We start from the raw sequence: 63,213 nt of genomic DNA, 5'->3' as shown, positions 1-63,213 counted from the left end.
CCAGGAGAGGCTCGCAAAGAATACACTCTAAAGAAATAAGAGAATTGGCGTGGCATTATCAGAGCAATGCAAAGCATTTTCAGGCCCTCTTTGCCTTCACCCCTATTTCCCCTGTGGTTAAACTTCGCAGAATTTAAAAGAAAACAAAATCAATATAAACCAATGGTAAAATTAGAAGAGTTTTATGAGACAAGCTAAAAACATACTGCAGCAGCGAGCTCCAGGCCAGCTTAATAGCAGAGCAGAATTTTCCATTTTAGATTAACCATATTTCAGTGGGGAAAACAAAACAACACAAAACAACCTCTTTTGAGGTTCATCTCTCAGTTCTGCCTCCCTCTGAACCAAAGCCCGCAATCCTACGACTTTGCAACATGTCTGCAGAGCTCTGCCCGTAGGAAAGGACACGCTGTGCACTTGGCCCCCACGGAAACATTTGCAGCCTGCACAACTTTATTGCCAGCTCCCATCCACTATTCGTTACTGATTTAGGTATTGAGGAGGAAAAAAAAAAAGACGAATACACTCTTCTGAAAAGCCCCATCCTCCCTTCCCCTTCCTCATCTCAGCTTATTTACGAGATGTTACGTGCAGTCCCACCCATTTCCTTCGGTGAGTTGATGAGCCCACGAGGCCAGGGACATTGAGCGACTGCTTCTTTGTGCTGTTTCTTTCTTGCTCCGGAGTCCTTCCTCGCAGTGGTCTTTGCCTCCTACTGCACCTTTGCTCCAACATGGGCTTCTCCACAGGCTGTGGGATCTTCAGGACTGTATCTGCTCCACCATGGTCTCTCCATGGGCTGCAATCCCGCAGGGTGTCCCTGCTCCAGTCAGGTCACAGTCCTCAGAAGATGTCCCCAGCCCGGCGTGCGTGGCCTCATCCCACACAGGGCATACCCCGCTACTGAAACCCTGTCATTTATGCCCCAAACAACACACCTTGTAAAGTTCAGATACAGAGCAGTCCCTGGCTTGCTTATTTTTGTATCTGCGCAGGAGAAGTATGCTGATAAAACACCTGAGACTATCAGCTGTTGGGCAGCCCTTCACTACCTGGGCCAACCGGAAAAGCCATATTTCAAAACGAGTTAGGTGGCCGAGCTGACTGATCCCTTGAGATACTCTTTACCCACGTACTGTGTGTTTCTCCTCATGATAACATCTGCTTCCAGATGCTCGCTGTGCAATGGAAATTCTTTAAACAAATAGAGAAAATAAGCGATTCTTTGTCATTTGCATACTTGCAATGCAAAGGGCTCTCTGACGGTTTATTGATGGCTTCACTTTGCAGAAAACTCATTTAATAATTTGCTCCAGCCTGTCATCACAACGCTCTGAATATACCCTTAGCACATGCCAGATCCATATCTGACCCTCTGGCAGGCAAGCAGGGGAGTGAGGACACCTTCCAGCACTGCCACCCCATGTGTACACCCTTCTCGGGAGAGCAAGGCTCCGTAGAATTTTCCACCAAAACAGGAACTAGTTCAGGAATCTAACACCGCAAATTCACGCTACAAAGTAAAAGCAGACTTTTGTCCTAGTTGAGCCTCTAGGGAACAGCACAACAGCAACATAAATCTTCGGACATCTGGACCATTTAGGTACTGAGGAAAGAACACTGTTTCTCCCCAAACTCCTCTCCCTTATGAGCAGACTTCGTGTGCTGCTGCCACTACCTCCTTTTCCAGCCTCTTCATCAAGGACGGGTGAAGCAGCGAGCTGCTTGCCGAACGAGGCACGGAGAAAGCTCTTCCTTGGAAAACCATGACACTCCTCTACCTTTACCTCAAAAAGCAGCTGGAAGCAGAAGTCCCAAGAACAGAGCCTTGCAACCTCGAAGCCGTATCAAAGGAGAACTGCCTAGGCAGGCCCTTAAGACATGTTCCAGGCCCCTAAATGTACCAAGCTTGAATCTGGAGCTGGGGAAATTTAGAATAACCGTTGGGTTTGATTAGCTGCTTGGTTCTTCTGCACTGCACTGTCCTTCCAGCTTTTATTTCTCTGCTGTTTAAAATTTAGCACATTTGCCAAGAACAGACAATTTTGTAAACTTTATGCTGCTGAGAGTTGTAGTCAAGATCTGGCCTCGAGAAATACATGGAGATAGGGCAGCCCACAGCGCAAAGGCCTCCTGCGTGCAGCTGTGCGGGATAGCTCCGGACTCTGGGAAGCAGACGCATGAGAAGCCATTCACACAATCACAGCCTAACAGGAAAACGTGCTCACTTTGAAGAGGAGACGCCACACTATGTGGCTAACATATTTTAAATGCCCGTGCTTCCTGGACAAACTAAATCTAAGCTTAAGTTTCTCGTCTATTAAGGCTTCCCTAACTGCACATGCAGGCAGCAGGAGGTGATCAGTGCATTCAATTTCGTTTACTTCTGCATGCCTCGAGTACGCTAGCTGTACTTAGCTCACATCCCCCCAGCCAATGCATCTCTGGACCATACTGACCTCCGTGAACACATCGCCTTCAGTGCAGTCGCAATCTTGCCTAGAAAATGGGAGTGAGTCACAGGGGGATCTTCCCTACTATTGAATCCGCTTCGTGAATATACTTAAAGCTATTCATTCTGCACACAGCGGTCACATAGAGAATTTAGCTGCTAGATGACTGGCCTGGTGGACAAACACGAATGCAGCGTTGAAGTGGAGCCAGCTGTTGCTGACTTTTTCCTTCCCTAAAGTCCTTCAGGGTTCTTCCCTCTCCTCGTGTGAGCAGTTGCCAAAGTGCAGGACATGGGAGGTGGGACATGGAAAGTGGGAAGGAAGGTCCCTCGGATGGATATGTTCTTTGTATGTATGTCCCCAAAAGCCTTCAATGCTCAGGGAGATGCCTGGCCTACCCAAAAGGCTCTAGGGAGATTTTTTTTTCTTACCTTTAGGACAAGTTGATGTTTGTCTTGCTTACTGAACTGGGAGAGCCTGTGTGTCCTAACAAGGATCTCCAGTGGTCTTGGGTAAGTCTTAGGAAGCTTCCTATATATGAGCAAAGCTCTAAAGCCTGGTATCTTTCTGAGATTCCCACCCCTATAGATAAACCCAGTGTTTGGATTTACTAGCATGTGGTAACAACGCATGCAACAGCAGAACACAGTAAATACAGCACATCCCCGTTTCCAAGTTTTGCAAAACCGCGCAGCTCTCTGAGCTGCAGGGCATAAGAGGCCGAACACCAGTGAGGACGCGTCGGTCTCCCGCACCTCCGCTGGGGTATCGCCCTGTGACACCTTCCCTGTGCCACACGAAGGTCCCTGGGGCGCCGGGGGAGGGTTTCAAACTCACAGGAGCCCCGAGCCACGTGGCACACGGAAACGTGGAGCGTCACCGCGTGGCACCGAGCGGCTGCGTGGGGAGGGATGACCACGGCGAGGCCCCAGCGACCGTGTGTCATCAGAACCACAGCTCTCCCTCCCCAAAAAGAGTGTCTGAGTGAGTGTCTCATTCAGCCCTTTGTCAGGAAAAGTTTCCTAGTGCCCTTTTTTTTTTTTTTTTTTCAGTGCTTCATATTTGTGTCATCTTTAACTGGAAGGAGTTGTTTTGATATCTGGTAGCTTTGGGCTTTCAGGAAACAGCCCTCACAAACCTTTGCCAGCCATTGAATAAAAGGTGATAGAGAATTTGGCTGCAGAAAGCCGCTGGAAAATACACACAGACAAAAGGGACAGATGCTAGCAGCAGACCTGCCAGCAAACTGATACAGCTTGTTGCCACCAACAGCTTTCAATTCAGTTTCATATTACTGCATGTTTGTACAAAGCCATGCACACTCATTGTATAAGTAATAGGGCTGGAGACAGTGCATAAAACTCACCTCTAAACAGTATTTTAACTCTCACAGCTCATGGAAACGTGAGAGAAGCAGCAGTATTTTGGAAGGACACATTATGCACATGGTCTACTAATATTGCACATTCTAGCAGGCTCAGCAGTAAGTCGAGAACAGCGTTGGGTCAGAAAGCAAACTGGCAAACCCTGATAAATCCACGGCATCACTGCTCCCTAAGATCTCATGCACGCAAGGGCGGCAGAGCTGATCTTCCTGCATCACAGCAAGAGGCCACTGCAGCTGCCGCCCTCCTCTGCAGCGAGGTCTGGCTCCTGCAAGGGGACATCCAAGCAGCATTAGTGGCTGAAGAGATACGGTGCACTTCAAAGTATGTTAATGATTAAACACTTCACGTCTATTGGATATAGTGGTTTTTCCTTGCACCAGTTTGCATGACAGTGTCCCGCTCTTTTTGTTTGCATGTATAATCCAAAGATCTGCTGCAGAGGAAAGATCATCCAGCAGCAGAACACTACACATAGTTTCAGGGATTTCTGTTTATTTTGGTACTTTATAATAGGATTTTTATGGGTCAAGAAGCAGGCCACTTTGAAGCGTTAAAGCTCACCTCCAATTTGAAATCATAGTAAATGTCTCTGTCTCCAACACAGCCTTCCTCCTGTGCATATGGAAGAAGCACTTTCCAATCTGGCAGAGGCACTGCAAGGATGAATACATTCAAGACTGGGACGTGCTCCCAACTGTGCAAGATACAGGTGTGAGGTTTTGTGCAACAATATTGGAAAGATTTGGGAGGCAAAAGAACATAGAATGTGTGTATTTCCTGCTTTAGCCAAAAAAAAAAAAAAAGGCGACATGATCATATTAACCCTTTGCTCCCAGAAAAAGCAACTCTTAATGCCTTAATCTGAAGTGCCACCAGCCCTCATGGAAATTGCTGGGCAGAGTTCGTATCCCAGGCTTAAGATAACTAAATGCCAGTGGAGCCATACAAAGAAGTACCTTGCTAACATAAGACTTGTTTCCAAGTGAAAGCAACATCCAAAATAAAAGCTGTGAATCTCTTCTGGAATTCAAATGACCCAACAAAATAGTTTTAAGTCTTTGTCCTTAAAAGCCCTTAAAATAAGTAAATAAATAAAAGCAGCCTCAGATAAGTGAAAGAAAGAGACATCAGTGCCAGCAGGCAGACTACAAAGTTTTAGCAAACCTGGAAAGGGCGACGCTCATCGGATGGCCAGGAGAGGCGAGGGGAGTGTTCCCAACGTCTCCTGCCATCACGCACTGGAACTTGAGCCGCACCACAGCAATGCCGATGGCAAGAGTTACTTAACTCCATCCACCGCTTATCTGGTGTCACCTCTACACTCACACCCGTGCAGGTTTATATGGCAGCTGTGACACGCAGACAGTGATTTCTCCCTGTACCCAATGCAACAGAAACAACTGGGAAATAAAAATGAAGCAGAATGAAAATACAATCTTCCTTGCCAGGCTCAGCTCCTCCAGGACCTCCAGGATGCTACTGCTGCTGAAGGGAGGTGTTTGCTTACTGGTTTAGCTTGTTTTGCTCCACTGCAGAGCGAGACAAGCCCTGGTGTTGGCCAAAGGAGAGCGGCAAAATTGCGCGGCCGGGAGGCTGCTCTTAGCGGCACCTGACTTGGTTCGGTGGTAGCACCAGATTGCACACCGAGGCTTTCCCCGTCTGCGGCTACCGACCTTAGCCCCAAGATAAAGCCTGAGGGGGCACACAGTCACTAGAGCCACTGCCTAATGGACACAGGCAATGCCACAGAGCCAGCGGAAATCCTGGGAGGGGGAAAACACGGGTCAGCAGCAGCTGCTGCAGCAGAGCCCTTCATTCCTCACCAGGGCTTGGGCTCCCGACCTTCCGCATGTTCAGCCAAAAGGCTGGAACATCAACCAGACACGCAGGTTTCTCAGGACAGCAGACCTCCTCCCAAGCCTTTGATTGCAAAGGCTGCCCCTGTTCTTCACTGGCACTAACCAAGAAACCGAGAGCAAAACCAGAGCTGCGAGTGTTAAACCCCACCTGAGGTCTCAACACATCAGCCCTTCTGCTAGTGAAGGACAGGGTTGCTCCGAAGGTGGGGGATGCCCCACTGCATTCACTGCAACACCCAGTCCAGAACATGCCGTCTGTCTGTCACTGTTAAAAACAACATCAAAAAAGACATCTGATGAACAGCCTCTGTCTGTAAATACTGAATATTCCCCTCGAGTCCTCTCCATGGCAAACAGGCGCTGTTCAAGGTGTTATGGACTTCGTGCTTGCTCTCATTAGGTTACCACCTATCTCTTTAGTCTTGCAGTTCCCAGCTAGAAGTCTAATTTTAGTTTTCATATTATTTTAACGTTACCATTAACAATCCACAGAACAACAGATCGAGGCCAACATCAATAAAATCACAACAATGCATTTCAAAAACAAATGACTCTAAACCACCTTTCACAATGTATTCTTATACCAGAGAAAAAGTACTTACTCCTATAAAGCAACTTCTGTCCAAACACAGGCACCTTGCTCCAGCAACTTCTCCCCCTACGATTTATCCTTTCGTTCTCATTCACAAGCAATAGGTTGCAAACCTGCTTCGCTCATAAACGTGCTACGGAAACTTTAATTTTATGTGTTTCAGTTAAAAAAACACACACACACACACACCCAAGTGCTTCCTTTGCACTCTCCAGCATGTTGCTTCTACTTCACGTAGAGGTTTCACACGAGGTCTCGCCGCCATGCAAAGCGTCTCCGAGGGATGAGATGCACCCCTGCCATTTCCCCTGCTATTACTAAGAAAAACCAACCCCATAAGCACTACGGTTACAATGTATTAAACACGACAAAATATTTATTATGCTTTTACATCCCCCGCTGGGACGCCCACCTCTCAGCCAGGGCTGCTGCTCCGTTCTCGGTCTCCATCCCGCCGCCCCAGAGCTCCGGCCTGATCCCTGCTCCAGCTCTGACGCCTTTTGGGGACATGTCTGCCCGGGAGCACCACAGCCCGTGTCACCCTCTGCTGCCACCAGAGCTGCCGCGTCCCGGCACCCTCGGCCACGGCGGCCTCGGGGGCCACCTGCACGCCGGCTGCTTCCCTCCCGACGCTGCCATGGGCACGGGGGGGAAGCGGGAAGGACGGGAGCCCACAGGGCTCCGGGAGGGCTTCCCGCGCGCCCCGGGGCGGGCGACGCCGGACTCGGCCCCGCCGGACCCCGCGCCCGGGACCCCGCGCCCCGCTCACCTCGGCCCGGCCCGGCCGCGGCTCCCTCCGCGCGCTCCGGCCCCGCGGCGCCGCGGCCCCTCCCGCCGGGGCCGCCCCCAGGCGCAGCCGAGCGGCGCCGCCCGTGGCGGCGGGGAGGGAAGGGGCGCCCCGCGGTCCGCGGTTTTCCTCTCCTTATTTTATTTTATTTTATTTTATTTTATTTTATTTTATTTTATTTTATTTTATTTTATTATTTTATTTTAAAATTTTCATTTCTTTTTCTTTTTCTTTTTTTTTTACATTTCATTATTTTATTTTTGTACTTCATTTCATTTTTTAATTTTCTGTCTTATTTCATAGCTTGCTTTAATTTCTCACCCACTCCCCACCTCCCCGCTGCCCCGGCAGTTTTGCTCTTACTCGCCCCCACATAGGCAAGCTTTGCTGGGGAAACCCAATTCGGGCTTTCCGCCTCCTCGGCACTCCCACCTGCTGCCACCACTGTCCCGCTGTGGGTCCGGGCAGTGGGGCAGGGGCGGCAGGAGCCAGGGATGTGTCTGTAAAGCACGGGTGGTTACAGAGCCACAGCTGGAAGGGGATGATGAGCCATGGCGGGAGCTGGAGAAAGAGAATAGTTTTGGTTTATTTATTTATTTATGGACTGCCGTGGAAAAGCAGAAGTTCTAGCTCTGAATCCTGGCAGGGGATTGTCTCGCTGGCCCTCGGGAGCGTACATGAGGTCGCGCAGTAGTTGGGAACCAGGAGGGGCATCCCATGTGGCATAAGGCTGCCCGGGAGCATGCCCCTAGGTCACGTAACCTGAAACCTTTTTTTATTTTTTTTCCTCCAGAAATAACTTGTTTTTCTCTAAGCGCAGAATGAGCATCCCACAGAGCAGGACTCCACGGACACTCGTCCTCCCTCAGTCGGGGCCCTGGGGCAGCTGATCCTCCAGGCCGCTTCCCTGCTCAGCTCCCAGGCGCCACTTGGGCTGAGCTGCACGGGGCAGCGCCGGCCGCGGCATCACTCCTGGACGCGGCCTGAGGTCGAGGTTGGCCCTGGATTCAGCACGCAGGAGGGCAGATGGCTGGAAGGGAGAGCTGGAGAGTTTTGCTCCAAGTGCTCCACGGCCTGGCCTTGCTGCTAGCGACGCGCTCGCTGCCCACAGCAGAGACAGGAGGCACGGGGGCTGTGGGCGCTCAGTGAGGCCCCTGCGTGGACAGGGCGATGCCGAAGGCGCGAGGAGGAGTCACGGCCGCCCGTCGGGTGCTGCTGCCGCCACGGGCCGGTGCTTTGGGGCAGGGAGGCGACAGGGCGCGGCGGGCGCCTGATAAGATGGCGGCACCCGCTGAGGCAGGCCGGGGTGGAGGGAGGGAGAGCCTGGAGCTGGAAGGGCCCAGCTGGGAATAACAACGCTTTTCTGGGAATAACCAATTCTTGGCCTCGGCACCAGGGTTTTGGCCCCCTGTGGATTTCTTCAGGGGGATGTTTGGTGTAAGGCCTGCCCCTCGCTGGGACGACGGCCGTGGGCAGCTTGTCCTGGGGATGGAGGCATCTGCTCTCCTTCCTGCAGCTTTTCAGATTCTGCCTTCAGCTTCCCTCCCAACGTCTCATTTTGCCTCGCTTTTAAGCAAATCAGGAGAATTCCTCCTTTCTTTGGAAAATCAAAACAAACCTCTTTAATTATCCGGCCCCGAAGCTCACCTAGTCTTTGCTTACGATGGGAGCCCTCCTGCAGGAACGGGACCCCAAAAGCGTCGGCCCTTTTCTGGACTCTGGTGTCAATGGGGTTGCGCCCCTCCATCAGCTGAAATGCAGCTGAAACCGGAGCATATCCCCCCCCGCCCCAGGCAGATTTTCTTGATGTAGTTCCTGCGAAAGAAGAAAAACAAATAAATAAATAAATAAATAAAATGAACGGTTTTGCTAGCCTTGAAATGAAGTCACCAAACCCTTTTGGAAATGAAGTTGGCAGACATGGATAAATCCTTTTAAGCAGCATTAGCTCAGGGTCGTTAGGATGATACTGTATTTATTGATCGAAGAGGGAGACACTCCGATAAATTTTGCGGATTGAGACAGCCATGGCTGTGAGGAACGTGTTCAGAAAGCAGATGAAAAATGAAAACGTGGTAAGAAGGGAGCATGATAGTTTCAATGCGTAAGCAGAAGGTCCCCTAGGACGGCCTGAAACAAAAACAAGGCAAATGTATTAAATACATATCTACATATAAAAAACAGGGCAAACATGTCTCTGCTTCAGCTTCGTACCTGGTGAAGCTCACTGAAGGCTGGACTAAAGAGGAGCCACCTCAACACGTTTATATGTTGCTGCAGGGGAGCTGCAATTGCTCAGCTACTTGGAAATCACCAGCCTTTTCCCTCCTGGCAGGAGTCAGGAATTACAAAAGGTTCCCCTGCGCCAAGATTTAACACAGTGAGGATAGTCCTAAACACAACTGGCAACTGTCTTCCTAGACTCATCGTAGACAAAGGGATTTTCTTACAAGTCCTTGCTTACTCCTCTGCTAAACGGGGTCTTTGATTTGGGTTATTACACTTAAAATGTAAATTACTCTTCACTCCGAAACTATTTGGAAGGAGAGTGCACTTAGACATATACATATAGGTGGCTACTTTTCACTGCAAGCAGAAGGTCCATGTCCAAAAACCTGCCTGATTCCGAACCGTTTTTCGGCTGCTCTCCTAAAGTCCTGATGCACCTTCCAGAAAGAGGACAGGCTAATTCGCGTGCCGAGAGGAGCGCAGGGAGCAGTGGCGTGTGTGTGGCAGAGGGCTGCGGCTGCCCTGGGCCTGCTCCAAGCGCTCTCCTGCTCCGCGCTTCCCGGCAGAGCTCCCTCCCTGCTGATCCCCAGCGCAGAGCTCCAGCCGCCCCTCTGTGAGCCCGGCGCCTCTGTGCTCCTCCGCACACGGGTAATATTTGCCTTTGCCTCTCTCCCCATTTGCTTAAGCCATTCCGGGCTGATAAGGCAGGTGTGCTGGTGTGAAAACCAGAGGGGGTGCTTTCCTCGGGCGAGCGCAGCCAACACGGCACTCCTTCGCCATGGCCCCATTGCTTGAACGGAGGCAGCGGCGAGGGGAGCCTCGGCCACCACTGTCCATCCTGACCCTTATTTTGAGTGGCCGTCTCACTTCCTGGCTGTTGTGCTGGCAGGTGCTTATATATATGTATATGTGTATAAAACAAGCTCCTCCCTGCTTCCTGGCACCACCAGTGCAATGAGCTGCACGGGGCTTTGCAGCTCACCTTACTTCAGCATGGTCTGCTGGTGCCAGGCTGCTTGGCTCTTCCAAGGCTTCGAAAGGCTGCGCAGCAGTTTGAGCTGTGACATTAGCTGTCACAGGCCTCTCTTGAACTGCTCTTAATCTTTCTTCAAGTTTATTTTTTTAAAAAATCCATGTTTAAGAGCAATAGCGCTTTGCTTTTCCTCTTAATATCTCTCCATAGCCTTCAGGAAAAAAAAAGCAGGCTGGCAGTAAGGGCCTGTCCTAGTGCCAGAGGTCTTCAGCAAGCCCAAAAGCAAGCCCAAAGCTGCGGGCTACGAAGCCAGGGCCAGCAGTGGGCAGACAGCAGCGCCAGGGCTGCACGGCGCCGCTGGCTCCCAGTGCTGAGCTGCTGCCGGGTGCTTTCCCAACGCCTCCGCTTGCTTTTTCATCTCTCTGTTTACACAGTGTGGCAGCTGTTCTGCAATATGGGCATTTCAAGGAGCTTGACTTGGGCTGGGGCCGTGGGACGTTTGCAGAAAGAGGACCCCAAACCCTCTTGCTGTTGTGCTGCAAAAGCAAAAGGAGCAGCATGAAAAGGCTTTAAAGTTGCTTTGCAACGCGACGTGTGGGCTTAGAGATTGCATTTTCTTCCCTTTTCTAACAGTGCTGGGGGATCGCCTTACCAGCGAATGTAAGACCATCTGGAAAATGTCATCTGACGCATTATTTCCTCTGCCAGAGAGCTATTTATAGATAAAATAAATCACGTCGTCATGATTGAAACCAATAAGGAAAGGTCCCATGGGAAGCGAGCGCCTCTCCTCCCCCAGCTTTTCCGTGTACGTGCCCTGTACCCGGCTCCCGTCTCGGGGCAGGAGGGAGCCCAGCGGGCAGTGCCAGGCGGCTGCTGCTCCGGGGAGGCGACCGCGCTCGGCCCAGCCTGGAAGCGGCTGTGGAAGGTGTTTACGTGCCCCGTCCCCGTCGGGTAAGGCCGCCGCTGGTGCCGCCTGACACCCCAGGGCCCAGCAAGATGCCTCGAGGCCGCCGCCAGCGCCGAGCAGCAACCAGCAAAGCGAGGGTAAGGCTTGGGAGACGGCGTCTTCCAGCCACCTGGTGCGTGGCAGAAGGCACTAAACCAGCAAGCCCATCTCGGAGCCCCACCGTGATCCTTCACGGTGTGAAACCTTCACCCTGGAGCAGTCAGGGTGGCTGCACAAGCGGATCTGAAAGCAGCAGCAGCAGCCTGGTCCGAAGGCGAAGGGGATGTCCCCTCGCCAGCCAGCACCACCGCACATGTCGCCGTCAGTGGTGGCTGCGCTTCTAATCCCGACCTAGTGCCGGCCTTCTTTTTTTGGATGAAATCTATGGTAACCCCACGGAAATACGTATTTTAGTGTCACCCTAAAATAGGATTGCTAAAAAGAGCTAGTAAGGGCTCATAATCACAGCTAGTAAGGGCTGCGACTGCATTTCAGCTGACGGCGAATCATGTGTGTATGTGATGGGAACCAGGAGGCTTGGTGCTCACTGTCCTTCCAACAAGCCACTTGGATACAAAAAAACAGGGGTTTTCCACTCGAAGTTGCTCCACTCGAGCAGAGAGAACATCTTGAAACGCCGCCCAGAGCAAAGCTGCCCTCCCGGTGCCGGGACTTTGCTGCAAGCGCAGCCTTCGCTCCAGCTCTGCACATTTCAGACACTACATAAGCTGTCTTCAAGGGAATTTCTCACTAATGGTCAAAGCCTTCCCCTCTGCAGAGCATTTTGAAGCTCTGAGCGTTTAAACACAACAGACCCAACACAACCCGGCGCCTGGGAAGGACCCTGCTTCGCCTGCAGACCAGCTCTCATGACAGCATCTCCAGAAATTTATTCAGGGAAAAATAAATACTCACTTCAGATAAGCAGAAATGTTTACACATCCCAATCCCCCAAAGTGTTTTGAGCCCTTGATTATTAAAACCCATCATAACAGTTCTCCGTTTGCATTACTACCTGATGCGGCTCCAAGGTGTGATGGTCATGGCAGCAAAATCAAAAGCGTTTGACATTTGATTTTTGGGGTGGTTTTAGGTTTCAGCAGCCTCTGTGTGACATGAGGATTACCAAGCATGTGTTTTATCATATATTTTCTTTCCGTTAAAGGTTTATCTCACCACTTGGGTAAGCACAGGAAAGCACGTGACAACACAGTTGCCAATCTCGGTACAAAGCCTCAGGGGACGCAAACAGGAGTAGGAGGGAAACGCCACCTTTTTTGAGAAAAAGGCTGATTTTACTCACTCACCTCCATGCCCGTGTACTCGTAAGCTCCCACCAGGGCAAAATAACCAAAACGGAGTTGCTTTTTTAAGGGCATCTTTTGCAGCTCATCCCCACAGACAGCACATCTGCATTCTTTCAAACAGCAAAACCCAAATAAAGTCTTATCTAGTCAGGGGACAACAATATTTCTTGCCAGGTGCAGGCAGTGTCCTCCCAAATTTCTTTCGGCAGATGCCAGCCTTTGCAGCAAGTTGGCCACTGTGTCAAGCAAAGCCTCAGTGATGGCACATCCAAACCTTCCCAGGGCAAAAAGTTCTGGCTTTTTATTCTTCTCCGCTCTCCAGTTGAACTGACAAACTTTCTGGCACTTAGAATATGGGAAAAAAAGGGTTACAAAAAGATTAGCTATAGGGCTGCTGAGGCATTTTGGGCACCTTTCTGCTGCTCCTGGGAAGCGAGCTGCAACCGGCACCTCTCATGGAGCAGGGATTAAATCCCTCCTCATCTCCAGCATGGCGGGGTAGCAGGACTGAGTAATTTGGGGAAATAGGCAGTTACTTTCCCTGTGCAGGTAGCAAAGGATAGGAAAAAGGGAATAAAAAGGGGGAAAAACAAGCTGGAAGCAGCTTTTGCCAAAGCAGAATATAGATCTGATGGCAATAAAGCTTTCCATGCATTTCAGAGTGGTCATGGGGAAATGAAAGGAGAGAAACAGAAAAAAACTAGATTTCTTCCGGGCATTTTTAATCCACCATTTCATTTTTCCATTAAGTGCACTTAGACTGCCCTTCCACCACAGCGACTCATGCTGAACCAAGTGCTCAGTTTGACCCAAACCATTTTGCCCTGCCTTATGGTTTTCCTCTGCTATTTTTTAATTGCTTTTTTGTCCCCTCTGATATTTTTTAATTGCTTCGAGTCAGAACAAAACTTTTCCCCTCTAATTTTTCCAAGGTTAATTAAAAAGGAAATTATCTGCATGGCTCCATCTAGACTGCCCGGTGCCCTGCGAAATGGAGCCGCCGCTCTCCACAAGGGCCTACGCTCACTGATATTTATCAGTCTTTCCAGCAGAGCCTGGACGCTGCCCCAAGGCCGCGCGCGCCGGGATGCCCCTTGCCGGATGCGCTACGCTGCACGGCAGCCGTGTGGGGAGGGCCGGGCGCCGGGGGAGCTGAGGGGTTCGGCGCTGCGGGAGAAGCTCCCCGCGGGGAGCCTTTCCCGAGGCTTTTGCGGCGAGGCCGCTCTGGAGACGCGGCTGATTGAGCGTAATGAAGAGCTGCGCCGGCACCGCTGCGGGCAGCCGCTCGGCTCGGCCGGGAAAAGCGCATCGAAAACGTGAATCTTCCCGGTGGATCTCGTGCGAGGAGGTCCTGACGGCGTCGCTCAGGGCACTGCCAAGGGCGCCGGGTCAGCGAAGCATCGCGCAAGAGACCTTCATACACCCCAAAGTGGCTTCTACGGTCCAAGCAAACTATCGCGCCTTTCCATCGAGTATTTCCCCATGCTCCATCCCGGCCAAGCAAGTGGCTTGGCGTTCATTTGAGACGTGAGTAGATTAAAACACACAGCTAAGGAGCACCTCATGGGAAACGGGTGTGCACGTCCACATATTTTAAGCCACTTTCCCCCCGTTGCATTGATAAGTAGCCTTATAAACCATGGCACAAAAGAAATATCCTAGTTATTTACATGCTCTTGGACAGGTGATGTGTTCATCAGAGCAGACTGGGTTCACGCAGTGATTTTCATGAATTAACACCACTAATATATTTAACGCCTTCTACGCATCAAACCCTAAAGCAATAAAACGAGAGGAGTTATAGCCCATTTTGCAGGCTTGGTGTAAACAGATTTGTAAGGCTTTAGCATCTGTGCCACAGAGAATTTTGGAAAATTTCACTATTAAATAATTTCATTGTTGTTTTCAGTTACTGAAAACAAGCAGCAGCAAATATGGGTGAGGAAATATCCTCAGTCTAGCCAGTCACCAGAAAGACAGGGCCGATCGCCTCTGCTTGTCCAAACTTCTGAGGTCTCTGAAGCATCCTCGCAGCGTGCAGGAGCTCCCAGCACTGCTTATCCTGCTAACTGCATTAATCATGAATTATTATGACACCGAGTAATTTTGATATAAACAGGAAAGAACCATCAGACAACCAGGAGACATTACGCGTACATTATGTATGACCAGAAAGCCACGTGGAAATCGGTAACAATCTGTGTGAGGAGAAAGGAGAAAAAGAGAACGGGTGTCGCTCCTTTGCTGAGGAAACCTTGTTTCTGAGCAAGCTGTTGGGCTAGCAGTCCTCAGTGCCACGAAGCACAGCACCACCGGCCTCGCCGTACACATTTTGTTCCTGTAATCAGCAACCACATCCATGTCATAAATACAGGTATAAACCCTGTTTCCTATCAGCCTGTAGCATCCTCTTTCCTCATGCACTCCAGGAGATCCACCTCTCTTGGTGTGGTAGCCAGAAACCAGCCAAGACAGACCAAGACTTCTTAAATGGCAACCAAATGGCAAAGATGCAGATATCACTATCTTCAAAGCCAAGAACGCACTCTTAGAGACAGCCAAAGGGAACAGAAAGGTCAGAATAACCACACAAAATGCAAAGCAACAGACGAGGAAACTGTGTTGCAGGGCTTCAGCACAGAGCAGTGAGTCATGCCGAAGGTGGGAGAAGCTTCCCGGGGTGCTGCCGTGGTTTCCTTCCCTCCTGTCTCTCTCACAGCCAGCAGGTTGTGGAGGAAGGTGCCCTCTCAGAAGCCCGCAGGCTGGAGGCAGAACTGTGCCTGTGGAGCTTGCAAAGGCATGTAGAAAGTCCCCACCTCCTCGCTGAGCACCATGAGGCTGCCCAGGCACCTTCACCAGGGCTGAGCTTCTCTGTTTTTGCATCTTCTTGGGAAGAAAGCAAGCATCATGCAAAGGGAAGCAAAAGTCTCACAAAAATTAGAGCTCCCCAAGCACCCTGAGATCCTATTGCTTTCTTTAAGAGACCATGTGGGCTAGATTGCCTTCTGAGGCTTTAAAACCCCAAAGTTTTCATTAAAATTGAGAGCCTCTAAACTGGACGTGACATTCTCCAAAAGCTGCAGCTGGTCCTGCAGAAAGAAAGGCAGTGCTGTTACTCGTCTTCAAAGCTGTGAGCACCATGGGAGGATAGCTGAAACCATTCTGCTTCATCCCTTCACTCTTAATGGGAGCAGAAACCCAGGCAAATGTTGCATAAAAAATTAAGCAGAAGGATTGAACTGCAGCTAAGAGCAGGACGAGAGCCATGTTAAGACTCCCTGCAGCTAAAGCAATGTTGAAAGACTATGGAGTGGCTCAGCCCCCTCTTGTAGTCTAAAAGTCCTTCTAAGCCTTAAGTCTTATTTGGCATCAAAAGTGTTTCAGTCCAAGCAGAGCAGAAGGACAGTGTTGAGCATCTTCCCTTTTGTGAAGGGAAGCAAGAAAAAACACATAGTAATGATACTGCTTCCTTCACCGTTTACTCAGACAAGAACAGCCCAAGTCTGTCAAATTAATGATGGTTCTGGTATTGTAACAATTCCCATTAAATGTTCTTCTAAATCTGCCAATTTAAGCAACAAAAATAAAGTACTAGAAAAGTATTAAATAATCCTCCTTCTCCTCCTATAAATGTAATGTCTTTATAGGACAGCAGCATCAAAAGAGGAAAGCTTAACTTAGATGCTTCACAGCAGCTGCTGCCACCACTCAGTGTCAGCTTCGAAAATGGTAATAAAGGGGGATTAGGAAAACTGAAACAAAATGCAACTGGTAATTTATACTAACTTTCACTCACAAACTTTTTAGAAAAAGAGACGCAATACATGGCTTTATCACAGAATGGTTGAGGCTGGAAGGGCCCTCTAGGGATCATCTAGTCCAACCCCCCTGCTCCAGCAGGGACACCTGGAGCACGTGGCAGAGGGTGGCATCCAGGTGGGTTTTGAAGATCTCCAGAGAAGGAGACTCCACAACCTCTCTGGGCAGCCTGTTCCAGGGCTCTGTCACCCTCACACGAAAGAAGTTCTTCCCCACATGGAGGTGGAACTTGCTGTGTTTCAACTGGTAGCCATCATCCCTTGTCCTGTCACTGGCCACCACTGAGAAGAATTTGGCTCCATCCTCCCTACATTTGCCCCAGAGGTACTTACACATATTGATCAGATCTCCTCTCAGTCTTCTCCAGACTAAACAGGCCCAGCTTGCTTAGTCTTTCCTCATACGATAGATGCTCCAGTCCCTTAATCATCTTCGTGGCTCTCCACTGGACCCTCTCCAGAAGCTCCATGTCCCTCTTGTACTGTGGAGCCCAGAACTGCATCCAATACTCCAGATGCGGCCTCACCAGAGCTGAGCAGAGGGGCAGGATCCCCTCCCTCCACCTGCTGGCAACGCTCCTCCTCATGCAGGCCGGGACCCCACTGGCCTTCTTGGCCATGAGGGCACATTGCTGCCTCATGGTTAACTTGTTGTCAACCAGGGCTCCCAAATCCCTCTCTGCAGAGCTGCTTTCCAGGAGGTCAACCCCTAATCTGTCCTGGTGCTTAGGGTTATTCCTCCCCAGCTGCAGGACCCTGCACTTGTCCTTGTTGACCTCATGAGGTTCCTCTCTGCCCAACTCTCCAGCCTGTCCAGGTCTCTCTGCACAGACCTCTGGAGCATTGGCCACTCCTCCCAGTTTGGTATTGTCCACAAACTTGCTGAGGGTGCCCTCTATGCCCTCATCCAAGTCACTGATGAACAAATTGAAGAGCACCGGGCCTAGTATTGGCCCCTGGCCACAGGCACCACTGGCCATAGGCCTCCAACTAGACTCGGCCACATTTGTCACCACCCTCTGGGCTCTGCCAACCAGCCCGTTCTCAATCCAGAGATCACCTCCTCTAAACCTGAAAGATTGGTAGCAACACCAGAACTGCCTGCCCCTCTGATCAGAGGCTGGTAAATGTGTTTAAACTACAGTTAGAAGAGGGGAAAAAAAAAAAAAAAAAGAGAGAGAAAGGAAGCGGATCCCCAAGAAAGTAAGCGTGCAAACCTAAGTTTAAGCAAAGGTCATATTTTTAACTGCCCTTGATCCTGTCCCATTAAATCCTGTAGGATCAGGACGATGAAGGCCTGGTGGTGCCATCTGAAATTCCAGGAGACTAGAGGAGCCGCCGCCGGTGCGTAAGGGGTCAGGAGCTATTCGCCCAACCATTTCATCAAGGGAAGGTATCGGTGGTGCACAGGCTGCCATGCAGAACCTGCAGCAACAAGTGAGGGCACAAAACCAGTATTTTCTTTTATGGTGAACTGGATAATATTTTTATAAATACTGAATTGCTCTTCACCCTTAAGGGAACCTTGTGGGATAATCCCCAGATTGCAGCAAAGGGAAAAAAAGTTTATACATTTATTAGAGAACTGCACATGCTTTATGGCATTTAAAGTAACTCTGTAGTTCTTACTTTGTACCAAAAATACCCAGTTTTCACACTTTTCCATCTGTGAGCGTTTCATTATTACACTGCTGCAGAAAAAAATATTATTTCTATGGAGGCGATCTCAAACACTGCTATATATAAGAAACCACTAAGCCCTACCTTTTCCTTTCTAGGAATAACAGCAGAGCATCAGTTTATTTTTTTTCTACAAAGAGATATCAGCACTATATTTTCCTGCCTTAAATTAAGCAATCACATTCATATTCAAGTGTCTTAATATGCAGCCAGGTTAGCAAAGCAGCTGTTCTTTTGCAAGTCGCTGGATATGGCCAGTACAGAGCAACGCTGAAAATCAGATTATTAGACACAATGTATTTAATAAGACTGTAGACTTAACAGAAAGAGTAGTCTAAAAGTTGAGAAACTCTAGCTGTTACTAGAGAAAACCAAATGCTGGCCCTTACCAATAAAATTTTCTTGTTTAGCTAAATTAGGATACCTTCTCTATCGCTAGCAAGGGAAAAAAAGCAAGTCTTTTATACCAAAGTCCCCATATTAAGCAGAACAAATGCCTATATTGTACTGCTCTCAAAAAGGGAAGTGAGTCCCCATATTAAGCAGAACAAATGCCTATATTGTACTGCTCTCAAAAAGGGAACTGTCATTTTTGGCTTAATAAACACAAAAGCCAGAGCACAAAGTTTCAAGAAGTGAGAGGGAAAAAAAAAAAAAAAAGATAAAAAAGGCTACCCTAAATTAACTGTGTTTCAACCACAGTATTTCAGTACAGTAGCTTATTTGCCTACCCACCATGTTTTGCCTTTTTTAAACCACTATAGCAGTTTAATAAGAAAGCTAGTTTCACTAATTATAATTAAAGGCTGATTCAAGATCATCGTATAGACAGAACACAAATGGCTGCATTTAGAGAGCTAGAGACTGGCATCCTGCACATAAAAAATTTAATTAAAAAATCAGTTTATACCAATTGTTTTTATTAGGTACCAGCAGTATACAAATTTGAATTAAGAAATAAAGTTACAGAACAGAATTAGATGAAGTTCATTTTTGCTTGTGGGGTTTAAGGGTTGCAATCATTTTTTATACAAGATTTTTTATACAGTCCCAGTATATTTCCTCATTCAATAATTCATCAAAAAAAAACTGTGATTGTTCTAAAAATTCTTAACAAATAATTAACTAGCTACTCTGTTAGGCCCTTTGTATATATATTTTTTCATTTTGTACACAATACAGATCATTTAAATGCACTTAAGGATTCTATATTGCCATTTTTTATAACGTTCAAAATTAGGAATAAATAGATTGTTCCCATGATAAAATTAAATCCATTATTTAATATACCAGGTGTCTTGTCTCCTCTGTACTTACATCTAAGCATAACATTTTGTAGTAGAAATATCATTTTAAAGCAGTATTTCTCCATCATTTTAATGCACATCAATTAATAAACCACAAGAACTTCTACTTTCCAATAAGCACAGGTTTAACTCAATTCTATGTTTTGCTACAGTCCACTAAATACCATCTCAGCATATGCTTAATTTAAATTTTCTTCTCCACAGCTCATAGGACAATCAGAAGACAAGCTACAGGTGCAACTGCAGAGAGGTTTCTGTCAGGAAGTCTTATTTCAGCGTGCATGTCCACCTTTCTGCTCCCTCTCTCACAACAAACAGCAATAAAATAAGACTTCTGACAGATAACATTAAGGCCACTAACGGAAGTACAACACTGTAAAGAAAAAGGCATATATGATGTATCAAGTTACTACACAATTTCTGCTCTGTAGAGACGAAATAGCAATAAGGAGCTGAGTCAGAAAGTCGCATGAAAAAAAAAATCCTGGAGCAATTAAAAGCATCTACAGTGTTAAGGCAACCTTCATTTGAATCAGCACTGTGATCTGGTATATCTCAAGAGAAATTCGTCTTTAGTGTACTTAGGTTGATGTCCAAAAGCTTATGAACCATATCGATCCTAGAGAAGAAGAAAAAAGTTATGCAGTTATGGCTATGTTTATCATTGAAAGAAATCAGCTTAGCTACTTTTGCTAAAGAAATAAGTTAATTCTTAAAGCCTCTGAAAAAAATGTGTTCTATGAACTGGAGTTTACAGTTAAACACCAAGATAACTAGCCCTGTTTTCAAAATCATTCAACAGCTCCCACTTAACTCATGCAGGAAACAAAGTACATGGGTAACAGAGCAAGTCTTACGCGGTTGAGACTGGATGCATTATTTTCAGGGGTTAAATGCACAAAAATGCACAAAAACATTCTCAGAGGAGGGGGGTTACTGTCAAGTGAATTCAACAGACAACACAAGAGTTCAACTATTACTACTTTAATAATAAGGTAACAGCAAATAACTTCCATGATGGAATTTGTGTTCCTATTTTAAGAAAAGCAAAAAACTGTGCAAGGGAGAAGACAAAAAAGTTGAGGAAGGTTAGCCAGCTATCAGAAAATTATTTTTAAAAAGATAAAGATCTGCTGCCTATCACAAGAAACTTAGGAAGCTTCCTTCTTTTCTCCTTAGGTATAATCCAACAGCAGGATTTAGGATACTAAATCACTACAAGGAGATTTAATTGAGGTTTCTTATAACATAATACTTTCACTAACCTGTATAGATGTCATGACTCCATTAGCAAGTACAGAAAGTTTTCCAGCCACTGATTTCACTCCTTGTTTAAACTGAGCCATATCAGGAGCTGAAGGCAAGACATTTGTAATATTGTAGCTTCCTGAAGGGGAAACACAAGTGCATACAGTAAAAATATGCAATTTTCTGTTAAAAGCAGCCTTTTCCCTCCCCCCTAAGTATTATATACTAGGATGAACACTACAGTACATCAGTACAAAACCCGCCAGGCATAAAACTTCAAATTTCATAAACGCACCTTGCTTTTAAATTTTTCATTTGTTCATATTTGCACCCAGCCTATCATCTTCTATGCTTTGAATTCCCAGCTGAGTGATTTATTCTGCAACTATGACCAGCTGCCACGTTATTTGTTCTGTACTCTCAACAGTTGCATAGTCACCATAACTGTTTTTAAAGAATTATCATGCTTGATTTTAAAGATGAATATCTCAGTCATGACTAAAATGTATCCTCCATGTGTACACACACAGGTATCCTTGCTATACATACACATATATTTTGCCTTACTATACCTGAGATTTGGAAAAGTCTATGGGAAATATAGTTAAGGTCATGTACGCACTATGCTTTCAAATTCCAAAACACAGCTGGCGTTTCACCCTTCCTCAAAGCGTACATAAAGAGGTTGTATCAGTACTTGTTACTCCTACTCAATATGAGAAGTACAGACCTAAAGATAAAAGGAATCAAAGATGCTTCAAAATTAACTGTTGGATAAATATTAGCCGGCTAACACGAGATTACAATCATGCACTCATTAGCAAAAAACGAGGAAGAATAAAAAAAAAGAATTCCTGGCATGCCTTAATACTGTAAAGTATTTGCAAATAATTGAAACTAGGTACCCGATACCGCAAACACATGGAAATACTGTAGACACAAATGGCAGGAAAAGAGCACGGCAAGATCCTGGATACAACCAGGCTTCCTGCTTCTTCAGCATGCCAAGAACTGCAGCCCTGCTCCGGTCACGTACCCAACTGATGGTCAGGACCGGTTCTCCCACCCTTCCCCGGGATGGGATACGCACCCTGCAGCTCCGCTTTTTACAGAAAATTAAAGGCGACCTTGCTAATGGGCTGGGAGGGACATCACTGCAACTAAGCCCATTTATTTAGGCAAATGTCTGGCTTAACGGGGCAAGATGCACAGTCATTTTTGATAAGTTTCCAACTCTATTCCTTAAAGCCTGCTAATGGCTCTTCCTATAATCCATGGGCACCCTTGTTACCTGTTATTTAGCAAAATGAACATTATTGTATTAATTTTTAAAAATCAGCATCACTGAGAGGCTTTCTGCAATTTTTTACATTAAAGCCAGAATAACAGAAATAAAAACCCTAGCTATAAATAATCTGAGCAAAGCTCTAATCAGAGCTAATTAATTTTCTCATGTTTTTCTAATTACAGATTCTTGTCTGGAAAAAATCTCATAAATGAGATGGCACAACAATTCTTTCCTTTGCAATTTCCTTCAAAACTAGCTTCTACGAGGCCATCATCTGATATCTTCACATGCAACAAGTCTGAAATCATGATGAGTCAAGGGGTTTCCTTGCAGCCCCTCATGGTTCACCTTTTAGGCAAAAGGACATGCTGGCAAAGACCCCATAATTACAGAAGTATTCCTGTTGCCAGCTTCAAGTCTCCTGCTTTTTTACTTTTTTTACTTTTTTAAAAAAATTCTTAATCTATGGTATTTATGGTGGCCTTAGCATTTATTTTACATGACAAGTCACGAAGTGCAAACAAATTTGTCAAAGCAGGGTCACTGTCAAAAAACAGACTTCGGGGAAGGGAGGGAGGAGGGCAGAGAGCGGGAGGAACGGAACAGAAAAGGAATATTCTATCCATTTAATATAATATGAACTTAAAAATATATATTTTCTAGTTTATTTTTCCTCACAACTATTTTAGTGCAATAAGACTGAGAAAATATAGTATACTCAGGTTAATCTTCATAGCCTAACTTAAATTTACTGTGGACTAACTAACCCAGAAATTTAGGAAGACTTTTTCATTCCATTATTATGAACTTTTTTATTCCACATACCTAAGAACTCTTCCAAGTGGTCAGAAATGAATGCCTGCATGTGCAAAATTCACATACACATATGTAAAAACTACACAATTACCTGAAACTACTTATTCATGATACAGGGAGAATTCCAACACACACACATGTAAATGTGTACATAGAAAAAGCATACTCCTTTTTTTAGTATGTTTGTGGACACACATGTAAATAATCCTCACTCATCATATTCTGAGTAAATAATCATAATCTCATACATTACTTAAAATCTTAGAGGTTACAAAGAAGAGTGAGGCTAAAGAGTGACACTAAAGAGTGATAAAATTATCATTATCTCATATCTTACTGAAAAGCTTAGAGGGTACAAAAAAATGATGCTAATTTGCTTCGGAATCCCCCAAGCTTCTTAAATATTACATTGCATTGCAAATATTCTTAAAAATGACTAGAGCAAGCAATTCATTTTTTAGGCTTCATCCCCTCCTTTCCCTTGTTCATTTCTTTGCAGTTTGATTGATGAAATCCCCCCAGAAAAAAAATAAAAAAGTTGAGGTAAAAGATAATGAAAGTTATTTCTCTACTAGTGAGTATACTGGCATGAAAATTTGAATGCAGGGGAGAGTAATGAGTGAGGGGAAAGAGCGAGGGGAAAGAGTGAGGGGAAAGAACGATAAAATTATCATAGATTAGATTAATGAAAAACTCATAAATTAATGAAAAACTTAAGAGGTTACAAAGAAATGCTGTTAATTTGCTTACGTCTCCCATTTTTAAACACTACATCACTTTACAAATATTCTTTTAACTAACTACAGCCAGCAAGTCCTTTTTGATGCATCATTCCCCCCTTCCATCTTGATTTTTTTTTCACAGTTTGATTGACTAAAAAAAAAAAAAGACGTTTAGGTAACTAGCAACAAAAGTTATTTCTTTACTAGGGAGTTTACCTGCCTTAAAATATGCAAGCGGGAGTATAAAGACAAGGAAAAAGAGTGAGCGGAAAGAGCAAGGAGAAAGAGTGATAGAATTATCATCATCTCATAGATTAAGGAAAATCTTAGAGGTTAAAAGAAATGCTGCTCAATGGCTTGCACCTCCCCAAAACTTTTTATATATTACATCACGTCGCAAATATTTTTTAAACTGACTAAAGTCAGCAGTTCATTTTTTATGTCTCATCCTCTCCTTTTCCTTGGCAATTTCTTTGCACTTTGACTGACTAAAAGAAAAAATTAAATACATATAGGTAAGTGATACCAAAAGTTATTTCTCTACAAGTGAGTATACGTACATCAAAATTTGCATGCAGGGGAGAGTAATGAGTATGGGCAAAGAGTTCCGGGAAAGAGTGATAAAATTATCACTACCTCATAGATTACAGAAAGATTTTAGGTTACAAAGAAATGCCACTATTTTGCTTACACCTCCTGCAAAATTTTTAAATATTACACCACGTTGAAAACATTCTTTCAACTAAATGAAGAGAGCAAATCTTTTATTATGCATCATTGCCTCCTTTCCCTTCATTTCTTTACAATTTGACACACTAAAAAAAAAAAATTAAAACGTTTAGGCAACTGGTAAAAAAAAAAAGTTATTTCACTATTAGGGAAGAAACCTGCATCAAAATTTGCATGCAGAGGAGGCTAAAGAGTGCGAGTAAGGAGTCGGAGTAAAGAGTGACGGTACAGAGCAAGAGTATAGTGAGGGTACAGAGTTCTCACTCTTCAAGCAAGGGCAAAGAACAAAAGTAAAGTGACGGCAAAGTGGTAAAGTGAGGGTAACGATCAGGAGTGAAGTGAGAATAAACAGCATTTGTATATTGAGGGCAAAGGGTGAGAGTAAAGCGAGGGTAAAACGGTGAGAATAAAGCAAGGATAAAAGGGTGAGAGTAAAGCAATGGTAAAAGGGCGAAAGGAAAGCGAGGGTAAAGGGTGAGCGTAAAGCGAGAGTAAAGGGTGAGTAAAGCGAGGGCAAAGGGTGAGTAAAGCGAGGGCAAAGGGTGAGTAAAGCGAGGGCAAAGGGTGAGTAAAGCGAGGGCAAAGGGTGAGCGTGAAGCGAGGGCAAAAGGGTGAGCGTGAAGCGAGGGCAAAAGGGTGAGCGTGAAGCGAGGGCAAAAGGGTGAGCGTGAAGCGAGGGCAAAAGGGTGAGCGTGAAGCGAGGGCAAAAGGGTGAGCGTGAAGCGAGGGCAAAAGGGTGAGCGTGAAGCGAGGGCAAAAGGGTGAGCGTGAAGCGAGGGTAAAGGGTGAGAGGAAAGCCAGGGTAAAAGGGTGAATAAGGCGAGGGTAAACGGTGAGAGTAAACCAAGGGTTAAAGGGCAAGAGTAAAGCGAGGGTAAAGGGCGAGAGTAAAGCGAGGGTAAGGAGCAAAGGCAAAGCAAGCCTAAAGCGCAGGAGTTAAGTGAGGGGAAAGCACAGGGAAAGAGCAGGAGGAAAGCATGGGGAAAGAGTGAGAGTAAACTAAGAGTAAATAATCAGAGTAAAATGAGGGTAAAGAACAGGAGTTAAGTGAGGGTAAACTATGAGGGTAAAGGGTAAACAACGAGAATAAACTGAGGTAAAGATCGAGGGTAAAGTGAGGATAGGGAGTAGAAACAAAAGGAGGGTAAAGTGCAGGAGTAGAGTGAGAGTAAAGGACGGGTGTAAAGTGAAAGTTAAAAGTGAGTGTAAAGCAAGGTTAAATAGCAGGAGTAAAGTGAGGGTAGAGAGTGAGAGAAAACTGAGGTTAAAAAGCAGGAGTAAAGAGAGAGTAAAGAGTGAGAGTAAATAGTGAGGAGAGAGTGATAAAATTCTCAAAACGTCATAGATTCCTGAAAATCTTAGAGGTTATAAAGAAATGCCCGTTATTTTTCTTACGCCTCTGCAAAACTTTTTATATATTACATCATGTTGCAATATTCTTTCAACTGACTCAAAACAGCACTTCATTTTTTATGCCTCATTCTCTCCTTTCCCTTATTCATTTCTTTACAGTTTCATTGATGATTTGAGAAAGTAAAAAATATTTAGGTAAGTGGTAACAAAAATTATTTCTCTACTAGTGAGTATACTTGCATCAAAATTTGCATGTAGAGGAGGGGGTAAGAGGTGGGGAAAGGGTCATAAAATTATCATAATCTCTACTGAAAACGTTAGTGTTTACAAAGAAATGCCTTTAATTTGCTTATGTCTCCTGAAAGCTTTTTATTTATTACATGTCATTGCAAATATTCTTTCAACTGAGTGAAGTCAGCAATGCAATTTTTAGGCCTCATCCCCCCTTTCCATGCCTTTTTTGTTGTTGTTTTTTTAACAATTTGACTGACATAACGAAAAAATAAAAAACACTCAGGTAACTGATAATTTTTCTGATTCCTTTCTTTCCTTCAGGTAGATATGCAATCTTACAGTGAATCTATCATTTGCAGCTAATCCATCATATAAAGATCAGTTCAAAATATGCTACCTAACTGAACCTAAAAAATAAATTAAAAAAAGAAAATGACACCTGTCATGCTCATTTGAACTATTAACAATATTAATGCTTTTTGCACTTAGCATGTGTTTTGCAAAACAGGGTGATACTATTTTACTGATATTGGATCTAGAAGCAGAGACACATGGAGGCAATGTATATGCCACAGCCTGCTATAGTTCCCTCCCTCTCCAATACCTGCTGGCTGTTTCTTCTGATCTTCAAACAAGTCAGCTGAACTTATGGAGGAGCTTCCAGAAAGTCTCTCTAGTCGAGCCCTAGCTTCATACTAGGAAAGAATTGAGAAGAAGAAACATCTTAAGAGTATACTCCTATCTTTTGGGTTCATGTCAGATAATTCAATAATACGGTTACAGATTCAGTTTTAGAACGTACAAATCCAGCTCAAGGCCACAATTCCCCAAGCTATTACCATCTGACAGATTTCACGTGACTTGTACAGTGCAAGGCTATCATTTCAACTATTTCCAGACTGTTCAGAGTGACAACAGTGGCCTATTTACTGTTATCTTCTCTAAAAAAATGGAAAATATTGACTAGGCAGAAGGGAACGAACTATGCAACCATCAAAAAAAGAAATCTGAAATGCATTTGTTGGGTGAGATAAGGAAAATATGCTGCAGTTAGCATCATATTAACCTTCCTGATCACATGATGCTTTTAACTTCTTCATTTCTTAACTTTAATTTCTTTTGAGTTAGTTCGGAACAGTAACACATTGCTCATATTCTTTACATTACCCTTTAGATTACTCCAAGTATTCCTCACCTCAAAAATTCACCACAACATTAACCTAAATTTTTGATTTTTAGGCTGGTTCAGTTATATGTGATTTGTTGAACAATTTATGTGCTTAGTATTACAATACAGAGGAGACAGCTACTCGCTTAATTGCTTATTAGGATCCATTTAGATATTTACTATATAGTACTTTAAAACAAAATAAGTGAGCATCCACTTGACCTCGGATTCATTTTTTTTCATAGTCATTTCTGTATTAGTTTACCACATCCATCAGAGAGGAATTATGATGCAGTTAAAGTCCTACTTACAGGTACAGCTCCTTAAAAGGAAATAATAAACTATTAAGAGTCACCAGAGACTTCTAAATTTCCATCAAAAAAATATTTCAATGGCTTCAGTTCTGCAAACCTCTCCTTAGCAAACTTACCCTGAATTCCACCCATTTTAATTACTTATTGCCTACTCTTTATCTCAAATACTGTTTTCTACAGCCAAAGGATATTTTAGCACCCAAAAATATCTACCACAGTTTTGTACTTACATCAGCATGATCTTGCCTTCCAAAATACATGTCTGAGGAAATTGCTTTTACATTGCCAAATTTTTTTTGTGCCTCATCTGTGCTTAAAGGTGGCTCATATTCAGGTTTACGACGAGATGCAGGCCTGAAATTAAAATCAACTACATTAGCAAGAATAACTTATTTAGGTCATGGCACATGCAATAAACCAAACGAGAAATTACCACCTCTGCTTTGCAAAATCAAAAAATTTTAACTGTAACTAAAAAAAAACCAAAAAGAATTAAAAATAAAATTAGCGTGAGCCCAGGACAAGGAAACTCTGGTAACTTCCTCTAAATTGCTACAGCAGAGCAGCAAATAAAGTATCAGTGAACGTTTAATAGGATGCAAGCCTAAATTATGTCAACAAGGACAGATTATTTCTGTACAGAAAGCAAGGCAAAAAAGAACTCCTCCATCAGTGAAATCCATTTTTAACCCTAGCAGTTAAAAAGGTTTACCATCCCTTGAATTATCATTATCTTCCATTTCAGCAAACATACACATTCAACTCTTCTTAATCTTAAATAAATAAGCTCAAATAAGGAAGTAATACACATCAATTACTAGACATTAATGCATATTGAGTGGATATGCATCACTGGCCCAGTTTTCAGGAAACAAAATAAAGTCTAGTGCACAAACTCCATAGTACAGGGAAAGAAAATATTAAAGTTTTGTCTTTAGAATCAGAAAGCAACATCCCAACAAGCAAAAATTACAAGTTCTTAAATCGTTCCCTTGATTACAAAGACAAAAACAAAGCTGTCAGAGAGGAAGCACCCATCTTTTATCATGAAAAAAAAGACTTATTGCATAGAAGCTTCCTTTATATCTTAATGCTGTGAGTTGAGTACCCTGCAGTTGCATTCATTTGGTGACTTGGATCTTTTTGGTTCATTAAGCAATAAACAGGGCAAGTAAAGGAGGTATCTTCTCAAAACGTTCAAACAACTGAAGTTTTCTTAATAACTCATTTTGTCTTTTTTTTTTTTCTTTTTCATGATATACTTAGGAAATTAGTCTGTCGCATATACTTTAGAGCACTGAACAGGAATTCACAGTGCTTAAAACGTAAATAATTAAACAGAAGAAATGCAGCCTTGCGGTCCCTTGACTGCTAATCAGAGTCATATACAATTTCTCTTTCTCTTATATCCCCCACAAATCCCATCACACTGATCAGAACAGAAATCATATTAACAAGCTTGAGCTCTGAGTATAAAAGTTAACTAGGTATTCTTGGTATACCTGTCTGAATATCCTGAACTTTTTGAAGTTAATATTATATCAATATCTCTGTTATTACTTTCTTTCTTCCAAAAAGAATCTGGATTGTCATCCCATTTAGAGAAACTGCTGCTCCTCAAAACTGAAGAATCATAGTACCTAAAATAAAAGAAGAATAAGAAGTATTGTAGTAGTAGTAATATTTCATACTGTTAAGTAAACTTTAATAATGTTCACTTGCAAGTAAGTTTTCAGTTGATTAAAGTAGCACACAAAAAAATCCACTTCAATTGCACAAAATTGCTAAGCAGTATTATGAAATCTGAATTATTCATTTGCAACTATTGCTGCACTAAAAAGTCTAGCCTTTCTTTAGGCTGGATATGGTCATGAATACATAGACTGCCTGAAAGGTTTGTTACATTGAAAATAACAGAGCAGAGTTCTCATTACTTGGAAACAAACATTTTTTTTAGTGTCCAGGGAGACACTGGGAAGAACATGGTCAAAACATCTCTGTACTCTGAGAACACTTCAGGTCGGGCCCTGTGAGTAAGGATTTGGCATCATTTTGACCCTGCAAATGCACATACAAGGCAGTTTGCTTATAAGGCCTGGTGCTATTGAATTTCCATTCAATGATGATAAAGCCACAACTTTCAAGGCACCTTGAATACTCCCAAAAGCCAAGAACAAGCCTCTGCTGGTACTGGGCTTCACACGGGGCCAAGGTTTCTGGTCAAGTAGCTACTATTCCATAGCAGTCAATGTGCAAGTTAGGAAGCAAGGAGTCTGCTCCCCTTTCCCACAGCATAAACAAGCCTCATTCACAACTGTAAGCAAAGCCTTTGCCTCTGGCTGTGTTTATTATGTCTTAATACTGTTTATTAAGCTTCATACTGTTAACAAGTACTAAATATCTCTGGGCTTTGTAACGTGTTTTATTAAAACAATGTTAAAGACCACATTTCTTAAAAATTAATTTATGTTTTAATAGATATGGCAGTTGCTTCTCTTGCATATCCAAAGTGCAAGGAACACATGGCTACGTATAAGAAATAAAATGAAGCATGTTGGTCAGTTCAACTACTATCTTATCTTGACTGTTTCCCCTTTATCTAAATATATAGAGACAACACTACAAATAATGCCATGAATTGATTTAAGCTAAAAGCCAAAGATGAAGAATTTCCCTTAGTGATTAAATAAACTGTCATAAAGATTTGATACGATTAGGATAGCCAGTACAGTGATCAAAACAACAGGAGGCCAGCAGGATGTGATCATTCAATAGAAACAAGCACAGGATATTAAAATTGGCATCTGTGTTCTGTGAAAAGCACCTTAAAAAAATTCTCTGTATTTGCATTACAAATAGTCAGGACACTGTTTCTGCAGTTTATAGGAGATGTGACATCTTCAGCAGAGAGGTCTCCCATGACTGCACATATATAAAACATCAAAGACAAATTTAGGAAGAATTTCCGCAACAATCCTCTCCTTTTTTTCCCTCCTGGAGGGCAAAGGGAAGGGTATTCAGTGCTTTGTGCGAGGGAGACTTGCTACACAGGGACCTTGGTCTTCACAGTCTCACCCCACAGAGTGGATGTCAGCAGAAGCTGTTTTCAGTGCAATATCACGTGCAAAAGAAATAAAAAGAAGACAGAAACTCCCAGGAAATTGCAGCACAGCAAAAGGAAGTAGCTGGTCTTCCAAATCTCTTTATTCAGCTGTCTCCCTCCCTTACATCAGCTTAGAAACATGACAAGGCTCTATATGTTTCCCAACCACCAGGCTACTTTTTCTTCAGTCTGATGTCTCCTGTGTTCCTCTCGGGGTGGAGAGCACAATAACAGGATACGGGCTGCAAGGAAAGTATGATGCAGTGACATTGTTATTCTTGCCCAGCTAGTGAAGCCACTGCAGTCTTTAAAAATTCAAGATCGGTGCATAATAATAAAACACGCTACACACGAAACAACCTGATCTCACAGCAGCCATCTCAACCACGGGCAAGAAGGGAAAACTACAGGAATCATATTGAGCAAGATGTCCTACTTCCCCTGGTCTGTGTTTTCTCCTCAGAGTTTCAGAGCTTTGCAAAATTCTTCCTCAGCATTCAGAAAAAAAAAAAAAGGCACTTAATAAAAATCAAGTGTTGCACTATCAAAATATTAAGATGATACTAAAATTACTTTGCCTCTATTTCGAAGTCATAGCTTGGAATAAAAGAATATATATAAACTTGACCAACAATCTAACATTATGCTTCCCTTAAAGAGGATGAATTTGAATACCAAATCCAATTAGATTATACTGTTGCTGCAAGAACAAGAGACAAAAACAGTTAGGTCACAATTTATCTTCTAATTACTGAACTAAAACACATTTTAAAAGTGTCTTCCATAATTCATAATTTGCCTGCTACTGGATTTAGGAATAATTTGGGAGCAATAGGACTTCTTTTCAGGGAACAAATAGGGAAGCACTGAAATGATACATATTTTATTTTACAAGATTGTTGCCCATTTACTTAGCATCACGCTTGCATTTCTGCCACTGCCTATTACATTACAAAGCAAAGACATTGATGCCTTTGTCTTTTTATTTGCCTGTCTACAGGTAACTAGGTACAATTTTTCATGCTTTTTGGCAGCTAACCAATAAAAGCAGTTACTAAAAGCACCACCTGTTTCTTCCCATCAGTCCAGAAACAGCTGTTCCATCACAATTAGAGCCCTTAGGACTAATCCTTTTTGTTTCCCTACCAACAACAGTATTTTATACACACTGTGCTTGTACCCTGATGAAAAAATAATTCAATTATTTTAAGACTAGTTAGTTAAACTTTATGTTCAAATATTTAATATACGTAAAGTGAAAATATTGGAGATGTGCAATACATCTGACATGCAATATGGCAAAAAGACTTTTTGCATTTGACAGGTGTCAATGCATTCTGGTGCACACTGCATTAAACATAGCAGAAGATGGTACCACAAGAAACAGAGAGAAAAACAAGTCATGCTGATGAAAAAAATCCCTCGATTCAGTATATGGCAAATTAAAGTTCAATGCCAAAGGCATAAAATTTAATGCCTTTGCAAAGAACCAAAGACTAGACATTTGTCAGACCTGAACAAGACAAAACCCATAAACAACGCATAATGCAGACCACTTTCCCCTTACAAGAAAATATCCCATCTTCTTTCTAAAAGCATTTACCGCATACAGTCAACTATTTACAACTTTTCCGATTTAGATAATGTTCCCTGAAAACAAAATAGGTAGACAGACCTGTGTAGCTGTCTTTTTTGATTATATGTTTCAAAAGTATTTTGTGTATTTGAGTACCTTGAGCATACTTCCATCCAACTCAAACAAAAAGCCGTGACATTACCTTGAACCAGAAGAAAAATATGAGTCTTCTACATCATCCATGTACTTTTTCTTTGGTTTTGCAATTGTAGGCGACTCCTGTTCTATTGTCTGCATATCCGAAATGACTGAGTGGGAAATGCCACTAGGAAACAGAAAGAAAATAATTATGTAAAGAGATGAAAAATTCTTAAGCTAAAAGAACAAAATCCCAAATCTAGTTTCTCCTGGAAAAATTATCTGTTGTTTCTGAAGTAGTCACAAGACTTTCAAATGAATTTCTGGGACCACTTCAACAGTATAAAACATGGTAAAGTAATTTTTCAAAGTCTGAGCTTTTACTAGATACACTATGCATTGGTTTGTAGTATTCACTGAAAATGTTGCTGCCGTTCTCCTCCTCCTCAGCTAACTGGGACAGAAACCCCAAAAAACAATCCACAGTTTAAGTTACTGCCTGACTGGGAGGGTAAGACTTTTAAATCCATCAGAAGCTACCTTACTCCTTTCCCAACAACTACTAGATGCTTTTAAAGCTTAAGTTTCCACACCACACAGTAGTGTTTCATTTCCTATGTAAATTCAAGGGTAATTGTACCAAAACTGTATAGAATATATTTAACACAACTTACAGAACTTCACATACCTTCTGTTGCTACCAAATCCGATGCCAAGTCTCTCTAACTCACTTTTCTTCTTATCAGATAGATTTAGCTTGTCATCTTTTGTTTTAATATCAAGATCTCTGTAGGCCAATCTTAAAGATGATACACTAAAACAAAACATACAGCTAATGTATAACTGTAAAATGCTAAATGTAATGCCCAACCCCATAATATTGGTAGAAAGTAACCAACAGAAAACTCGAGGTTTAAAAAGAATATTTTCTGTGTTTACTGAAAGCATTATTAACAGGACTGAATTCGAACTGTAACAATAGGAGAAAAACAAGAGAAAAGACAGTGTAAAGAGTATCAGGGCCTGTTTATGCCCATAGTCTTTTTCAAGTTGAATGTGAAATATTGTGTTGCTAACATCTGTACTGTATTTGTGCCACAGAACTGTACTGCAATTCATGAAAGTTTTGCATCATCAAGTCAACCTGAAAGGATTTTGTTTTTGCAATCTTAAGTGTCTGTAATATCAAATAATTATGTGAATTATCCAACCACTATATACTACAATATTTCTACGTTCAGAATACAATGTTAGTAATGTGTTCCCCAAACATGCGGCTTGGCCCCTCTTACGCCTGTCTCTACCTTTTGCCATCTCCTTCCCTCTGCTCCCTCCTTTTTATATATACTTTTTATACACCTCTTCTCTATACTCAAGAAGCAAGTGCTAAAGCTAGGCTGGACTCTGCTCCTCACTGATGGGGCTCCTCCCCGTCCCCCAACAAAGTATCTGAGGAGGGAAGGGAACCTTTGTATCCCCAAAAGGGAATATATTCTGGGTCAAGGAATCCTTGAAGCATCCACAATTAGGGTTTTCTGCACAGTTGGCAACACATTTTGTCATCTCAAATTGCTCCAGAATTCAGGTAATGTCTTTCTGAGATGCTGTGGACTTCCCTAGATCTCAAAACAATCTTTTCATAATTATTTAGTAATAATTATATTTCAGCAGGATTTTTTACAGGGACAAAACAGGTTTTTTTATCTTGATTACAGAATTATAAAAGCACTACTTAATCATGTCTATTAGGTTGAAAGGGATACAAATAGTCATTTCAATGTGGAATGTACTGCTTAAGTTGTGACTGTCATAAAACAGAAATGACCGTTACCAGAAAAGAATGTAAATGAGATTTAGTATGCTGCTGGGAGACCTTCTGCCTTAAGTAGACAACTGCTGTTGTCTTTGTCAGCACACACACATTTCCATTGTAACTTTCCAGTCATTTCATGCAGATGCAGAGATGAAGATAAGTTCTTGAGCAAGGAATATTATCTTCCGGCATGCATCCAACCCAATTGTTTATTGGAACTGGCTTGAATGCATATGTAATTTTAAATACGAGGACAAAGATACGCCTCTACCACAAGGATAAGATTGTTCCCACCTTATGCACTCTGCTGGGAGGCAAAAGTTGCGTGACTGACCCCTTCAAAATGAGAAGGGCACAGAAATTAAGTTTTCTTACTTCCCAAGCAAGAGATGCAGTCACTAACCTATTATATCAACTGGGCCATCTCCCCTCCAAGTGAATTGCAAAAAGAGAGTGATCTTAATCACCTGTGGATGCTCAAGTATCCTTTCATTAAGGATTGGAAAAGCTAATCCTCAAAGCACAGAATGCTTTCAGAAAAGGATTTTTTTTTTTTTAAAGAGTTGATCTTACATGCCAAACTGAAAGTGGTGACTGAGGAGCCAACCTGAAACTGCTACGGAAAACAAAGATGCCCTAGACTTTAAGAAGGACAGCGAGCTTAGTTTATGAAAGCTATTTTATCAGTATCAAGATATTCTTACTAGCTGACACTGAAATAAAGATATTGATGGCTTTATTTTTTTAGAGTAGCTCTAGTTGTCTAATCTCTTGTCAGTGCACAGCAGAAAATGAAGAAACTTCACATTTTAAATTTAAGTCTCAGCATTGTTTTCCTTCTAAGTACAAAGCACTGTTTCAATTCCAGCCATATTACAAAAATCACACTGAACTAATTCATTAAAACTCATTATTTCAGCTTTTCGAACTAAAATCAACATCAAAATTACTTGGAGGCTATTATTTTAAAAGTGTTCACCCTCCTCTAGTTTTGATATATACTGCCATCTACAGGCAAAAAAAACAAGAAGGTTATCTGTAGGAAAATGCATTTATCTTGCCTGTAGTGGAATCAGATCCGTAATTTGAAGTTTAGGAGCATCCCTCACCTCTGCAGACATGTCTGGAGGGTTCTGGCCACCGCAGTCACCCATGTCCCACACTGACTGAAAGCACAGTACGATCACACAAGGGACCGCACTGCTGAGATATCAGGTCATGTTCTACTAGAGGTTCTACTAAAGGATTCTAGTAAAGCAGAATCACTATATGGACTTTATTCTTTAATTACATTATTCATTTCAAAAGAATGGCAACTAACAACAAGGAACTTATTCTTTTTATTTCATATTACGTCCTTCCTATTCAGTTCACTGGTATGTCTTCAGCAATCTCTAAGAAACACGGCTTTGTGGCACAAATGCTCAAGGAAAATGATTCACCTGTGATTAATATTTTTGAGGCATACGAAACACCTATTTCTGCTTAAGCAGTGTGAGCAAAAGGAACAGAGAAGAGACTATTGGTACCACAAGCACTGAGTGATTCTGTTATTATTCCATAATTTAGAAAGTTTCTCAGTAGCTTATAAAGATGGTGTATCTTAGCATGTAAAGAGGGACTTCAACTTTACAACAGTGGAAGTTTACACTAGCCAATTCTTCACTAGACTCATTTTGATGACAACTGCTACAACATTAGAAACCAAAATCTTCTACTGGAAGAGACTTAAGGAAAGAATTACAAAACTGAGCTCTATGAGCTGTAAGGCTGATGGACCAACGTGAAGATGAACTAGCAGATGGAAGGCCTTAGATAAAAATATTCAAAAGCTTTTGGTGAAAACAAAGCCATTTCCAGTATAAACCATCAGAAACTTACAGAGGCAATATCCAGCAATACTTAAATTACTCTCTGCCTTCAGCAAAGAAGCTCTTACAAATATTTTGTTTTGTTTGTACATATTGGACTATACTCCCCTTAGTATTAAGGAGGCTGTTTAAATAGTATTTAGTTCACTACAATAGAAAAACGAAAACTCAAGAAGCAAAATCTTCATGACAATGCTTAATATTTGCTTTTTTATTTCATTTTATTTATCAGTAAAAGACTTCATTATTTTCAGTTTTAAATAAAAAACAAACACTAGTAACACTGAGCTTTTTTGTTTGGTTGTATTTTCTTCTGATTTTTAAGACTGCACTGGGCTACTTCAAGAGAAAGTCTTAAGTCTATTCTTAACTTAAAAAAGCAAATGGACAGTTTTTGGCCCAACTCAGCCATATCAAATCAAGTAGCATGTTTTACATGGTACATAATTCACAAAATTCATACTTACAGTGGTTCTTCCTTCTCATTTCTCTTACCAATGTGAAGATCCTCATGCTCCTTCATTTTATCTACAGCTTGCGCTTGCTTTTCAATCTCATTGAAGCTTTGGTTGCTCACTTTCTGCGCCCCCAAGCCACCTTTTTTGGCACCAAGCTTGATTAATTAAAAACAGAAACAAAAAAAAAACCCTGAACATTATAACCGAGACAATCACTTCAGCTGGCTTAATGGTCAGCTTTGAAAGCAACTGCACATACTGCACGCTGTTCTCGAAGACAGATGAACAGCAACGAAGATTTATTGCAATTGAACCGCTTGGTGCTTAATTTGCAACTTAAATATGGAAATAGTCCTCATTAGTCAGTGTTATTGGTTCTTATGATCCATATTTTTAATAAATGTTGACAGGTTACAGTTTTGCAGAGATTCTTTTAAAGCAATTATATTTCTAGCTCCTATTATTTCAACAGAATAAAGTACATTCTTTCACTCTGGTTTTAACTGTGTAAAACAAACAAAAAAAACCCCACAGATTATAAATATGAAGAGATACAGTGAGTTCTATCGCAAGTGGCACAGTACTTGGTCTCAGTTTCCCATGTTTATTGCCGACCTGTGACACTGCAGCAATATTTATGTCCACGTTACACTCGCCTTAACCCCCTTGAAAGTCTTCCTGCAAGCTCTGGTATAGAAAACAGTGCAGCCAGGCTTGATACTATAGCACAAACTGTGCACGCAACGTTGAACCCACTCAAGTGCTCCTGAGTTTAAGGGAACATATCTCTTTAGGGGGGTACTTCCTGAATCTTTCAGGATAGATCAGAGTGCTTTTTGCATATTAGGGCCCTCGAGTGGGAGCAAGGATTAACAGACTTGAGCCCAAATGAATCTTGTGCTCCAGTAAAAGATGAAAATCATTGCCATTAGGGATACTTGGGACTCAGAGGGTGTATATTCAAAATTAGACCATGGAATGCACTCAAATTCCCATATTCTGTGCAAGTCAGTGGATGTCATTCTGTAGAACACAGGCTACCAGCGCATCTGTGGATTATTTCTGGGGGTATACAAGAAGAAAGAGAAGCTCACCATGAGATATGCACTACATATTCAATTACCCATGCAGAGGTCTGAATTTCCGATTAGTTGCTATATTTGCAGATCAAAAAAAAAGTTGGAAATTACTGCACTGAACTGCTTTTAAAAGTAGATGCACTTATCTTTCCTGCAATTTTGCTATGAGCATTCCTTAAAAGAATGGATGGAAATATCTTCTCTCAGAGGTTATGCCACATATGCATATTTACATTATATTACATATATATATGCATATTGTATTACATTTATATTATGAATATTAAAAGAACTATTGTATTTCCTGTTTTCAGAGCTTGCTACAGAAATATCTCAATGCCAACCACCTTAGACTAGTATGAAAGACTGAAGAAGCTCTACTACCAAATGGCAGCCCATGTCTGTTAAGCAGGAAGAGTTACAGTGCATCAGGTTGAGGTGCAGAGACACCGGTTGTAAGCAGAGCTGTACAAAACTGTGATACAAACCTTGACTTCAAAACACATTTTGGCATTTTTTATTTTTCTCATTTTTGAAAGATATTGCCAGCTATTCAGATCCAGACAACCCATAAATAAAATGAGGCTCAGATACACATGTGAAAGTAAAGACATTTTGGTGAGATGCATATATATATACAGTGTTATAATTTAACTGAGGTCAGAAACCAGCCCACAGATGTTAAAGCACTCTACTACCTAGTAGCAGTAGACTGTTAGACAAATTAATTCTAGCAGTATAAATCACTTTGTAGAGGATCTATTCCACTGACACAAGTCCATACACTGTTAGCAATAAAAGTGCTGTTTAGCTTTTTCAATTTACATGATATATTTCTATACTGCAATCTACATATTTCCAGAGAACTACAATACAGGCAAAAAAAAATGTATTAATTATATACACTTACGCCCTTTTTAGCTTGATTTGGCTTCTTTTTTATGAAGGAGGTGTTCTCTGCAAAGATGAAACATATGTTACTTGAGATACAATTTTATTAATATCAGAACTTCTGAACCTTATATCTGCAAAATCAGCCTCAAAATAGAGAGCTTCATTTATTTTAATTCCTAAAAGTATTACTATTTCTACATGAAGACATTTAAAACTAAATAGTTCCAGGAAAGAGGACTGTGAACAGTACCAAGAAAAAGTGGGAAAGAGTCCCTCATATAGTATATGGCATCTCTTGCAAATAAGAAATTGATTAGGGTTCAATTTTCAGTTCTGGATACCTACTAGTAAACAGAATGGGACTTGTCAATATAAATCAGATTAGAGGTCTATTAAATATAATATCTTTTTCAAGATAAATTGTATTCTGGATAGAAAGTTACTGGCCATGCATAAAAGCATGGTTGATACAGGTAGAAGTAGTTGCACCAAAAAAAATATGACAATTATCAGAGGTAGTAACATTCTGTATCACTAAATAACTAGCTAGTTTTGTTCAACTGCCTAGTATTAGGAGTCTAAATTACCACAAAAATTGGAAATTTCAGCTGTATTCATGCTTTGCATTCAATCTTCTAACATGAAAAAGGAAGCCCTGTGCATATTTTTTTACATATGTTTTCAATAAGACCCCAATAGGACTCCCTACAGGAATACTGCGATGTCCCTTATTGACAGCTACAGTCAGCTAACCTGTAAATCTCCCACATGCAAGTTTTCAACCCTCAACAACTACTAAATGCTTGCACATACAAGAAGTGATAAAATTTAAGATGAAATTTAGTCTGAAACAGAGGAAACAGTCACACAGAACAGAAATTCAGAAATTCTTGGCATAAAATATTAAAATTAAAAATTAAAAATTTTAATGTCAATGACAAATAAAGCCCTTGTTTTATGGGAATGTGTTACAGATATAAATGAGCAAATCATGGAATGTATGTGAATAATGATATTTTTCCTATACCTTAGTGTCCAACTCATAGAAACAGTGACTATAAAAACACTAATACAAACAAGACCTTCTTGAAATACTGGGCCAGACCCAGTGACAACTTCTTTACTAACACTATGATGATTCATGTAAAGATGAATCGTCTATGTATTTTATTACATCCTACTTTTATTTTCTTCAACTGTTTTGTATCTAGAGTATGATTCATTCTTCGGTATTACTTACATTAAGATTTTAGACACTAAGAACTTGTATAAGCATTTTTTTTACTAGCTTAAATTATATGTTTAATTTTCTAACAGGGAAACAAAAGCAACTTATAGATAGAAAAACAGACCTATTAATACAAGTTGCATTTGTTTAAAGTACATAACAGGCTGTTAAACCCAGCACAATGTTCTACTCCACCTGTGTTCTTCAAATGTAGAATCTGAACCAGTCTAACAAGGAAGCGTAAAATATTAATGGTCACCTTTATTAGGCGTGATGCTTGCAGCATATAAATTCATTTCAGGCAAAATAAAAGGCAGAAAAACAACACAAACAGGTAAAATTAATTTGTTAGATGGAATATATTGATTAACAGAAGAAATTAAAATACAAACTCATCCGTTTCATGGACATCAGTATCAAAGTGAAACTTTCACGCCTCATCCCAGTCAAACATTCTCTGTAACAATGAATACTTATGCATGCTATACTGGCTGCTACCTCCTTCTGCTTACCCTCGTTACCTAAGGTAGCCTTTGGGGATGCACTAAGGCAATCAACACTTGGTCCATGCTCTGGGCCACCTAAAAACATAATAAATAACAATGGCAAAAGTAACAGAAGGCTCATTAGAACACTTAAAATACAGAAACACAATTCTTTATCCCCTAAACCTCTTTTGATATAGACATTACAATATGTTACTTCTGTCATAACCTTATAGCTACTAACAAAGCAGCAGACACCCAAAGATTCACTCGAAACCTTCCAACTCACATTTTATTTTAGATTTCTTATTAAATATCATTTACAGAACAGTTACTACTCTACTTGCTAGCATAATAATAGGAATTCCTTCCTCCTCAAAATTCTTGAATAAAGTTAGTATGGTTACATTCTTTAACAGCTTAAGTAGGGTAAACATAAGCAGACCATCAGAAAATGCAGCTTACTGTTGAAGAATCAACATACCTTCATGGCATTCTGAAATATTTTCCGAAGTTTTCTGCTTCAGAGAAATCGGCTCTGATGATCCCCATTCTGTGTTCTTTGCCTTGAAAAAAAAAAAACAAAAATCAAAGGGCAAGCAAAATATAAATATGAATAGTGTTAGAATAGTGAAATGTTTTAGATGTTTTTACTGCAATTTGGTTATTACTTTTTTTTTTTTTTAACCTATAACAGCAATTATAGAGGAACGGTTAGAGAGCTGGGACGTGGCTGCCCAGCAGGCCTGCTCAATCCGGGCTTTCAGGTTTCAGTGAAAGACCAAAGGGACTGCTAACTAGGAGATAAGGAAGTAGACCAAGGTCAGAGGGAATAAAAGAGCTGTTGAACTAAAAAGATGAGCTAAACAAGTAAGGGGGGCTGTAAGGGTCTTAGATCATTGTCTACCAATTAGGAGCCTGTGTAGTTACATCACTAACTGTTAGAATCATATAAATGTACTGCATGTAAGCTAATAAACGAAGTCAGTTCCAGCTTCTATGAAGTTGCTGTCTGGCATTCCTGACCCGCTCCAAACTGCAACAAGTAATATAATAGAGAAAGTCGGGATCATTTATTTACATATAACACTAACCCTTTTCCCCACACTAGCCACTATTTTATAACACTTATTTTTCGATGCTGTGTTGTCTACCTGATGAGTCCTCCCACCTCCCTCAGACGCATCCTACTGAGCAGTCAGGCTTGCAACCTGGTCTCAAAAACACCTGGCTGGTATCATCTTTCCCACCAACACTGTGCCCCTGCCAGTTTCTGCTTGTTCCCCCTTAGAATCTATGTCTCAAAACATTGTTCACACCCAGACAATCTCTTGCTCCAAGGTATGCAGACCACTTTGTCTTTAACCTCTTTCCTTCAAGGCTAGCCAAAAAGTTTCCTGGGGAAATTTAAAAATTAAATAAGATAATTTATGGGTAAAAATAAATAATTTTTTTATGGAGTTTTGTATCAAGTTTCTGTATCGAGTTTCTACTTGATACATCAAGTACATTCATCGGCTCCACAAAGACATTTACAGCATTCTCTGCTTCAAGTACTTTCTTTCTATCTTGCGTCTCCCAGTCTTCTTTCATGCTTTTCCCTCCCTCACTTTCAAGCATTCTTATGTGTTGGCTTTTGCAATCAGAAATACTGCATTTGTCTTTCTGCCATTAGGGCAGGTGATTCCCTGATGAAGGCACAGCATTAGAACTCACAGCACTTGTGTTACTAGGCTGTTGCAAAAGCATTTCTGTGCAGTAAACTTTTCCAATATGGAAAATGGAAATACTCTTCCCCTGTTTCAAGATGGTGAAAGGTATTTTTCTAAGTCAAATTCTGGCAGTGAGAGAAATAAAAAATAGCAAAAAGGGTGAATTTCCCCTTCTGAAACCTTACAAATATAAGAAAAAGATGACTTTTTAAAATGCCACAATTAAAAAAAAAAGAAAAAAAATCTCATTTTTCTTTTAAATTGTAGTTGATATTTCTCTCAAACTTCTCAACTACATCTGATCATTAAAAAAGTCGTGCCATTTTTCCTGTATTCACACAGATTAAAATACAAGCAACTTCTTATTATTTGCTGCTGATGTACACAAACAATAGTACTATTATGACAGGAAAATGGATACATATATGAACTGCTAAAGAGGTCTCACAGTAAAAGCTAAAATCTGAATTACACCCAAGCTCTGAATTCTTTCTTATCCCAAAATATGCCTCATGATGACATTTGCATTTAGATGTCCACAGACTACAACTATATTAGAAAGCCACCATACTAGCACCCCGCAGTATTGTTTCAGCTTTTTAGGAAAGCTAGATGTTGTAATAGCTTAATTGCACTAACTCTGAGATCACAATTGCTTAAGCTGTTTTCACTACAGTCATACGGTATTTTCAAATACAACATTCTCCTGAGTCTCTAGAAATCTAATTCGTGAATTAGACATAGCATCCACCACTACAAGGCACTGGGGCAGAAGTGGGATCAAATAAATCAGAACCAAGAGTTGCAACAGCCTTAAGATCGCTACTTCGGCTTTTAAAAGATGCAAATATTTTGGAGGAAGAAAAAGCTTAACAAATAATTTAAGAACTCCTAAATTTATTGATTGAAACCCAAGCTCACTTATTAGTGAGTGTGATCTCACTAATCTATCTTTTCTCTATGAAGTTTTCTTTCAGTGTTTAATCTCCACCGCAGAACACGTAGTGCAAAAACACTGAGTGTTTTAGAAAACTAGTAAGAATTTAATACATGAAATCTGTACCTTTGGAGAAACCTGGGATGCAAAGAAATCTTCCTCTTTGTGTTGAGGTGACGCAGGTGGCATTCCACATCCATCTGTCCACAGCTAGAATTAAAAAAATAATAACAATAAAATTGCAGGACAATGGCATAATTTAAAATGCATTAATCTCAAAACTTCTTTTTTTTCCCAACAGTTATTGATTTTTCTGGTATTTTTCCCCCTAGAAATATATTTGAGCTTTAATAACTGACCTTTTTTTTTTTTTTTATCTGTGAAGTTTTCCTTTACATTACCCATTCCCTGCCTAGTAAAACACTCAGTAAAATGATGCTGCAGTAAAACTGCCACTGCTAGAATTTCGTAAAAAGTAATGTCTTCATATTTGTACGTAAGGGTTTTTCTCTAAAACTCTGATTTTGAACAAAACAATTACAACTAGCAGTATTTTGGGAACAGTTTTCTGAATTGTCTCAAGTGTGCCTTGGTACTCTGCTTTGTCTTCCCACCTTACCTCAGAATCCCAAAACTACCACACTTTAAGCACAGTTTTGTAAGATGCTAACAATTTTAAGCTATGCATGACTTCAAAGAAAGCTAAAAGATTCAAAATGCTGAAAGTTACTGTTAGAATCCTGAAGGTCAGGACTTCATCTGTAATCTTCAGTCCAAGATCAATCATTTGAATGGTTATTTGTAGTAAGTGCAAAGGATGCACAACCAAAACCAGTAACCTCTTTCAGACAATGCACAACCAAAGAGAGTCATCTCTTTCAAAAAGGTTACCGATCATGTAATAACCTAACTTCATTATTAGGCAGCCAACTGAATCAGTTAACTTAGAAAAATATATATATGTATCTTTTTTAACATGACTGGGGTGAGACTGGTACTAGAATTAATGCTTTAAAAAGCATATCTGAGTAATTTACTGCAGCAATTCAGACAGCACATAATCACTTATACAACTTAAAACCACAGATGTGTTATTTCAAAGATTTTAATAAACATGATTAATGTCAAGCGATATTTGAGTGGAATCTATAGCTGAATTAAGACAGTCATGTTTCTTCAAACTATTATGGGGGGCACCTGCAACCAATTTAAATACTCATGGAATATTAAAGGTTTATGAATATGTTTTACATCTAAAGGTTGTTCAATTAGTCACAAGAAATATTCTCTGAAGTTAGCAGTGTGAACCATTTTATCTATAACATTTACAACATTGTAATCTATTAAATTTCATACCACTATGTGACACACACATTAGGAAAAATAAAAGCAAAAAAAAAAGGTTGTTTTTTAAATTCCTACTCAGTTTATGAGCTTGAAATAAATTAGTCATGGACTTGAGCAAGCTGAATTAACCAGCCAGAACATTCTTTTTCCAGGCACAGAAGAGTTGTCCAACTCTTATTTAACACCTCACCAAACTCTAATTCCACATACTTTGGCTAATAACTGTCAGTGACCTAACTTTCTTCAAAGCTTTGTCAGCGTGCATGAACTGCTTCAGCATTGTAAATGAAAAACACGAAATTTGTGGCATAACAGAACTGGCTAATTTTTCAAATATATTTTTGTAAAAAAGAAAAAAAAAAGAACTGTTCAGATCAAAATCCCATTCAAATTTCACATTTTATTATTAGTAGTATTTTTTCTTTTTTATGAGCTATATTTTTCAAGCATTTCCAAAAAGCCCAAAACACACTACATAGTTTACAGGGAAGTACTACCACAGGGAAGTACAGCATTTCAGTTAGGTGGATAACACTAACTTTGTGGAGTCTCCTTCTCTGGAGATCTTCAAAACCCGCTTGGACGCAGTCCTGTGCCACGTGCTCTAGTTGACCCTGCGTGTGCAGCGGGGTTGGACTAGATGATCTCTAGAGGTCCCTTCCAACCTGGAGCATTCTATGATTCTATTACACTAACAGAACTTTGGTGCACATGTCTGGAACAAAATAGTTCATATTTTAAAGACGTTTTGAAGTTTCTCTCTAGAACTCACAGCAGTTACTGCAAGTGTTATAATCACTGAGCAACTCAGAAGAGAACTGCAATGTCAGGTTGGGCTTTAATATCACTATTCTGCCAAACAAAAAAGATAAGCTGCCAACAGTTTACCTCCCAGCTTTACCTATTCATTGCAATGTGTTCCAAGGCAAAAGACTGACAATCTTTTGCACCACTAATTACAAACTCAGAATAACTCTGGAGAGCGGGAACTTTTTCAGCAATCAGAATGACCTAGGACCCACTTTACTCACATCAGTACCATGCTTTCTTGTTGCTTGTGTTGCAAGAGATTTAATCTTCTCCTTGTAAAGCTGAGCACCACGGCTGTTATACTTTGCATTGGTGTCATTTGTCGTGCATCCGTGTTGATGGAAAAAAGCAGACTATGGGGCAGAACATAGAAAACGTTACGAGAAGCAGCTTTAAAAATTAACATATTTAAGGCAAATTAATTTGAAAGAATGACTTCACTGCAGCAAAATATCTCTGATCCTCACATAAATCTTACTGGCATATAAATAAAACAATAAAAAACCTAACCGCATTAGTATTTTTTTTAAAAAAACATATAACAGCTTCTAATGACATACAAACAAATCAAGTTCTAAAACTAGCTGTAGAAAGAAAGAGGTAATTGATTCCCAGTACTTGTGCTATGGAGGACTTTATTAATACTCTAAAAGTCACTGTTTCACTTCATTTCTGACATGCTAAGGAGAGCAATATATGTTCAATAATACTTGAAGAACTAGGTTACACATAGGTTTTCCATAAAGTGTGTATACACACACCCATGCATATACATGATGTAATAAATTTTATTAAGATTTAAATAAAAGCACATCAATATGCTTAAAATAGACTTTCACAATGCAGGGGAAAAAAAATTGTTTGAAAGATTAGAAAAAAAGCTGGGCATTTATTTATACTTAGAATTGACTAGCAAGTTATGTCATATATGCTTGCACACAAGTACCTGTCAAACTATTAGAGCAAAACATAATAAAATATTGCTTAACAGGGTCAACGTATCAAGAGAAGGTGATTCATTCTTTCACTGCAATTACCAAGGGCAGATGTAGTATGCAAGTACAGTAGATTTCATAATCAGTTTAGGCAACAATTGTGCAGAAGGATATAATGCCAATCAACTAACTGCCATTACTAATGCAGTCAAAAATATAATCGATGTCACAAAAAAGTGTATTTTTTCATGTAAATATATACTTAACATTCAGAGCTCAGTCTTATACATCCTAATAATTATCACAGTAGGGATTTATTCTGAAAGCAAAAGTGTCTCTGAACACTTGAGATTTTCCAGTATCCTGACAGATAGCTAAAGATGCTCATGAGTCCTGTTTTTCAAGATTCAAGATCAAGATTATTACAGAACACAGATGGTTAATGCTATTCTGATAATAATGAAATATTATAGTCATTAGTAAAAACAGAATGTAGCACTTAAAAGAAATCATTGCTGCTTAACATGATTAGAGGAAACGTGTTAATTTTCCTTTTTAATGTTTAGGTAGTTTACTAAACTATTTAGTAAGTAACTTAGTAAATATTCTGCCAATAATCTTGCTAGGTAATCCAAAAGCAGCCATTAGGACTTCCGGATACATATATTGATTCTTAAGACCTCTTGGGACAACACAGGATAGGAAACAGCAACAACCAAAAGAAGCAAAATTGAATAATTCAGATTTGTTGTTGATCAAAACATAATCAAATCTGTTGTTTCAGGAACATACTTCCTGAAATAACTAAAGAAGTTTTCAAACTTGGTCATCTGTTCCTTCTGACTGCCTTAAAACCCTTGGCCATAAAGAAAAGAAAGTATTTCTTCTGTGCACAATCTTCTATTGCACAATCACTTTTCTTGATTGTGCTATTCTATGCACAATCACTTCTATTCTGTGCACAATCTCTCTCTGATGATTACCACCAAAAAAAAAGTTTTGACTACGTAGCATAACAGACACTAAATAACTCATATAAGAGCAGTATTGAAATGAAAGTACAAAACAGATTACAAGAAAGAAATGGAGGAAAGACATCACCATTTCTCAAGGAGGCATGTAACTGCTCAGGATCATTAAATCAGGCAGACTGATCTACTGAATGCTACTTAAAGAAAAAATGTTTGACTAAAAAGGCAGAAGATAACTTGAATAATAATGGTATTGGAGTAGCAATTCTTTGTATGAAAGGAGACAAAACCAAACCAAACCAAACAAGCAATATGAGGACAGCTGAAAAGGCAAGTTCAAAATTGTTAAGTAAAACCTAGAGGGAGCCAGTTTGGCTGGGGGGAACACAAAAATAAGCTCCGAAGCTTGAAGTTTTTCAAGGAAACAACAATAAGAACAAAGCACAAAAAAAAAAATAAAAAGTAGTTTAGGGGATTATTAGCAAAGCAAGAATTGCTTAGAGAAGTTGCTTCCAAACTGGCTGGGTCTACTTAAGGAAGCAATCTTTTATCAGCAATTACCTTCAACAAAATGGTGAGAAAAGAGGCAAGATTCCAGCAAAATTGACAAAGGAAAACATTATCTTTTCAAAAAGAAGTTGAGAACAATACAGAAGTCAACATAACTTCTAATAACAGAAAAAAAAAGGCGTAACAAATTTAAAAAAAAAAGTAATAAGTAACAACCAACATACGCTTGCCAAAACCAAAACTGTTTTTTCCTGCTATTTTATCTGCTATTTCCTGTCTTTGACAGGGCAGCCCTTCCTATGTGGACTTCAATTATACCAGCAGGTATTGGTCATATCTGGACTTCAGTGACACTTTTGACCGTGATATGACATTCTTGGCACATTTTCATACGGTAGCTGAAGAAATATTTCATGAGAAAAGCTTTTTTTCTCTAGGCGAGAAAAGCTAGAAAACCAGCCGTCAGTAGTTAATAACGTGTCACTGTTAAATCAGATACATACTGAATAGCAGGAACCTGGTCTGGTCTTTTCAATGATTTTATTAACAACTTTTTTTGTTGTGCTTTGTTTTTTCATACAGCAACAACAACAAAAAAGCATCTGCACATTATACCTCCATGAAAAAGTTATAAGAATCTTGGAGAAAAAGAGAGGGGAAAAGGGTTTGGGGGTGGTGAGACAGTAAGAATCGGTCTGGGAAAATAAAACTAGCCCAGGATGTAAGTCAATAAGAATAAACAATAGCCTTTAAGTCTAACAAGCTTCTATGTGCAAAGTAATCGCCTAGGAGAATATAATTCCCAGGAGGTACTTACAGCATTTGCATTTCCTCCAACTTGCATGCATCTCAGTTGAAACCAAGACCAATTGGAATCCAGTTCTGTAGAACTAAGCAGAGGGAAATAATGTTACCTCAAAAGCCGTTTGAAGTTTCTCTCCCCCTTTTTTTTTCCTCCCGCATCACTTTTTTTTTTGCAGAGTGAAAAATACATGTCTAAAAACAACTACAAAAAAAACTTAACAATGCACAATATGTAGAACAAATCTAATAAAGTCATGCACTTTGAGAAAATTTACCCTTTGAGGAATACGTTTTCACCTTTAAAACACCATTAAAATATATTTTCAAAAACCATAACTGAACTCCTTGTAAACAGCAAAAGAATCACACGTAATCACATGAATGGTCACCAATGTGACTATCCATGCACCATATCACACCAAAAATTTGGGATCCAGTGAACGTCAGGCACATTAATACTGTGATCATTAAGGATGGATTCTTAAGAATCCTCTTGTAACCCTCCTGCACACAGTGAAAAGTCAACAGAGGAAGATTATCGATTTAGTTGATGAACATTGGCTGCTCATATTTGCAAGTCATTCTTAGACGCAGTGCTCCCAATTACTTTGAACAACCTTCAATTTCAAATATGTAATTAGGCCAAAAAAAGACATACTCTACAGACCATGCATTAGGACACTCACTTGAAATGTGAGAAGCTCAGGATGCAGTTTTAAACCATAACTGACAAAACCTGAATATTGCCCTCAAAGTGGGTAGCCTTTCACACCTGATCCCTCTTTCTTGCCCAGTACTAGCACTCTGGTGACACCACAGTGAGCTACTGCAGGGAGAAAAACCGTCAAAAGGCAATTTGGCTCTCTAAACTGGTTTGCTCTAGGGTTGACCAACAAATTTAACAGTGCATTTGCTGTAGATTTGATTGGAGGAAAAAAAAAAAAAAAAGACTTTGACACCTCACTTACTCAGTTCTTCATTCTCATCATCCAGTGTGCATAGCAGAAATGCTACTGAACCTCACCTATCTACCCAACTCTGAAGCAGCTATGAGATAAAACATAGCTAATGCAAAGTTTAAAGAGACTGAATTGGTAGTAGAAGAATGCATTTTCAACAACAACAAAAACACAATGTTAAGGTCTGCAATAAAAATCCTACCATTTTACTGAATTACTTACCGAATGAAACTCAGATGAACACCAAGTGATCGATGTGTCCCTGAACAATCAATACAGAGGAAAACTCCATATGTTATGCTTGCCCAGCTAGGGTTTTTCGCTCCACAGTCGAAACATACCTTAAAGAAAAAATAGAGATCAGTAAATGAATTTAAGCACAGAAACTTATTGGGATTGTACTAGGCTACCCTTACAGAGATCAGAAATCACCTAACTCATCTTGCAGGATGAGTTGACATGACATCTGCATATTATACTAATTTCATAGGTCGGAAAGAAGCTAAATAGTTTGTCCAAGCTTCTAAATCTCCCACAAGGAACAGGACTAGGTTTCATGCATTTCTAGTTTCTGTCCATGATCGCAGCACACATCGATCCTTTTCTTATAAGGCCAAAAGGAAGGTGGGGACAGCAAAATAGAAGACTCTGTTTTAGGACAATTGTAATGAAATAGCCCGGTTCTTGTTTCTAATACAAAAGAGCAAAACAGACTTAAAATTACAGAATGACAGAATGGTTGAGGTGAGCAGGGACCTCTGGAGATCATCTAGTCCAACACTCCCTGCACAAGCAGGGACACCTAGAGCACAAGGATTGCACTCAGGCAGGTTTTGAATAGGTCCAAAACAGGAGACTCCACCATGTCTCTGAGCTACCTGTTCCAGTGCTCTGTCACCCTCACCATCAAGAAGTTTTTCCACAAATTCACGCAGAAATTCCTGTGTTTCAGTCTGTACCTGTTGCCTCTTGCCCTGTTGCTGACCACCACTGCGAAGAGCCTGCCCCCATCCTCTTGACACCCTGCATTAAGGTATCTGTGCACCCAGATGAGATCCCCTCTCAGCTTTCTCTTCCCCAGGCTAAACAAGCCCAGCTCCCTCAGCCTCTCCTCATGGGAGAGATGCTCCAGTCCCCTCATCCAGCCCCAAGCTGGACTCTGTCCAGGATCTCCGTGTCCCTCTTGTACTGGGGAGTCCAGCACTGGACTTGGCACTCCAGAAGAGGCCTCAGGAGGGCTGAGCAGAGGGCAGGATCATCTCCCTCATCCTGCTGGCACCTCTCTTCCTAACATAGCCAAGAATACCACTGGCCACAAGGGCCCATTGCTGCCTCACAGTCAACTTGTCTACAGAACTCCCAGCTCCTTCTCCACAGAGCTGCTCTCCAGCAGGTCAAGTCCTAGTCTTTACCTGTGCCTGGGGTTATTCCTTCCCAGGTACAGAACTCTGCACTTGCCTTTGTTGAACTACATGGAGTTCCTCTCTGCCCGTCTCTCCAGCCTGCCCAGGTCCCTCTGGATGGCAGTGCAGCCCTCTGGGGTATCAGGCACTCCTGCCAGTTCTGCATCTTCAGCAAACTTGCTGAGGGGGCACTCGGTCCCTTCATCCAGGTCACTCATGATTAAGTTGAACAGGACAGGACCCAGGACTCACCCCTGGGGGATCAGCTACAGGCCTCCAACTAGACCCTGCACCACTGATCACAACCCTTTGAGTTCTGCCATTCAGTCACTTCTCCAGTCACCTCACCACCCATCCATCTAGGCCTCACTTCCCGAGCTTGCCTATGAGGATGACATGGGAGACAGTGCCAAAAGCCTCGCTGAAGTCCCTGCAGACACCATCCACTGCCCTCCCCTCATCCACCCAGTCATTCCACTGTAGAAGGCCACTGGTTAAGTATGATTCTCCTCGGTGAATCCATGCTGACTATTCCTGATCATCTTCTTGTCCTCCACACGATTAGAGATGACATCCAGAATGAGCTATTCCATCACCTCTCCAGGAATGGAGGTGAGATGACTGGCCTGTAGATGCCTGGGTGCCTCCTCCTTGCCCTTTTGAAGACTGGAGTGGCACTGGATTTCTTCCAGTCTTCAGGCACCTCTCCTGTTCTCCATTACCTTTCAAAGATGATGGAAACTGGCCTAGCAGTAACTCTCCCCAGCTCCCACAAAACTTGTGGGTGCACCCCTTTGGGACCCATGGATTTGAGGGTGTCAAGGTTGCCTAAAAGATCTCTAATCTCATGCTCCTTTGTCAAGAGTAAATCTTCCCTTCTCCAGACTTTCACTTGTCTCCAGGGTCTGGGATGCCAGAGGGCTGGCTTTAACAGTAAAGACTGATGCAAAAAAGGTCTTTATTAACTGCCTTCTCTGTATCCTTTGTCACCAGGGCACTCACCCCATTCAACATTTTTCCTAGCCTTTCTTTTGGTATTGATGAAGGTATGTATTTATGTAATGGCACAAATTTTTATTTTTGTATTCTTTCATATCCCTTGCCAGATTTAATTCTAAATGCACTTTAGCCTTCCTCATTGCATCCTTGCATATTTTGTCAATATTCCTATATTCCAAGTGGCCTGTCACTTTTTCCACTTTCTGTGCACTTCCTTCTTCCATTTGAGTTTTGCCAGGACCTCCTTGCTTATCCATGCAGGTCTCCTGCCCCCTCTGCCATACTCATAGGAATACATCAACTTTGAGCCTGAAGGAAATGATGCTTGAACACTAACAAGCTCTTTGGATCCTCCTTCTGTCTCAAGGCCCTAACTCTTGAGATTGCTCCAAGTAGGTCTCTGAAGAGGCCAAAGTTTGCTCTCCTGAAGCCCAGAGTTGCGATCCTATGTACCACCTTGCTTCCTCCTCACAGGATCCTGAACTCCACCATCTCATGGTCACTGAAGCTAAGGTTGTCCCCAGCCTTCACATCTCCATCGAGTTGTTCTTTATAAAATATCACTCTGAATAATAACATTTCCTCTTAAACGGGGAAAAAAAGAGTATCACTAGGCATTTTAAAATAAAAAAGAAGCTTAAAAATAATCATCCCTAAAACCTATTTTTTCCCTTCCTGTACCATTATAAGCACCACCTGACTTCACCAGCTCAAAAGTTGATTACATCCTTTTGAAAACTAAGTGCCTCGAAGCGTCATATAGCTCAGTGAGCATCACTTTGAAGTTAACTTCATAAACTGTTCAACCAAGTACCTGGGAAAGTTATTCACATACATAAAATTTAGCTTCTGAAAATGTGATATAAGTAGACAGGTATCTTACTCTCCTGTGAGAATAATTTAAGAACTGACATTTCCATCATGTTACGTAACATTAATAGAAAGATATTTCAATAACTTAATGCTTCAACTCATTTTGCTTATCCTTCCTTGGGATTTTTTTAAAGTGGTTTGTATCACACAAATTTTAACAGGAAGTGAAACTGGAATTAAATCACTTATGAAAATGTTACCCTTTTTAAAATAGAGTAAGTGTATTTTCTGCAGTGATTTAGATAAAACAGAAATTATTGAACTGATTGTAGAAATCAACTTGAAAGACAAATAATAGATTGTTTTAAAAATACACTTGTATTATTTTTGTTTATTTTGAGTTAAGTCATTCCAGGACAACCTAGCTTCAGTGACAGTCACTTTGAAAAACAGGGCAAAAGGCATAATCGACATATCTGTGCTGCAGCAAACACAAGACACGACATAATCTGCAGCAAGCAGTCATTAAATGAGCAACAGGCACCTCGGTCAAGACACCTATGTCAATAAATACATTATAGATATGAAAATGCCCTAGCACATAGGGTACAGAAATGTTGGTGTTGGTACTTCAAAAGAATTAAAGGGGTTCAGCATGTTACCTGAATGCAAAGCTCACCCTCAGGTCACAGTCCATAGACACTTTTAACCCGGGACCATCACAGTGTTGTGTGAATACTAAGCTAATCAACACAGAGGAAGTTTCATGACTGGTCAAAGGTGATCTAAACCCGAGCTTAATTACCAGTCACATAGGTCTCCTGCCCCTCTCCTTGCATCAGCAGTAGCAATCACACTTGCTGATGCTACCAGAAACTAGCAGTGCCAAATGGCTCTGCATCAGAGCAAAGGTAGGTCCAACTCTCTCTCCAGCCACATGATCCATAACACCAATATAACGGCAGGAACTGGGATGTTTACCAGAGGAGAAAGGCAGGACTGCCTGTTTTAGAAGTGTCACAGTCTTAAATTAATCTGTCAGGGTACATTACCTTCTGCACCTGCTCAAACCAAACAAAAACTCCAATAGAGCATCACAATATGCACAAACAGTTGTGTTTCAGTCAGTGTGGGCCCTTTACTTGGCTCTCCACCTGCGCACACCACAGTGATAACCAACATGAGAAAAGGAAAAGAACTCGAGAGAAAGGAATAAAAAGTGACTTCTTTTTTTTCAGAATTAGAAATGCATGCTAGGTTAATGATTAATAGAGCCACACCATCAAGGTACAATCCTTCAAACCTGGTAAGCTTTCTAAACTTTTCAATTAACAATACTGGGTTGCTTGATGTCTGTGATCATTTTTAGAGGTATAAAATGCATTTTGTTTAACAACTGTAACCCTTTTGCTAAATATTATCAGGTAACACTATGCTACATAATACACAAGGAACAACAAAAACTCCAAAAAGCTACTTCTTGTTCTAAAAAATAAAGCAAACAAAAGCCAAGTTAGGCTAATCTCAAGACAACTCTTCACACAGCAATGTAACACATTATAGTCCACGAATTAAACCTCGCATTTACTTAAATCAGATTTTTTATTAAGCACATTTGTACTAAGAATTACTGCAGAGCACCTAGCACAGTGTAAATACATATGTCTGCTTTGTAGGTAAATAGTAAGGACAGCTGCTGCACTGAAGAGATTCTAGTTCTTCCTAAAGTGTATAAATAAACAAGACAACACAATTAAAAAAAAAAAAAAAAGAAAGGTTTTAATAGAGAACTTTTCCAATATTTTCATTTCTTTCCCATGGCAACGGCAAAGCCCTACAAATAAAGAATGCAAGCAAAATCAGAATAAACCCAGCGAAAGAATAAAGTAAGATATAATCAAACATGAGAAGATAAAATGATGGCTGCAACAACTTTCAATTAAGAAGATTGTTTGGATACGTGGACACAGGAAATCTGTGGGACCTAAACTGTTGATTTTACTTTCCCTCTTTCCTTCCTGTCTGTCTTTAGGGATGACTGCAAAGTTAACATGAGTTATCTGCATCTGAAATACTTCTTTCAAACTGACCTAATCTGAATGGGAGAAAACTGTGCCAGTATCACTTTGTTGACATTGGCACTAAATAATACAGTGCTTGACATGACTGCAAGGTCAGAAAGATGTGCCTGAGCAGCCACAGGTCAAGGCTAACGTGGTACAATGAGCTCCAGAGAGGAGAACCTCTCAAGCAACTCGACTGCCATATTTCCCACCGTGGATAGTGTTTTCTTTTGATTCTCATTATACCAACGGCAAAAAAAAAAAGCATTGCAATAGTGTTACACAGCTATTCAACCTCTTAGAAGTGTCAGTAATTTTAAGGAGCTCATAGATTATTTTCTTTCTAAGTCTCTTCATCGGGCTCTATGTTTCCTCGATGGACCCTGCTGTCAAGGTAGGCCACAAGCATGCCGATATTAGAAATGGACTGGTGAGTTCTCGCCTCTGATTTTGCGACTCTGTGCCACGTGCTCCATGTGTCTCTGCTTCAACAGAGGGGTTGGACTAGATGATCTCTAGAGGTCCCTTCCAACCTCAACCAGTCTGTGATTCTGTGTGATCTCCTGTCTCCTAGATACACGTACATAGCCAATATATCATTGATCTGTATGCAAAGCACAGCAGTCCATTTTCCACCAAAGACCTCCAGACTTGCACTTCGGGGAAAAAAAAAAAAAATAAAGTGTTTCTCCACACTGGCTGACCAAAGTTTAACAGTGTAAGCCAGGTCACTTCCCCAGTATGCTCAGAACACACGATAACAGCAGCACAGCCAAGGAATGGTGGCGGCAGCAGCAGCACAGGAGTGCTGAAGGTAGCTCTGCTCCCCGGGAGTCTGTCACATCTGAAGCACCTGCCAGCTCATAACTAGCCCCTGAACATCTTAATAGAAATAAATAGGTAAATAAGAACAATGTTTTATAACGCTGAAAAGTTACAAACCTTAATAAATGAGTTCAGAGTGTAAGCAAACACCAAGCTTCATTGATACAGAAAAGGACTGTGCTACAGACTAGCCTATTCGTTGGAAAAGATATATCCAAAACTATTGCCTCAGCACCACTTCAGAACTGGCCTTTCTCCATTTTTGTTTTTTCACTCGGAAACAGTGCTCTCTCTAGCAATCCCTCTAGCACCTGCGGGGAGCTCCCTCCCCTCCTTAACTCCACGTTTGGCCGCGGGGCAGCGGCGCCAACGCGGCACTCACTCGGCCCGCGGGGGAGGCCGGCGGGCGGCAGCTCCTTCCTCCGCTTCCGGCACGGCCGCCCGCGGAGCCGCCGGGCAGGGGGGCGACCCGGGCTCCTGGGGGGCGCCTGGCACCGGGACCCCCCCCCAAGCCGGGGCTGCTCCGGGCGCGGGGGCGGTTCGGGGGGGAGGGGAGAGTTGGCCGACGGGGCGGGACCGGCAGCGGGCGGCCCCTCCCCCGCCCCGCGGGAGTGCGACGTGTCACAACGGCCAAGTTCGCCCGTTGCCTCTCCCCCTCCCCCAGCAACAACAAACGGCCCGTCCCGGCGCCCGTTACCTTGTTGGTGGGGACGGAGCGGAGGCGCTTGAAGATGGCGGCGATGTCCTGCTTGCTGGGCTCGCACATCGCGCCGCAGGGCAGGTGCGACGAGGGAAGGAAAGGAGCAGGGAAGGAGGGAAGCGCCGCGCCCGCCCCGCGCCGCCGACCGGCCACGCAGCGCGCGCGCGCACGACGCTGCACGCGGCACCGGCTGCGCGCGCCCTCGCCGCGGGGGGCGGGGCCTCGGGTTGCCCCGGAGACGCGCGGCCCCGCTGCGTCGGCGCCGCCCGTTAGCGACCCTAACGGTCACGGGCGGGACGGGGGGTCTCAAAGAGGTGCGAGCAACTCTCAGAATGTCAGTAACGGTCATGCCCTCCCCTCCGCACCAGCATTAATGTCCGTAGCTGGGGACGAGCAAGTCAGTGCTAAATAGAGTTGGAAGATTTTAATTGATCCTTTCAAAAAGCAACACGTTCAGATCATAAATATGAAAAACAGGGCCTTAGATTAAGTTATCCAAGACTCAAAATGGACATTTTCAAGGATTGCCATAAGGATGTAGCTCCAACCTCTCTGCCTCAAAACTACATCAGTTTAGGCTGCTCAAATCCATTAACATCTTGGCCCTGGCCATGGTGCGCGGCTGGCCCTGCAACACCGTTTTTGGTCGAGCACGAGCTGAGGGCGTGGGCTCGACCTCGGAATAGAGTAGTCCAAGAATCCATGTGCCTGCCTGTAGCTGAACGCCAATGTCTGCAGCACCTGTAGCCTCAAGCTAGCGAATACAATCACTCAGGGTCAGGAGTGCTTAACCAAAGCTCTGTGAGGGAGGTTTCCATTTCAGGAAGATACTGCTTGTGTAGGGACAGGTACTCCTTAGAGTACACTCCCCTCCAGAAGTGCTTGCCAGATCCCATTTGACTGCAGAATTGTCATCTCAGCCTACAACTCTGGCATCCCAGGGGTTAAAAACCACCAAAATATTTCCCCAAAGAAAATACGGAGCTTTACTTAAGCTTTTTAAATACTGATCATCCTGAAGATTGATCTACCTACCTGGCATGACCTTAGGAAGATGAGGACCTTACCTATTGCCTCCTATCTTTCTTCCCTTGGTATGCTCATTCACCCCTAATCACACTACTGGCTCCCTAAGCAACTGCAGCAGACCCAGGGACCTGACGTGCACCTTGGGGAGCATCTCAGGCAAATAACTTCGGAAGCATCCTGGCTCTTCTGCTTTTTGTTGGCCTCCAATTGCAGGAAGTGTCCTGGAGTCAGGATGTCAAATGCTGCCAGTTGCTCACAGCCACTTCAGACACACAACTCTCAAGTGTCCATGAAGGAAAACACAGGAAACGTGTCAGTACTTGAGTGTTCAGAAACGTGCATTATGTTGTTCCTACTCCTCCTCACAGCGACTCTATGCCAAGGCCATACTTTGCACTTAAACTATGTGAATGTGCAGGTTATGTTATTTTTTTGCTGACTGCAAGCTCAGCTGACTGCTAGGTAGACAAGACAGAAGAAAAGCATTTAGCACATGCTAATGACCTTAGGGACAGCAGAGGGTCCCGGAGGCAATCTGAGAGTAGCCTCTAGATTGTGCAAGAGAGGTGATAGAGCAAATACAAATACCAGCAGAAGGAAGAGAAGAGCTAGTCTGTCTCTGTCAGTGAAAAGGCAGTGCTCATAACTCACCTGCGACTCCGCACATTGATTAAAAACCTTGTAGTATTCAAGGGTAGCTGCAGAACAGATTGGGCACTGGGGTACCCTCTGGTTTACTGTACGGCTGTCACATGCTGTGCAAGTCCTTAATCAGCAGCAGACCAGCACTGCGAACAAGATGGGACGCCCATGGTCTGATTCTCCGTATTACCGTCTGCTGACGGCAAATCTCTGGTTGCCAGAGCTGCTCCGAGAGCTAACTGATGTTGCATAGCAAATGCCTTTATGCTTTTTTTCTCTTGTTCCACCTACATAAATACAGCTAGAGTAGTGTAGCAGCAAGAGTGCAACTGTTGTCAGTGTGGATGCACCAAGGAGAAATCATGCTTAACCAACCTGATGGCCTTCTATGATGGGATGACTGTCTAGGTAGAAAAGGGAAGAGCATGGCTTCTGACACTGTCTCTTGGTACAGCCTCTTAGCCAAGCTCGGGAAGCACAGGCTAAATGAGTGGACAGTGAGGTGGACTGAGAAGTACCTGAATGAAGTTCAGCAAAGGCAAAAGTGCAAGGTCCTATAGGTCGGGAAAAGTAATTGCATGTACCAGTACAGGTTGGGAGAGCAACTCTGCAGAGAAGGACCTGGACATCCTGATGGACAAGTTGACCATGAACCAGCAATGTACCCTTGTGGCCAAGGTGGCCAATGGTACCTGGGATGCATTAGGAAGAGTGCTGCCATTACGTTGAAGGAAGTGATCCTGCCCCTCCACGCAGTCCTGATGAGGGCATCCAAATTTCAAGACAAAACATCTTGATGGTGAGGCTAATAGAGCCTTATAACATGTTGGCCAGAGGGATGGCAGTGTCTTCTTCTTGAGAGATATTCAAAACCTACCTGGATGCGATCCTGTGCAATGTGCTCCAGGTGACCCTGCTTTTGCAGGGCACTTGGACTATATCATCTCCAAACCTTTATCATTCTATGAGAGTTTTGGTCTCCTAGACTGTTCATCTAGGACTTGTTACAACAGAGAGGGAAAGACAACCTTTCAGGATAATCTCCTATGAGAACTGTCTCATCTCCAGCTCTTTGACTGGCTTGATCTCCAAAGATAGGCACCAGCATCCATACTGCATCCACCTCTGACTGCATAGAGTTGTGCCTATCTCAGCTCTAGAAGAGCATAAGAAAGATCAAGTATCTGAATGACTACACCCACAATATGTAATGAAATTCAATAGTGCTGAACTAGGTTAAAAACCAGTTACAACGAGTTCAACACATCAATAATATACTTGTATTTAGTGCTAGAATGTTGCTTGTCCTGATAACATCAAGAAGCATCTCCACAGAGCTGAGGCTTCTTGGAGCTTTCCATTCTTCAAAGTAATCTGTATTTCAACAGCATGGCATTTTAGTTCAGGACAAAGCCAAGAAGTTGTAATACTGGTACTTAAAAACAACCCTCCCCAACCTCTTCTTGGTCATACTTCTCTACTGTTGCTCAATAAACTTCATTATTTGCTGACCTTAAACTGTATTAAGGCTTTTGACAAACTCCCAGAGCATCCTTATAGATGTGGATTGAATAAACAAGAATAGGTGGACAGAGAAGCATCTTAACAGGTGGGCTCAAAGGGTGTGACTGGGCATAGGAAGTACAAATGAAATCATTTAGGGACATTAGCACCTAATATATTTATAACACCTGTAATGATGGGACAGAGCCCACACACAGCCAGGCCACAGGTGATACACCCACTTGGGAGGTGCAGGGCTGTTGTTCGGGAGGACTGCAACTGGCTGGAGAAACAGGCTGACAGACCTCGTGAGCATCAAAGGTAAATGCGGCATCCAGCTCCAGCAGGACAGCATAACCAAGTTCACTAAGCCTGGAGAAGATTCGGAGAAGACCACATCACTGCTTACAGCTACCTGATAGAAAAATGCTGGGAAGAGAGCGCCACGCGTCTCTTAAGGGTGCACAGTGGAAGGACACGAGGCAACATCAGGAACTTTTGCTTACACGCAAAGACACACAAATACGTTCCTTCCTACAAGTAACTACTAGAAAGAACAGGAGAGGCTGTGACCTCTCTGGGCACCCTTGGAGATGTTCACAACCCATCTGGAAAGCCCTGAGTACCCTGCTCTAATTGGACCTGCTTTGAGCAGAGGTTGGCTGCCTGGCTCCAGAGGTCCCTTCTAATCTAAATTCTTCTAAAAAGTATGTGTTTAAACTCTATAAAATCTATTCTGTGCTCCTAGAGCAAAAAGCTCAAAACTGAGACTGCCTGTGTGAGGTAACTGGGTATCTATTCAAAATGAGCATGAAATTAGTCATTTCCACCTGATTTAACCCATCTATATTTCCTGAACTTCTCTTTAAATTGGATGGAGCGTAAGAGCTTCAAGCACTTAGAATGCTCATTAGTAGACAAATAACTTTAAAAAATACTTTTAATAAAATACTTGAACATTTTATAATGTTCAAGAAATACGAAGCTTGCTTTTAGCTTCTGCTATTCTGTGTTCTGGAGCACCACAGCCAGTTTTGGACACCACCCTCCCAGGATCAGATGTTTCTGTGGCCCTTTCACCAAATCAGCCAGCCAATACAGAGAATTAATACTTTATTGGAATTAAAAGCTAGTTTGTTGATGCAGGAGATGCAACTTCAAGCTTTCAGCTACTTGAGTTACTACATTAATCCCTACCAGCAAGCAAGAAAGCCTCTTCCTCATGAGGTAGAAAAGATTCAGGTATTATATTTAAACACAAAACCCATCGTTGCTCATGCAAGCTGTATCAGATTTGGACCATGCCATAGAAAGCAGCATCACATACCCCACAGAAGACAAGATGGAAGTCTCCCCTTCTTCCACAAATATTTTCTGGAAATATTTAGGCCAGGAGCCCCAGTGCACTGCACCTTCCCTCTCGCTAACTGCTCCATGCTGCTATGGCACCTTCTCCTTTACGGTTCTTTTAGACAATGCCGATGTTGTCACCTTGAGTTGCAATGAAATGCACAGGTTATTTGCTTCAAAAGAATGTTTTCATACACACTGAATTAGTAAGAGGTACGTTCTGGATACTTAAGAGATTAACAGATTTTATTGTTTTCTAAAATATTTTACAATACAGAGACCCAAACCAGTAATTCCTGACAATTTTAGTAACCATTTTGTGGATGAATAATTATGCTGGTAAGTTTTCCTTGACAGACACAGACATACATACATCCAGATTCTAAGCTTGCACATTTTGAATCATTGAAAATTATGACTAAATATTCTATAACCTCAAAAAGACTATCAACAGTGTTTGTTATCTCAAAATAGATTTAACTTCATTACAGTGTAGCTTCCTAAAGTAGCGCATCTACTCACCTGATAATTTTTAAGACAAATCTACTGTCATTTACAGCCCTGTTTTATATGTCACAAATGCATACTATTTGACACTATTACATATGACCAACTTGTAACTGCAAACAAATTAATTTTTACAGTGTTCTGCTACAATAATCCATGTAAGGACTAATGCTAGTTTCAATTTTGACCCACAAATTTATTCACAAATACAGATTTTGAGTATATTAGTGTATTTACTGTATTTCTGAAAAAAAACCTAATCACAGAATACTTGGTCTGTCATACAGTAATGAATATGATATGAAAGCAGATTTAAATATACCTATAATTTAAACTCTTAAACAGTCTAAATCTAGTCCACATCAAAAGGCTTGATAACTAATATCCATGCTCCTTGTATTTTGGAATATCAAATTATATGTACATATACACAGCATAGAGAGCCTCTTCATAGAAAGCACTTTAGTCTATTTTACAGTCTTCTGTTTGAAAAAAATGAGTCTTCACACTAACATTTCAAATGTCAAACCAAAAAAATCACTTAAAAGAGAAAACTTTTTTCCTGCAAAAGTGAAGTAACGTATTCCTAGGCTTACATATGATTTATCTTTTTGTTTTTAGAGTGCTATTTAAAAATCCTCTGAAAAACTCACTGCAGTGTCAACAGGCATAAACAGCATCACAGTAAGACCACAGCCCATGACACCTGCACATCTCTGCTACAAATAGTCTTCTGTAACAGATACTTATTAAATACAATATGTGTTTTACAACTTCAAGCCATGCTGACAACATAGATTATTACAACATGGAAAGAGTTTTCATTCAGTCAACTACTGACTAAATCTATATCATAATTTACGTATTAATTGATAAATCTGAGCGTACAAAAAAAGGTGCTTAACTACATAGCATTTAAATAAAAAAATACTGCATCTTTCAAGACATTGCTAAGAACAAATAGAAAATTAACCATAATAATCTTAAAAATTCAAGTCGCAAGTTACTGAAGGTCACTTAAAATAACTGATTAAACAAAAGTGAGCGTAAGCCACATACCCAGGAGAGGTTGAGGCAGAAGCATAGAAAAATGCAGTGTTCAGGAGTCACAATAACAGAACATGTGGTAAAACAAGATTAAAGAGTATTTTCCTTATCATACTATTTTTTTTTTCAGCCTAACCCCTTTCTTCTGCATTGTGCATAAGTTGTGAAAACGAAGTCAAATTCTTAGTTCTATCTTTTAACCTTAAATCATCATGATTTCAATATCAAGCCATCTTGAGTTTTCAGTAAAATATATACACTATACATCATTCATTTTCCCCTCCCGGTAAATATATACTGTACAGGCCTACACAGCTTTTTGTAGCACTTCTGTATTGACTTTCTCCTTTGTCACTGGATTGGTTCCACATAGTTTGCTGGATATAAACCAACTTGTCCGTTGTCCAGGCGGCCTTTGCACCAACCCTGCTCATCTTCATTCTCCATTTTAGTTAACTCGTCCCCTGAAAAATAAGTAATATTAAACAAAAGTTGGAGCTTTTCAGTGACAACAGGAAGGTAATACAGCATCAGTCACCCACATGTTCACCTTTCTTCTCTGCCTACCCCAAGCCACAGCAGAGAGCTTCCCTTTCAAGTCTTCACACTTTTGAAGAACGCAGCTACAGATTTATGTGGGGGATGAAAGGCTCCCAATAGGCACTAAGATAACAGGAAGAAAGAAGCTACTCTGAAACTAAAACATTACCCTTATGGCATTTCACAATGGCAATAGCGGCATTTGCCTTTTATCACAATGAAAGATGCAAATTTTTAAAGTTACATGCAATGTCATTTCACTAGAAGATCAAACACTCCTTATATCTAAAAGAGCTCGAACAGTAAAAGATAGTATAACTACTGCAAAACAAACAGAATAATCTTTGATTTATGGCCTTCAACACGCTATCCATGCAGCTGAAATAAATGTTTTAATTAGGTTTATTGTCAATATACTTTCAAGAACTCCTGGGACATAATGGGGGAAATAGGACACAAATAAAACACACAGCTGCAATTTTTTCACACATTACTACTACAGCGTGATACAGAAAGATTTAAAAAGAATCTTGTACCTTACACTTCTTCATCTCTCTCCTTTCCTCATCTTTTTTAAGAAAGATAGGGATTAGGACTTAGCTTTCCCTTTTATTGCTTCATCTTGCTATTTACCATAAGATGATGTACTACCGTAGCAACCCAAGTTTGGAAGCTCAGACAATTCAGACTTGGCTTCCTAACTTACACAGCAAAAGTCAGAACTGATTACTGGAGAGGGCTATATTTTTTTTTCCCTCTCTCGTCTCTCTCCTCTCTTTCTCTCTCTCTCTCTCTTCTCTCTCTCTCTCTCTCTCTTTCTCGTCTCTCTTCGTCTCTCTCTCTCTCTTCTCTCTCTTTCTCTCTCTTCTCTCTCTCTCTTTCTCTCTCTCTCTCGTCATTCTCTCTCTCTCTCTCTTTCTCTCTCTCTCTTTCTCTTTCGTCTCTCTC

At 41.6% G+C, this 63,213-nt stretch overlaps 1 protein-coding gene across 2 annotated transcripts; it reads right to left on the bottom strand.

Annotated features, from left to right (window-relative positions):
- Window positions 1-19,120: 19,120 nt before the first annotated feature.
- On the bottom strand, window positions 19,121-55,753 carry ARFGAP3 (ARF GTPase activating protein 3). 2 transcript variants are annotated; one of them, XM_088528338.1, is made up of 16 exons: window positions 55,645-55,753; window positions 49,067-49,185; window positions 47,899-47,971; window positions 44,887-45,018; window positions 42,635-42,718; window positions 40,344-40,425; window positions 39,887-39,955; window positions 38,163-38,209; window positions 36,183-36,328; window positions 32,720-32,845; window positions 32,096-32,218; window positions 28,717-28,854; window positions 27,445-27,568; window positions 26,337-26,427; window positions 20,608-20,729; window positions 19,121-19,961 (listed from the first exon to the last, which is right to left on the bottom strand). In XM_088528338.1, the coding sequence occupies exons 1-16, from the start codon at window positions 55,711-55,713 to the stop codon at window positions 19,944-19,946; spliced, it is 1,563 nt and encodes a 520-aa protein (XP_088384464.1). In that variant the 5' UTR covers window positions 55,714-55,753; the 3' UTR covers window positions 19,121-19,943. The 2 variants fall into 2 exon arrangements, with proteins under 2 accessions (XP_088384464.1, XP_088384465.1); XM_088528339.1 differs by having other exon boundaries at window positions 40,344-40,419.
- Window positions 55,754-63,213: the final 7,460 nt, after the last annotated feature.

Source organism: Tinamus guttatus, unplaced genomic scaffold (genome assembly GCF_059628265.1).
Source record: "Tinamus guttatus ecotype Peru unplaced genomic scaffold, ASM5962826v1 Tinamus_guttatus_pri_ptg000308l, whole genome shotgun sequence".
NCBI lineage: Eukaryota > Metazoa > Chordata > Aves > Tinamiformes > Tinamidae > Tinamus > Tinamus guttatus.
The sequence above is the reverse complement of the archived record's forward strand: the minus strand, read 5'-3'. Positions and strand labels throughout refer to the sequence as shown.

Bases quoted from the DNA above. Each gene is read 5' to 3' on its own strand.
- ARFGAP3 (XM_088528338.1), bottom strand. From the start codon at position 55,713: ATGTGCGAGCCCAGCAAGCAGGACATCGCCGCCATCTTCAAGCGCCTC. The intron at 40,426-42,634 runs GTACAGATTTCA...TTTTTTTTCAAG, and splicing joins CATCCCAGGTTTCTCCAAAG to GCAAAGAACACAGAATGGGG. The intron at 32,846-36,182 runs GTAAGTATGAAT...GTTTTGTTTTAG, and splicing joins AATGAGAAGGAAGAACCACT to TGTATCATCTTTAAGATTGG.